Here is a 72,089-nt window from a genome sequence, read left to right on the forward strand (position 1 = left end):
TTACTAGAGGGTTATTTTTCTAAAACTGACACTAAAGTGTGCAAATTAACAAAATCTTTGTATGGGCTAAAACAAGCCCTGAGAATGCGAAATGAAAAATTAGTCGAGGTTCTACTAGAAATTGGTTTTGAACAAAGTAAATGGGATCATTCCTTGTTTGTTAGAACCTTAGGTAATGCTATTGTCATACTTGTAACATATGTTGATGACATTGTCATCATAGGTAGTAGTACAAAAGAAATTAATAATGTGAAAGAATTGTTGAAAACCAAGTTTCTTATTAAAGATCTTGGCATACTTAAATATTTTTTTAGGAATAGAAGTACTTTATTCTGATTTTGGAGTATGTTTGAATCAAAGAAAGTATTGTGTGGAGTTACTTGCCGAGTTTGGTTTAACATGTTGCAAACCTGTTAATACTCCTATTAAATAAAATCATATTGTGACTACTTTTTGTGTAAAGGATTGTTCTCCTTTGGAGAACATCTCCAAATATCAAAAATTGATTGGCAAACTTATTTACTTGTCACACACACGTCCAGATATTTCATATTCTGTTCAATTATTGAGTCAATATATGCATAGTCCAACAAGTTCACATTTAAGGTTTGTTATGAGACTTTTAAGGTATTTGAAAAATCACCTGGGCGGGGTGTGCTGATAAGAAAAGAAGTAATTTGGAGTTACAAGCCTTTGCTGACTCTAACTTTTAAATAGCAGAAGGTCTGTGACAGGATATTGCATATTACTGGGAAACTCTCTTGTTTCTTGGAAGAGTAAAAAGCAATTAACTGTTTCGAGGTCTTCGGCTGAAGCCGAGTATAGATCAATGTGTTCAGCAGCTGGTGAGATCGTTTGGTTGATAAACTTGTTAAAACAATTAAAAGTAAATGTGACTTTACCGGTTAAAATGTTTTGTGATAATTCTGCAGCTATATCTATTGCAGCTAATCCGGTCTTTCATGACCGAACTAAACATTTTGAAGTTGATTTGTTTTATTTGCGAGAAAGAATCTCGGCTGGTATCATTCAAGTGGTTAAAACAAAAACTGGAGACTAGCTGGCAGATGCGTTTACTAAAGGTTTATTCCCTGCTCAACATGATTATTTATGTGGAAAGTTGGACATGATTGACATGCTCGAGAAATGAATTGTGGGGGGGGGGGGGTGTCGAAAGGTAACATTAACTACAATTCATTCTCTTATTATTTGCTGTGCCAGTTTAATTTTCTAATGTGTTGTTTTTGTTTATTTTTCATGTTTAATAATAGGAGCTTTTTAGGCTATTTGGGCTTCTCCATTAAGATGATATGGGCTCGAGCAGTGGACTGTTGCTGGTTGATGAAGCCTGCCCAAATGTGACCCGTTAGTGAGTTTTATGTGAATATTATCAAGATCTTTTTGTTCCTTCAAAAATAAATACGCTTATTTTTTTCAATACTGGTTACTTTCTCTTTGAACCTGAAGATACAAATCAGGTATTCTTTGTATTTTCGAAGATTATCATTCAATAAAGTAGCTGGGGCTATTCTTGTAACAAACCAATACATTAATTACCATAAACATTTTCAATGGCATAAACAGATAATCGTAGAGTTACGCGACCCGAACTGACCTGCTAAAAGTTAGAACAACCGCTTACAATTAAAAACCGCTTACAATTAAAAAGGTTGATATAAGGTTATTTCTTGTTTGGCGGATGCCCTCCCATCATAAGCACTGTCACACCCTGACCATGATGGAAACGTTGGGGCGCAACCGATTGTTCATCGCACACGACACTATTAAGTGACAATATTTAATCAACTCATTTAAATTCAAAAAAACACAAAGAGTCACATAACTTGTTCATACAATAACCGAATTCAAATCACGGTAAATAATATGTTGTTCGTTTTGCTAATATCCTAATAGTCTCGATAATGTTTTATTTTCCTTCAAGTCCTCGAATCAACCTAAAGTCAAACCTGTAACATTGCATAAATAGATTTTGTCAACACAAAGGTTGGTGAGCAATTTCATAGTTTTTGAACAATAGATATATAATATGAAATTCCACAACTTGTATTCAAAACAATAAATAATAGCAACAATTTAGATAAATGAAATCGTTAATAAGAATACATTAACGACACCTTTCTATAAGGAGATGCCAAATATACTCAGATTTTGTATGAAATCGTTAATAAGAATACATTAACGACACCTTTCTATAAGGGGATGCCAGATATACTCGGATTTATGAATCAACCATCCAAAAGCGGTAAACACATTAGCACTTAAGCATATAAGCATATAATCACCAAATCGAACATTTATTTAAGTGAAGCATACAATAAAGTTTGTGGTTTAAGACTCAAGTATAAATCATTTGGATTTGAATAAGTTTGCAACGTCACCCCCAAAATATAAAAGAGTGAAAACGGGGGATGAAAGTACTCACATTAACAAGTAACTTGAAAGATAGTGTCGTGAATAATCGGAGAGATCGGTTTAACGAGCAAGACCTATATTAAACGGGTCTCGTGTTAGTAGGTAGTCTTGGAAGGGTTTAAAATAAAATACATGACAAATAAAGTTTAGGATTTAAAATGTAAATATTTGAGAAATTAAAGAAACGAGTTTTGTAAAATAAGTTTACTCGAAACCGGGTCTCGGTATTCTATTCATTAGTTTTTTTCTTTTTTTTACTCAACCTATGTTAAGTAATAATGTGGGTTAAAATGCGATATTGCAAAACCCTTGGATAAAAGAATACCAAAACGAGGTTTAAACGAGTGTTCGGGTTTGTCAGTTCGAGACTTGATAATTGACCAAGCTCACAGTTAACTTCCCAAAATAATAAATGTTATGAGATAACTCAATAAAATCAAAATAGACTTAACCAAGTACGTAGTTCTATTGTGAAGAACCTTAACGTTCGTTAAGCGAGTATACGACCTTATCGGTTCGAACTTGTTATAAGATCAAGTTGGTTACCGACATGCCAAGTATGTTTAGAAATTAACTAAAATTGATTTAAAATATAATCTTGAAGAAAAATATGAGTTTTGGTGGCTAAAAACACACTTGTGTGTCTTAAGCGAGTGAACTCGGTTTAGTTTGGTTTTTGGTTCGGTCCTTGACTCAGAATAAGACCGAGGATGGTTACCACATACCCAATTACCATGGAACTTGTAAAATAACTTATAAATAATAATACTCAAGTTTTACATTCAAAAAGTTAACAATAAAGCTTTTAAATAAAAGTTCGGTTTTTGGTTCGGTCCTTGACTCGGAATAAGACCGAGGATGGTTACCACATACCCAATTACCATGGAACTTGTAAAATAACTTATAAATAATAATACTCAAGTTTTACATTCAAAAAGTTAACAATAATGCTTTTAAACAAAAGTTCGGTTTTTGGTTCGGTTCTCAACTCGGGATGAAACCGAGGCTAGTCACCACATACCCAATACCATGGAACTAGACAAATATGAATAATAAACTAAAATATGTAGAAGTTAAGCAAGTATAACAAGTTATATGGTTAGATTTGTTAAATATATAAACAAGGACTACAAAGTCCTCCATGTAACCTTGCCTTATTAGCCCGACATTTCAACCGGCCGAGACCGGAGAAATGAAAGACCGAAGGTAAACAAGGAGTGTATATTATATATATGTTGTAACATCAAGCTTTAAGTATTGAGAAGTTAGTTAAAATGAAAGATTAGCTTATGAAGAGCAACCTTAGAATTCAAGAATTTGAGAGAGAAATGAAGAAATGAGCAAGCACAAATGAAGAAGATGGGTGTGTATATATAGGGTAAGTTGAATGGGTCTTTCATAAAGGGTGTTTCATGAAAATGGGTTGGTTATAGACCCAAGAAAGCACAAACTACAAATGGGTCCTTCAAGTCTCCATTTTGGTAGTTTTAGTTCCTAGAGTTCGTTTTGGGCGTTTTCGGGGAATTTTAAGAACCGAAAAAGGTATTTTTTTTATCCAACAACTATAAAACAAATATTTAACATACAATTCGTCATTTTGATAATATCGAAAGGTTCGGGATACAAAACGGGTCGGGTTTACATTAAGAATACAAGTATAAAATAACCCGAAATTGACAAATGTCACAAGCACCTTAAATATAATAACGAATTCAGATTTACAATATTTAATTTTCTTATTTAAATATATATCCCAATATAAATTATCGAAATAAATTTAACGGGTGGAATTGGTCTTGTATAAGGCCCAGAGGTATATGTAAGGGTTAACGAGTGGCATACCATTCCCTTCATGGATTAAGGGACGTTAAATGCAAGGAGAGTTAAAATGTTAACGAACTTTAAAATCGTCTACACACAAACAATAATTTAAGAATCAATCTACATTAAATAAAGAGAGGTAAAACGGTTAAACAATTTGCTTAGGTCATGGGGTATACATTCATGCCTCTTAACTCCATGTAGACGCCGCGTCACCCACTTCACCTATTTTTACCCCATCTCACCTAAAGAAATGGTTTCACCCCACTTAACACCTCCTCAATTTAATTTAAAGACAATTCTTAAATAATTATGTGTGAGTGTAGAGGATTTTAAAGCCCTTAACATTACATATCTTGCCTTTAACGACCCTTAACCCATGAAGGGTGTGGTTTCCCTCTCGTTAACATATGCCAAATCAGCTTTAACGCACTGGACGTGTAGGTCTCCTAATAACCGGATCTAAACATCGAACATATTTGCTCTTGATAAACGATCGAGAGGGCTAGACAGGTGCAGTGAAATCAAACGATCTAACAAAAAATATAAAGATAATATAAAGGATGATGAATGACTCCGTATTGGTTTAAAAGTGATGAAATATATTAAACGAACCGATGCCACCCAAAGCTAGCTTCCCTTGGGTGGTTGATTACACCTTTAAAAACACACACATAAAACTAACAAATGTTCCCTATTTATAGATAAAGATATTTCTTCAAGAAGCTTTCTCCTCGTTGAAGCTAAACGCATGCATCGAAACTCTCATTGTTGGGTCTATACTTGATGGTTTGCACTTAGTTAAGCTTGGTTTTGTGTTTTGTATGTAAACCGAGATCCTTATGGATCTCGGTGGGCATTGGGCTTTTGTTGGGCTAGTATGTTGGCTACCTTATATATAGATCTCTTTGTATAGGGTTTAGTGGTTCGTTCAATTGGTTTTTTTCTTTTTTTGGTCGTCTAGTATCATTGGTGTATTAGACGTGTATTGTAAGCATAGTGCTTAAGCACCCGACGTTAATAATAACGTGTGTTTTGAAGCAGTCCTTGTGTTCTGTGTCTTCTTGATATTTGTTCTTGAATCATCTTGTGTTGGATTTCCGCACCAACATCAAGATCAGTTGATATCATATTGAAAGATCCTCCATGGGACTTACACTCATCTCGGATCCGGATTGCTCGCCGACATTGACCAATTGGTTGACCGAAATATATTTAATAAGTTTCTCCACATTGGTATCGCAAGCCACAATTTTTGGCCTTACAATCACCCATTTGATTTATGATATCAATTGTTTAACCGTGTCACACATATTTATGAATCACCCCATAAAAACCGAAGCCTCTTTGTTTCAATTCACCCCCTCAATGTATGACCCACCTAATTTCATTCATAAAGGAGTTCTCGCTTCTTTATCCATCTCAAAACTTAAGCTATATAGGTTGAGATGAGCTCTAACATCCACATAAATTGATCTCGAATATCGGCTTCAACGATCGAATGACAAAACTTATTATTTCCTTTTCAAATCCAAATCCAATTTGTTAGAAGTTCACCACACGGATGCAACTTCCCAAACGTCCTGAAAAAAATATAAATAACACGCTTTGAACAATCGGCCAAAAAATGACAAAAACCCAATCAATTTTAACTTTCTTTAGTCTTTGTTTGGATCAGGCCCAAAATAAAGTTCCAGCAACCCAATTAGGAAAGTAACAAACTAGCATGTTTCTTGATCAGTTTGGGTAGCCCATACACACTAGGAAAGCGGGTCAATAATAGATGAAAAAAAAGGGTCCATTCGGAAGGAAATAGTCCAACAGGCAGCCCAACATATAGAAGTCCCATTATATGGGAACCCTATCTGCTAGCAGCACCAACTATCCCTGGTCACTGACGCTGCTACCGGTTGCCAGAAATATGTTCTGGTGGCTTCAAAGAGTTAACCGGACTGAGCAAGAAACAACATCAAAAGAACACGACGCCTAAAAGAAAACATCACCATCTTCCGGTGATAAAGTCGTAGTCGGAAATCTTCGTATGAAAAAACATATAGATCCAGCCTGTAACATTTGTTATTTTTCAAACCCGAAAACTGGACCAGTTTTAAATTTTTGATTTTCATGAACGATTATTTATTTATTTATTAGTATTATTATTATTATTATTGATTTTTATTTGTTAAGTTAATACCTCGATTTCAACACTATATTATTATTATTATTATTATTGAATCATAAATAATTAATTTCAAGTTACTAACATTATTTTCATATGTGCAAATACTTGAATATATGGTCATTTCATTGTTTACATGTGTAATCAATAATTTGACATGTTGAACCGGGTATGTATAGATTAATATTTTAACATGTAACATAAATAGTTATGGCATCTTAAATTAATTTTTATCCTAGGTATTTTACTTGGCATCTTTTATTAAAAGAAAAGAATCTTTCTAGCATATTCCAAACACAACTTTCTCTCCAAGACTTACCTACTTAATCCTCTTTTAATCACAACTATATATAATCCCTCGTTTTCATCTTTTTCCTTTGCTCGTTTATCTCTTCTTCTCTCCCTAAAGCGTTCCTCCAAGTAAGTTTATAATCTATGTTATTCATATTTTCTTTGCCCTTAATCATGTTTTATGTGTTTGTTCTTCATCAGTACCGGCCCAACAATGGAGGCAACCCAAGCACAAGCTTTGGGCCACCTGGTTTTTAAGGCCTCATATTTTTTTTAAAGTCATTTATATAAGTAAGATTTTATTTTAGTCTATGAAATAATAAGCATGTTTGACCCATGAAAGAATAAGCATGTTTGTAAGAAATTTTGTGTTCTTTTATTTTAGGACGTGTCTATTAAATTTAAAGAATAAGAACAAATTCAAATATTCAAATTATATTTCAAATATCTGAATTTACCCATCTACTATAAAGATAAAAGATTTATAGTCACATTTCTATTTTCTATTTTAGGATAATTAGGAGTTTGTTTTCACCTTTATTGTAAATGCTAATTTGTAGTTGTACCATACCGTAAATAGCCCTTAGCCTTTGTATTCTTTAATTATATATATAGTAAACATATCTTCATAAAATAATAAGTTTTATTTTCAAACCATTACACTAATTCTTTAAGTGACTACAAAGAAGGCTACACTTATAGATAGATATTGACGAATTGTATTTGGTATCAATTATAATCTGTTAGCGATTTTAAACGTTTAATAATCCAATTAAATTTTCATGTATAGCACACATGTATATAGGGGGGAAAATAGCATCCTTTTTGCAAGCTAGGGCAATAATGAAACTAACTAAAAAAGAGGCACCAATTTTTCGTTTCACTTTAGGCCTCAAAAAAGGTTGGGCCGGCACTGTTCTTCATTTCCTCTTATTTTTCTTTCTTTCTTTTTTACTAATGGTTTTAAAACCATCAAATAATCATGTATATGATCCCACCTAGTCAATACACCATGGTGTGTTTGGTGGAGGACAAAAAGAACATAAGGTTGCAAGATGATCTTTAATTGTCACACTTAACAAGTTCTTATGTTCCTGAAGTTTTTATTTTGTTTAGTTTATTTTGATTCAAGAACCATATGGATTTTGATGATACATGATCAAACATATTGTATTTATCATACCAAAAGTGGTTCATAATTTTCTTTATCAAAATCTTTTCAAAGCATCAAAAACGTTGCTGTTTACGATGTTCCGGATTTGATAACAGAATTATTCGACAAAGGTTGATCAATAAATTGGTCATAACAAACTAGAAAGATGCAAGGCCAAATCCTATAATTAAATTTATTGAGTTACAGTCTAATGACTGTTTATTTGTACTTTTATTATTTCGTATGGCTTCATAATCATTATTTTAAAATTAGTGAGCAGATTTGTACCCTCTGTGAAGATCGACTATTTTAGCTTATCTTGGGTTTGAATCTGGGCAAACTTTATGAAGAAAAGTTGTTCCTTACATATTAATTTAGTTGACTGGAGATTTTTATAATTTTTGAGAAATTATTAATATTTTTAAACATTTATGCAATTGGTGACAGAAATCTGTCCAAAACTGATTTCATTTTTCTTGTTTCTTTTTCAACTTCTACCTGTGTTATTTTAATACATAATGTTTCTTCAACCTTTATTTATCCAACACACTTTAAAGAAGCCTTACTTACTTGGATTTAGGTATTACCTGTTATGACTCACCCAAGCTTAATCAAAAACCCAATCTTTTCATTCACCAATCAAAGTGAGTAATCACACTCCCCCTTTCTATTTTACATTTTGGGTATTTTATGCGTACACAACTTTATTATTTATTTACTATACAAGTATACACTCAAACACAATTCCACTATTTGCATGATATTGCTCGATTAGTTGCTAAATATTATATGACTATGTGCTTACAGTTTTTATGGTTGGCTGGCATCTCATCCTCATCATCATCCTCATAATATGATCATACGCCGTCCGGGTAAACATGCTCGAATCTAGTGGTATGTTGAAAAGACGCTTTTATTTTATGTTTTGCTAGTTGATGCAATACACATTATTGTAAGAAATTTTCATTTTATCATTATACATATCTCAAAACTTGTGATTACTTGCTCAACATTATTGTTGACAAAATATATCTATTTTTACGCATATCGCATGTAGCTACATGGGATGATTGAAGATGCAAGACATTAGTTATACCTTAGGTTCAATAAAATAAAGAACAATTTATATGTATTAGTTAATGTAATAGTTTTGGGATAATTTTTGATTTGTGAAACTCTTGTGTACGACGATTGTAATAAGTAAATTAGATATTGACACTTTATATTTATTTGAGTATCTTTTAGCTATGATACAAATATTATCGCACCCCGTTATGTTCCGCCGTTAGGTTGGGGTGTGACATAGCCCGCCATACTTTCAGAGCCGTCAAATTCCTTCTCATTATTACCTACATCCACCCTTGGTCGGAAAATGGTCTTCCGACCGGCCACACTTCAAACGCCTTCACCGGACATAGAGCTCCCACCAGAAAACCGTTCACCATCAAACGCTGTCACCAACCACTATTACCCACCACCTGCTGCCACCGTGGTTCATAACCACTAGCAAACTGAAACCGTCACAACCACCGCCGTTGCATAGTGACAAACCTTTATCGTCGTCGTCATCTTCGTCACAAACCACCGGTTATCGCCACTTCCAGGCCATGGCATCAGCTTCTCTTCCTATTCGCTCTCACACCAATGCTACTGCCATGAGACAATCGTCATTCGAGCGAGGTCACCGGCCACTCTCCGCCACCTGAGCGAGATCACCGGCCACCCTCTGCCGCCTGAGCGAGGTCACCGGCCAACATTCTGCCGGAAAATCGTGTTCCGGCAACAACACACTTTCATCAAAAACCTATGAATACTTCATTAAAATCTTCAAACGAACCTTTAAACGGGGCTGAGAATCTAGATCTACACACAAGATGAACTCCGAGAACTAGAATTTTAAGCTTCAACAGATCTTCAAAAAATTGGCGTCTCAGTTCGGATAATCGCGGAACTAGAACCCGAATATCAAGAACAAAGTTGAATTAATTGATTCGACCCATTCTCTACCATTTGTAGGTCTCCTAATAGCCGGTCCTAAACATCGAACGAATTTGCTCTTGATAAATGATCGAGACGGGTGCGGTGAAATCAAACGATCTAACAAAAAATATAAAGATAATATAAAGGATGATGAGTGACTCCGTAATCGGTTTAATAGTGATGAAATATATTAAACGAACCGATGCCACCCAAAGTGAGCTCCCATTGGGTGGTTGATTACACATTTAAAAACACACATATAAAACTAACAAATGTTCTCTATTTATAGATGAAGATATTTCTTCAAGAAGCTTTCTCCCCGTTGAAGCTAAACGTGTGCATCGAAGCTCTCGTCTCGGATCCGGATTGCTCGCCTACATTGACCGATTGGTTGACCAAAATAAGTTTCGCCACATTGATATCGCAAGTCACAATTTTTGGCCTTACAGGACGTTAAGGATACCCCATGGTCTTAGGGTGAGGTAGAGTAAAATGGGGTAAAGTAGATGATGTGGTGCCTAAGTGGAGTTAAGGAGCAAGAATGTATACCCAATGGCCAAAGGGAACTTTTAACATCCACGTAGGTGCAATAATTATGGGAATGATTGGAGATATTACCGGGCGTGAAACTAGACTCGGAGAAAGATTCTTGGAAGTGGAAGCTCGGTAATAATGGTACCTTTAGTTATAAATCTTGCAGGTCGGCATTTCAAATTGATAGGGGACCGAGTCCGGTTTTACACTTGATTGGATTAAATGGGTGTCGTTAAAGGTAAGCCTTTTTGGATGGAAGGCATAAATGGGGAACGTAGCAACATTGAAGTGCTATGCAAATGTGGGGTCTAAACGAGATAAAGTGGTGCATGTTATGTGGTTCATTAGTTGGTGGAAAATATACTACTATCATGCTATGTGGCTTTGGTCATTTGGCAATTTGTGAGTACTTGGTGTGATTTACCACGGTCTATGCATTCGAGGTGAAGGACTTGTTAAAGATTTATCTCAATTTAAAGGAACTTGAAAGCAAACGAAGGCAGTTTAGTGATCATCCTCACGGCGTGATGGAGCTTATGGAAGACGAATGAGAGCATTTTCAACAATACTCAGGTGTCAATTAATAGAATTAAAGATGTAAAACAGCTCTCGTTTATATGGGTAAAGAATAGGGGGGAGAATAGTCGGCTTAGATTGGGAATAAAGCTTTGCATCATAGATCACCTTGTTTCGATTGTTCCAAATAAGTCACCAAACAGTGAAACCTCAATTAAATCCTTTTTCTTTATCACCCATCTAGAGAAATCCAACAATTCCATAATATTTTTTGGACCCAAAATAAACGGAAAATCCACCTCCAACCAATGACCAGTCAAATTCCAAATCGTTAAAGCAATACTACACTCACCAAAAGCTCCTCCACTTAATTCTTACAAATCGGACATAAAATAGACGGATTATCCAAAACTTTAGCAGAAAGGTTAAAATAGACGATCCAAAAGCACCCGCCAACTTAAAATATTAAACTTCTTGGGCATGAATTTATTCCACCTCGTAATGCGAATGGCACCCGGTAACTCTCACCGATCAAGAGACTTTCTAATATCTAATTTCTTAACCGAAATAAAATATCCAGCTCCAATTTCTTTAACCGAAAAAACTAAACACTGCTAGTCTAACCTAGAAAAAGAATACTCTTAAAAGTGTATCTGTATCTGATTCAATACAAATCACCACTTATACTGGTTGAAGTACCAACGCTAACCAACTAACTCCCTAATATAAGTCATCACATTGGCTTTATACACTAGTTACTCATCAGTCATCACTAGTCTTCAACATATGGGAAATAAGATCAGAAACTGCGAAAAAGAAAGAAGAAAGAAAATAAAGTCTTCAACATTTGGTCATTTCCATAGAAAACAAAGTACCAAAAGATGGTCTCAAAACTCCTAAAAATGTAAATGACAATATAAAAGGAACAAAACTCCTGTGGCTAATGCTTAGGAGACAAGATTGTCCTCAAGAGACAGGGAAGCAAGCTGAGCCGCAGGAGCTTGGTTCTGAACATTCCTCAAAACCTCCATAGCCTCAGAAACCTTCGCCTTCAAAGCTTCCGGTGATTCCAACAAATGCAACACCTCTGTCTGGTCCATCTCCAATAACATCCCTGTCACTTTAGCAGCATTCTCATGCTCCAACTCATCCACCAGTGGGTACAGATTCTCACCCAACATCTGTTCATTGTTACATATTTTTTTAAACCATAAGTATTAGAGCTAAACATTAATATTATTGTTAATAAACAAATAACAAAACACAACATACCATCCTCTGCTGCTCAGGAGAAGCATTAGCAAGGGCAGAAGTCAGAGCTGTGATCGGCATGGGCTGGTCTTGAGGTGACACGCCACCGATCTCATATGGGACGGGGACCACTGCCACATTTCCATCTGCGCGTCCAGGATAACGATACATACGCCCCCTTGGAAACATCTGTTCAAAAAAACAAACCATTTCGTTTTCATCCTAATCCGCGTCTCATCCAGATTTAGTCCCTAAACATACCTGCTGTTGCATCATTGGAAAAGGCTGCTGCTGCTGATTTTGCTGCACAGTACCACGCCTCCCACCAACGCGTTGACCCTGTTGGCCTTGTTGGGCGACCGGAAGAAAGAAGTTTGGCATACCTGGCCTCATTCCAGGGACCAGCTGTTGTTGGTAACCAAAACCACCCTATAAAAGATCAAGTCAAAAATGCAATATTTACCAAAGACGACAATTACAGGCATAACTGGAAAATGATACCGTTGTGCTAGCTTAAAGCAAGTATAACTCATCTCTTGCATTTACTAGCATAGATATCCTAGTCCAGAGCATATGGTAAAATGAACAAACAAACAAACGTACCCAGTGAAATCTCACTCATAGATATGCTGGTGGTTGGGTCTGAGGGAGATGAGGTCAAACCTTTTATCTACCCAGAGGATAGAGAGGCTGCTCCACCCCCCGGCTCCAAAAACCTTCTTTTACGTGTATAATATAGTATAGTATAGTAATCCAAATAACATAAAATGTAGCTTAAGGAATTAAAGCAACAACCATGCAAAAACTAGTAAGGCTAATAGTAACAGCAGATAGAAGAGCAAAAAGACAAGACAAGTAGAACTAAAATCTTCGCTAAGACAATGCTAGCTAAGGCAAACAAAAGTGTTAGCAAAGCTAAGGCCCCAAGACAGATCTAAGACATATCTAATACACTCCCCTAAAACTCCATAACCTTAAATCCGCCTCCAAGCACTACTATCCAGTTATCCCTGAGCATGCCCTCAAAGAGATGCAAGTCTGTTTATAGTAATCGAAAGAGTACCGTACCTGGGAAGGAAGCATAGCAGGAGGAGCCTGCCCATAGAACAATTGCTGCCCGATACCGGGCACACCAGGCGGATACATGTGCATACAAGGACCTAATGAAGTTGCCATAACGGGCCTCATTTGTGAAAACTGGGCCTGTGGAAAACAGTTACTAAAAACCGAAAAAATAAAATAAAATAAATGGACGACAAACGTCAAGACGTTACCTGCAGCTTTGCCCTTCTCTCTTCTTTACGTTGAGCGAGTGCAACATAAAGTGGTTTGTTAGCAATCATCTTCCCATTCATCTCAGCAAGCTATAAATCACCATAATCAAAGTAAATTAATTACCTCACTAGTTAATGAAACGAACATTGATTGAACTGTTCATGTTGATTATGTTCGTTTATTTAATAAATGAATGAACATGAACAAAACCTTTTGTTCATTTAGTTAAATGAACATGAATACATCTCTCAGATTAATACTCACATTTACATTTAATTGATGTTTGCTCAATTATGTTCGCTTACATTATTCATCTACATTCAGTTATGTTCGTACATTTAAGTTAGTGAACCATTCTATTAAAAAACTAGCATAAACGAACACGTACACGTTCATTTTCTTAATGAATGAACCAGAACAAGAAAATCCGGTTCTTTTAACTGTTCACTTTTGATCTTCGGCTAAAGTTGGACAAACAAACCATACAATGTACTGAATGTAGCACAAACATATTACTTACAGCTTGAGAAGCCTCTTCAGGAGTGGAAAACGCAACAAAACCAGAACCTCTGCTATTTCCATTAGGATCCAACATAACCTTATAAAACAGATAAGCATCTCAAGTTAGATATAAACTCTAAAACACATATCAAAACATTCTATCTTATTGGAAATTACTAATAACTAATAAGCAACAAACCTTGCATGAGGTAATTGTACCATACTCAGAAAACAGTTTCTTGAGCTTATCATCATCAATACCATCATCCAAATTCTTCACATACAAATTCACCCCTTGATACTTCTCAGCAGCTTCTTTTGCACTCTGCTCAAACCGACTCTTCAACTCAAGCTCTCGCTCTGACTTCTTCTGAGCTTTCCCAACATACCATTCCTTATCATCAATCTTCTTACCATTCAACGACTCAACCGCACTCGCAGCATCATCAGCATTTTCAAAATTAACAAACCCAAAACACTTGGATTTCCCATCTGCATCCCTCATAACAACCGCACTAGTAATCGTACCATACTCACCAAAAGTCTTTTTCAAATCTTCATCAGTAGTTGACTCGGGTAGGTTTTTGACATACACATTGTTGAACTTTGAAGTTGATGACGTGTCACATTCTTGCTTGCGAAGAAAGTGACCGACATAAACTTGTTTGTCATTCATCAACATACCGTTTAGTTTATCAATCGCATTCTGTGCAGATTCCTCAGTGTCAAATTGCACAAATCCATACCCTTTTGATTGACCACTTGAGTCGGTTGCTATCTTGCATGAAAGAATAGTACCAAAGCTCGAAAATGTGTCCTGCAACGCTTTGTTGTCGATCGTTTTGTCCAAATTCTGTATTTCAAACAAACAATTTGAATATTATAGTTAAAACAATAACAAATATACGTGTCACATTTTACCTTGATGAATATATTCGCAGTTCCACTTTTGCGAATACTCGGATCTCTGTGAGAATACATGATCCGAATCGACTTGCCATTGACGGGAGTAAAGTTCAGAACATTAATAGCCCTTGCAGCTGCAATCCAGATTAACATAAACAGTCAATTTCATTTCATCAACTATTTAAAATGAATGAATTTGCAACCAAAATAAAAAAAGACTATAATGCACTTAACTCATTCTCTTACAATTAATGCAAATTAATTTATTAAAAAAAATTCAGCCTTTAACATCTTCAATAAAAACATAAATGACAATTCCTCTGTTTTATTTGCTTTTGTTTTTTAAAAAAAAATATTGTAATCCACTTCATTCTCTTTCAATTAATGCAAATTAATTTATTAATAAAAGTTTTAGCCTTTTACATATTCAATTCAATAAAAATCATTAATAACAGTTCCTCTGTTTCATTTGCTTTGTTTTAAAAAAAATCCCTAACAATATTTTGCAATTCCAGATGATCAAAGCAACAGACAAAATCAATGTATTATTTAATATTATAATAAAGACGCTCCTATTAAATTAATCAACATCAAATATTCAAATTACAATAAACAATAAAAAATAATAATAATAATAATAATAATGAAGGTGAAATTTACCATCATTGGAATTGCTATAGTTAACGTAACCATAACCCAAGGATCGCCTGGTGCTGAGATCCCTACAAACCCTAACCGTAACTACCTGTCCAACCTGATTAAACAGATCATACAACTGTGAATCAGTAACATCATACTCCAGGTCCCCAACGTACAACGACGTCGTTCCAAACGTCTGATTCGCCGCCACGGCACCGGCAACCGCCGTCGCGTTGATCGTCGCCGTCGCCGGCAACGGAGGCTGCACGACCTGAATCTGCGCCATTAATTGATCCTCGTACAACTAAATTAACGTAACGTAATGAATTGTCTGAGATCCGATGATTGGGATCGGAGAATACGAGGATGAAGGAATATGATATAATAATTTGTTTTTTTTTTAATAATTGTTATTAATATTTTCCGGGAGGGCAGACGGAACTGCACTGCTCCGGCGAGAAGAAAGTGGAGGGGTATATATAGAGGACAGAAAACCCGTGAGTTTCAGATGGTGTGAGGGTGGATCTGGACCCTTGGATTGGAGTTTGTGGGCCACCTGGCAGTTACGGTTAGATGGCACAATGTAACGGTATGGATGACAAGACACGTGGTCAGAAATGACTTGTGTCATAAATGAATAAAACTTGTATTTTTAATGTTTGTTGAAAGTCAAGTGTGGGCCATTGGTCAACGGCTAGGTGAAATTGTTGTATGAAAGTATTATTAATATTGGATTTATATTTATTAAGTCCGAAATGAGGAGCATCATTCATATCTCTTAAATTTGTGTGAGAAGAGTTGGTAAATTATAGGTTGGGATTTTAAATGCTTGTGATTGTAAATTATACGGTGGAGAGAGAAAAGATGGTGAGTTTTTGTAAATTTGGGGAAAATGTAATGATTTTTTTGTAAATTATAGGATGAAGAGAAAAAACTGTAATGGTAAAAGTATTAAAAAAATATTATTTAATTAAATAGAAGAGAGAAATATAATGTTTTTAGTGTAATTATAGAGATGAGTATGAAGATAGATTGGGAATGCTCTCACATTAAACCATTTCACTTGCTTTTCAAATTGACGTTGAAGAAAAAAAAACCTCTTTTGGTGCTACAGTAGTAGCGAGCGTCGAGACTCATTGTGTGACGCCATAACCTTTCTTAACGAATCATACTTATTCACTTATATTTTATATAATAATTGTATTGCTGGTTAAACTATTATATATTTTTTGAAGAAAAATCTAGTGGGAGTCACTATGCATGACGTTATTGTATGTTTTTTTTCCACTTTTTAGTTAAATTTTTACGCATGGTTTTTGTTATAAGTTATAACTTTGAGAAAACATTTAAACGTTTTAAGAATTATTAATTTTATTCATATTGATAGTTTTATTATTTATTCTTTTTATTTCATCTGGATTTTGTCAATAATTAAAGTTTAGGGGTTCAATTAAATAATTAGAATTTGCAATGTATCATGTGATGAGCGTGTTTTAGTATTTTACGGCACGAATTTGAACTTTGTTCTTTGTTTCCTTTTTTATCATCATCATCAGGTTACGTTAAAGAATTTCCAAGCATAAAGTTTTCATGACTCACCTTCTTTAACGGTTAAATGGACATATATTGATTTTATTTTTGACGATTTCATGCACGCATTAACTCACCTGGTCATTTCTCAAATAAAGTTCTTTTAGGTAAAATTGTCTTTAAAGTATTTTATTCTTTGCATTCTGATTATATCTTAAGATTATATTCTAATACACCTCTATTCACACCAATAAATAGTTCAAACGGAAACCGTCGGTTTCAAGTTTAAAACTGTCGAACACATTAGTAAAATTAATTCAACGGCATATGAAACAAAGAAATTCACTTTATTTTTATTGGAATCATGCTATCATTCATTTCATCGCCAGCACCTCTTGCTAAGATTTAACCGGCCCTGTTTATAGTTTTAAGTTTTGCTTTTCTTTTTCATCAATCAATACATGTTATTTTGATTATTACTATTCATTTAACCTATAGCCCTGCTTGCGGTGCGCACATATGATGTATATATGTGTGAACCCTCGGGTGGGCAAAAGTGAAATTGCACTAATTTTGACGTTATTTTACTAATCTCGTGAAAATAACGTTAAAAGTGACGGACGGTTAATCAGGCATCATGTAGTGGCGTTGATAGCCGAAAGACAAGGGTACATGCACCGATCAGCCGGTGTCCCGATGATTGAGTGCTATGTGTCTTATGTCCAAGGCTTGATGCAAAACTACTATCGAGCCGGGGGTCTCACCGGAAGCAGCCTCTCTATCCTTATGAGGTAGAGGTAAAGCTGTCTACATCTTACCCTCCTCAGACCCTACTATAGCTTTGCTATTGGTGGGATATACTGAGTACGATGATGATGATGATGATGATGACTATTCATTTAACCGTCCGCTGTATATCTACCTGCTATGTTACGGTAGTGCAACAATGTGGATTTAGTTTGTATTGGCTATGTTCGTTAAAATACATACACGAAATTAAAAAACAAATTAATCTATTAACCTAAAAAACTGTATTGACGCTTTCCTAACTTATAATTGTAAGGCCAAAATTGTGACTTGTGATATCAATGTGACGAAAATTGTAATATATTCATGCTCAAACTAATAGTTAGAGTGGGCGTGAATTCTGGATCCAAAACGAGAGCTTCGGTGCACGCGTTTAGATTCAACGGGGAAAAGGCTTATAAAAGATTTGTGTTTTGCTATTATTATGGTGTAATCAACCACCCAAGATGAGTTCACCTTGGGTGGGATCGGTTCGCTCAATATTATCAATATTTTAAACCGATTACGGAGTCACTCATTATCCTTTATATTATCTTTATATTTTTGTTTGATCGTTTGATTTCACCGCACCCGTCTCGATTGTTTATCAAGAACGAAATCCGTTCGTTTGTCGGATCCGGCGATAAGGACCCTACAAATGGTATCAGAGCGGGTTTTAAATAACTGATTCAAATTCGTTCTTAATATTTGGGTTCTAATTCCGCAATTACACGAACCGAGACGCTAATTTCTTAAAGTTTGTGAAGGCCCATTGAAGTTTTAGAAATAAAGTATGAAGATCTTGGAAATAAAGTTGGAAATAATCGTGCTAGAAGTTCGTCTATGTAGATCTGGGAGTTTCACGACAAGTTTAAGAGGTGATACTGGTTTTCCGGTCGCGGGTGGCCGACCACCTTGCTCAGGCGGCGAAGGGTGGCCGGTGACCTTGCTCGAACGAAGGTGGTTGTGGCGGTTTTAGTTGGATGGTGAGTGTGAAGGTGGTAGGATGAAGAAGGCAGAGGTTATGGGGGTGTTCTGGCCAGAGATTGTCATCGGCTAAGAATAAGCTCCAGTGAACGGTTTTCCGGCGGAAAGATCCGGCTCATTTTACCGGCGAGGAGTGTCACACCCCGACCAATGAAGGCGGAAACGTCGAGGCGCGACATGATTGCTCGTTGCACAATGACACTATAAAGTTAGAATATATAAACAACTCATTTAAATCCATATCATCATAAATAACACAAAAATTGTTCATACAAAATGCCAAATAGATAGATAAACAAATAACTTGTTCTTTTATTTTCTAATATCCTAAAGCCAAGATAATAAGTTTCTTCAAGTAATCCAATAAAGCTAACATCAAACCTGTAACATTGCATAAAATAGAGTTTGTCAACACGAAGGTTGGTGAGCAATTTTCATAGTTTTGGACAATAAGTATATAGTATGAAATCCACAACTAGTATATGAAAACAATAAATAATAGCAACAATTTAGATAAATGAAACCGTCAATAAGAATACATTGACGACAATAATGAAATCGTCAATAAGAATACATTGACGACACCTTTCTATATGGGGATACCATATATACTCGGAATTAACGTATGATCATACTTTGATGAGGCTACCCGCCTTAGCATTCAAGAGGCTACCCGCCTTAGCATTCAAGAATTTACACATAATCATGTAAAGCATATAACACCAAATCGAGCATTTATTTAAGTAAACATATACAATACGTGTTGTGGTTTAAGACTCAAGTATAAATCATTTGAATTTGAATAAGTATGCAATGCCACCCCCAAAACGAAAGATGGAAAACGGGGGATGAATAAGTACTCACATTAACAAGTAACTTGAAAGATAGTGTCGTGAATAATCGGAGAGATCGGTTTAACGAGCAAGACCTATATTAAACGGGTCTTGTGTTAGTAGGTAGTCTTGGAAGGGTTTAAAATAAAATACATGACAAATAAAGTAAATAAATAAAATTTAGGATTTAAAATGTAAATATTTGAGAAATTAAAAAAAACGAGTTTTGTAAAATAAGTTTACTCGAAACCGGGTCTCGGTATTCTATTCATTAGTTTTTTTCTTTTTTTTACTCAACCTATGTTAAGTAATAATGTGGGTTAAAATGCGATACTGCAAAACCTTTGGTTATAAGAATACCAAAACGAGGTTTAAACGAGTGTTCGGGTTTGTCGGTTCGAGACTTGATAATTGACCAAGCTCACAGTTAACTTCCCAAAATAATAAATGTTATGAGATAACTCAATAAAATCAAAATAGACTTAACCAAGTATGTAGTTCTATTGTGAAGAACCTTAACGTTCGTTAAGCGAGTATACGACCTTATCGATTCGAACTTGTTATAAGATCAAGTTGGTTACCGACATGCCAATTATGTTTAGAAATTACTAAAATTGATTTAAAATATAATCTTGAAGAAAAATATGAGTTTTGGTGGCCAAAAACACACTTGTGTGTCTTAAGCGAGTGAACTCGGTTTAGTTTAGTTTTTGGTTCGGTCCTTGACTCGGAATAAGACCGAGGATGGTTACCACATACCCAATTACCATGGAACTTGTAAAATAACTTATAAATAATAATACTCAAGTTTTACATTCAAAAAGTTAACAATAAAGCTTTTAAACAAAAGTTTGGTTTTTGGTTCGGTCCTTGACTCGGAATAAGACCGAGGATGGTTACCACATACCCAATTACCATGGAACTTGTAAAATAACTTATAAATAATCATACTCAAGTTTTACATTCAAAAAGTTAACAATAATGCTTTTAAACAAAAGTTCAGTTTTTGGTTCGGTTCTCAACTCGGGATGAAACCGAGGCTAGTCACCACATACCCAATACCATGTAACTTGACAAATATGAAAAATAAACTAAAATATGTAGAATTTAAGCAAGTATAACAAGTTATATGGTTAGATTTGTTAAATATATAAACAAGGACTACAAAGTCCTCCATGTAACCTTGCCTTACTAGTCCGACATTTCAACCGGCCGAGACCGGAGAAATGAAAGACCGAAGGTAAACAAGGAGTGTATATTATATATATGTTGTAACATCAAGCTTTAAGTATTGAGAAGTTAGTTAAAATGAAAGATTAGCTTATGAAGAACAACCTTAAAATTCAAGAATTTGAGAGAGAAATGAAGAAATGAGCAAGCACAAATGAAGAAGATGGGTGTGTATATATAGGGTAAGTTGAATGGGTCTTTCATAAAGGGTGTTTCATGAAAATGGGTTGGTTATAGACCCAAGAAAGCACAAACTACAAATGGGTCCTTCAAGTCTCCATTTTGGTAGTTTTAGTCTCTGGAGTTCGTTTTAAGCGTTTTCGGGGAATTTAGTAACCGAAAAGGGTGTTTTTTTTTATCCAACAACTATAAAACAAATATTTAACATACAATTCATCATTTTGATAATATCGAAAGGTTCGGGATACAAAACGGGTCGGGTTTACATTAAGAATACAAGTATAAAATAACCCGAAATTGACAAATGTCACAAGGAGCCGGTCACCGGTGACCCGTGATGGTGGTTCATGCCGAGAGGATGATGATTGGATGTTATGTAATCGTATTTTTTTTCTCGATGAACGATTTTCAGGAATCGATGTGAAAGGTGGATTGAAGATGATGTTTGGAGGGTGCTGTGGGAGAACACATTTTTTTGGCAAAAGGTGGCCGGTCACCGGTGGTTCAAGGTGGGTGACGGCTGGATGTCACATGAAGGCCAGGTTTGATGATAGATGGATGTTCAAGATGGTCTGGTGACGTAGGCTGTCGTGGTCTACTAAAAAACAATTAATTAAGACTTAAATACCTATAAACTAGTACGGGTAAGTAAGGTCGTCTCCACAGGAACTCAAGGAAAGTGCTAATTTTAATATGACTAAATTAATTAATTAACTACGGCGGACAGACGATGTCAAGCGGTTTTTAGAAAAGCTTTAATTGAAACTTAATTATTACTTAAAAACTTTGCAAACAATATTAATGAAAACATTCATTCTAGGTTTGGTTAATGTGATATTCAACTTAATCCCAAATTCCCTTGATTACGCAGTAATTACTAAACCTAATAGTTTGATTGTGATGTCAAACGATACCCTAACCGAATTGATGACACAATTGAACTCGGTTTACCTAATTACCAACTTATATTTTTTAAAACCAATGAGGAAACAATATTTGATGATAACTAATCAATGCCACAAGAGCTCAAACCCTAAATGTTGATGAACATAACCAAACAAATAATGCATCAATTAATAATCCCAAACACAAGTTGTTTAAATAATCAATCAATAATTAAGCAAGACCAAAGCAATAACTCAATCAAGCTCATAAACCTTAAGTATTAGAATCTGGTCAGAAGTTAAAATACACAAAAACCTTACCTAGAATGAACAAAGAACTTAGCCAAGCATCGACATATCGATTATATCACTTATCTTAATGAACATGCAAACCCGAGATGAACCGGAAGCCTTGGAATGATGGAAGATCGTCCTAAGAAGCCTCTTTTGCCTCTGGAAGTCATATATAACCGAATGAGGAGGTTAAAGGGTTTATATAAGGCAAAACCTAAATTTTTGGCCGACTTAAGCATCTTCGCATATCGCGAAGATGTCCAGGCATGCTTCTTTGCTTATCGCGAAGGACAAAATAGTCGCGGCCGACATACTGCAACTTCGCGTATCACGAAGTTGCCCTTCTTTGCATCTTCGTGTATCGCGAAGATGTAAAACTTCATATTTTTCATTTTTCTTTTCTTGAATGCCTCGTGATGCATGCACGTCCAATCTCTCACTTCTCGATTTTCGTTCCAAGCCCGTAAATATCCTCGTTAAACTCCATAGCTTCCAATATCCTAAAACACGTAAACAATGCTTGAAGTACCAATGTTCATTCAATTATTTAACTAAATATAACTAATTAATATATAAAACTAGCTAACTTTTACCCAACCATCACCTGGGATGATGGAGTACAGCGGCGTCTGATGGCTAACCGGCCGGAGCACGATTTTTGGTAGGCTGGACAGTAGTTGGAGATGGCGGCTGACATAATGCTCCTAAGGTTTGTGTTTTGATCTCTCATGATATTCTATTTTTTGGTTATTACGTGTTAGGCGACAAGCTGGCTTTATGAGTTCTGTTTTGAGCTTAACAATGACCTGTATTTAATTTTGATTTGGGTTAATGGACCATGAGTTTTGGGCTGCTAACTTTGTTGGGCTCAGATAATGTTTTTTTTACTCCTGGTTAACTTTGAACAACATATATTCTAGAGTTGATATTTCTGCTAGTTATAAGGAATGCTACTTTTAGGCAGAAAATGATTTTTATTTGGCTTGGCAAAAGAAAGTCAAAATTGATCGGGTCTTCGTCATTGTTTGATCGGATGTTCAAAGCTTGTTATTAATATATTATTTTCAAGACGTTAGGGAAGTTGGATCCGTGAGGTGAACTTTGAACAAATTGGATTTGGATTTGAAGAGGAAATAATAAGTTTTGTCATTCGATCGTTGAAGCCGATAATTCGAGATCGATTTGTGGATGTTCAAGCTTATCTCAGCCTATATAGCTTAAAATACGAGAGAATGAATAAAGAAGCGAGAACTCCTACATGAATGAAATTAGATGGGTCATACCTTGAGGGAGTGAATTAAAACAAAGGGCTTCAGTTTTATCAGGTGATTTGTGAATGTGTCACATGGTTAAACAATTGATATCATAAGTCAAGGGGGTGATTGTAAGGCCAAAAATTATGAATTGCGATATCAATGTGGTGAAACTCGAAATATATTTATGTTCAAGCTAATAATTAAAGTGAGCGTAAATTCGGGATCCGAGACGAGAGTTTCGGTGCACGCGTTTAGCTTCAACGAGGAAAAGGCTTCTAGAAGATTTGTGTTTCGCTATTAATAGAACTTTATTTGTCATATGTATATGTGTGTTTCTATGGTGTAATCAACCACCCAACGGGAGCTAACCTTGGGTAGGTTCAGTTCGTTTAATACTATCAATCTTTTAAACCGATTACGGAGTCGTTCATTATCCTTTATATTATCTTTATATTTTTGTTCAATCGTTTGATTTCACCGCACCTGTCTCAATCATTTATTAAGAACAAAATTCGTTCATTTGTCGAATCCGACGTTAGGGGACCTAAAAAAAATTAAAAAATAACATACTAAAAAGTCCGTAACTGTAACGATGGATAATTCGTTTGGTAATACCAACGACGTAGCGACTATTCAACGCGAGTAAGGTCGGTATCGGCTACGTTCGTTACGGTACCAAAACTAAACCTAGAAAATAAATTTGTCAAATTAACATATTTAAAATAAAAAACCAAAAAAAAGTATAGGTTTATAACATATTGTAAAAAAAGAATTAACATATTTAAAACAATGTTTATTTGTAGGGTAAAACCGGGGTGCTCGTTAAACCCGAACGTTGTGACGACGATTCGATCACAGTCGCTTGGTATTGGTTAGGTTCATAATGGTACCAGAATTAAGAGCAAAAGATAAATTCATCAAATTAACATATAAAAAAAACAAAATATGTGAAATGAATTTAATTCGGTCAGTAAAACCCGAGTGTTGTAGGTCCCTAGCGTTGAGATGGTAGTCGACGCGAATTCGGTCGGTTTCGGTTACCTTCATTACGGTACTTGAATTAAAACAAAAAGGTTAGTAAAATACGGCCCTTGTTAAAAGATGAGTGTTGTCGGTCCCAGATATTGAGTTGTTGAGTGTATGCGAATTCTGCTGGTTTCCGTCATGCTCGTTCTGTACCGGAGCTAAAAAAATAATATAAAATTGAGGTTGACCAACGGCGTGGCATCTGCTGGTAAAAACTTGGGCGTTGAGGCGGTAAGTCTACAGGAATTTGGTCGGTTTCTGTTACGTTTGTTATGGTACTAGAATAACAAAAAAAATTGATGTTTAGGCGGTTTATGTTATATTCGTTACGCGATAGTTGAACTTAAAAAAACAAAATTTGTGGACCAATACGGTGCCACCAAGCTGTCGAATAAGACATTGACAACACCAAAGTTCGTATTTATTATATAGTACGATATAATAATAGCTACGTTAGATCTCGTGTTACACACGGACGGAAAATATATAAAACTTCATATATATGTGTGTGCATGCGCACACGCATATGTGTGTTATATACATTTTAGTGAATTATAAACGCCACATAATCTATTATTATCAATGTTGTAAAACTCCCGAGTAGGCGACTGAGTACTCCCCGATTACTCCCCACCTAGATCGAGTACTCCCAACCTCGGTCGAGTACTCCTTAGGTATTTTCCGAGTAATCCCCAACTACTCCCGAGTACTCGCAACTCCCCAGTCGACCGCCTAGGACCGCCTAACGACTTTTACAACATTGATTATTATTATTATTATTATTATTATTATTATTATTATTATTATTATCATCACATTTTGTTTTAATTAAAAGAATCCAACATATAAAGACAAATAGAGAAAAATAACAATTTGAAAAACATAATTATAAGTTATCTCACATATTTCTAACTTATACCAAGAAACAAAAAGAACATCTTAATCTTAATATTATATTAAAGCAAAACACTATGGACACATGATATCTTTCTAAATTGTCCACATAGGATGACACATAAGCTATTTCCAAATTAAACCCTATTTAAATCTATTAAATTAATTTGCTACATTTATTATTACTTTTAAAATTCATAAATTAAATTTTCATTAATTCTCATTTAGTGTGATTTCCAGAAATAAAAAAAAACGTTTAAGTTTGTTTATTTATTACGCCTTTTAAACTAATTTTTAAATATTTTATTTCAAAATATTGTTATTATATAGATCTTTTTGATTTGTGCAAATCAACTAATATATGCATAAACTATTAAAGGTTTCTTTTCGAGCGTGTGTATATCTAAATACTCAGAATTTGCCTTAAGTGAAAATTTATTTAAATTTGGCTTAACTCTTGATTTGGTTTACCATTTTAAAACCTTAAAGTTATCCTTTAATATCATTCAATTAATATGGGAAAACCACATATGTTGTGTACAATGAGATATTTGAAGGTTTATGAACAATTTTTGTATTTAATCTTTATTCAAATTTATAGAGAACGTAATATTTAATTTCATATATAAGAAAATGTTGTACAATCCTAAATTATACCACGTATATAAACATATTTTCTGTTGATATTATATTCTTTATCCAGCTCATGTATTACACGGGTTACTAACCTGGTATTAATTAAAACTTCATCATCTACTAAATTCATATATTGTAAACTATAAAGCGTAAACATATAGATATTGTAACATAAGATGTTTGCTATAAAAACTATTTTTATGGAAATTATAAAACATTTATGTACACAACATAAAAAATATTAAAAATATGAATATAACAATGACATATAATTATGATTTTTATTAAACCACACGTTTAATAAAGCAACAATATAATCCAAACTCGTGATTTAAACTACCATTTCAATCCAAGCATCCATACATCCAGTCCAAACATTTATAAATAATTTCTCAAAATAAAAAAAAATAAAATAACAAAGTCTCAAAATTTTAAAAAATAACAATGAAAACAATTGTCTTTGTTACTCAATAAATGATGATTATAACTATTTATTTTGAAACATTTTTCAACTTAGGAGTTAATGCTTAAAATTAATGTTCAAATTAACACGTAGAAATTATATAATTAAGAAATTGATAAGTTAGAAGCCTACGATGACATGCTAGTTAAATACCATATAAAAACTTTGCATTGGCTTAATAGTGTAGTAAGATATTACCTACTTAGAGACGAAAAGCCCGTCACAAATGAGCCCTCACCACCAAATAAACAAAAAGTCTACACAAGAATCTGTAAAAAATGATAATTAAAGAAGAGTTGGAACAAGATATGAAATCGACAATACCAATTGAAGAGCACAATACTTCGTCTTTGACACACAAATCATCAATATGATGATCTGAATACAAAATACAGAAGATCCAACGAGCCACGATACACGAACAAGATGAACGCTACCAAACCCTAGATCAATCTAACAACAGTAACAACTTTTGAGAGAGAGAGCGGGTCCAGTATATCTATTATCTGCCTATACCTCTATTATATAAAACCTGGAGAAACAGTTTTACATAGCAGGCCTTGTCTTTGACACTTAAGCCCACTTCAGCCCATGAACACTTCAGCCCACATCAGCCCATTAATCTTCTAGTATCCAAGTCGATTCCTTTTTTTTTAACACACACCTCAAAAATAACATTGAATAGAAGTTAGAAAGTAACATATTAATATTGAATTGAAGTTTAGAAAGTTAACATATTAATTTTATACTTTCAACACCCCCTCACAATTCAATGACTAAATACATCAAACAAACACAACTTATTACAAAGTTCCATATGTTGTTTAATTAGCAAACCCTTAGTAAACATATCTGCAATTTGTTTTTCAGATTTAATTGCAATAGTTTTAATTGTACCTCTTGAAATTCTCTCTCTTAAGAAAAATAAATCTAATTCAAAATGTTTTGTTCTCTCATGAAAAACAGGGTTGGCTGCAATGGAAATTGCAGCCGTATTATCACAAAACAAATTAATAGGAATACTAACCTTGATTTGAAGTTCAGACTACAAATTGATTAACCACATTACCTCAGATGTTGCAGCACACATTGCACGGTGTTCTGATTCTGCAGAAGACCTTGAAATAGTTGGCTGCTTTTTGCTTTTCCATATAACTAAATAATTTCCAAAAAATACACAATATCCCGTACCGGATTTCCTTGTCTCCAAACATTTAGCCCAATCAGAATCTGAATAGGCTCTTAAATCAAGAGACTCACTTTTAGTAAACAAAACTCCTTTTCCAGGAGCACCTTTCAAATACCTCAAAACTCTTAAAAGCAATTTGTAAATGTGAATTAGTTGGCTTATGCATATATTGACTTAGATAATGTACAGAGTATGCAATATCAGGTCTGGTATGAGACAAATAAATCAGTTTTCCCACAAGCTTTTGATAACCAGTTATATTAGACAAAACAATATTATTCTTTTCACATATATGAGTTATCACAAAGTGTTGTTCTAGAGGACTACTAACCGGTTTGCATCCAGTCATGCCATACTCAGCAAGTAGATCTAGACAATACTTTCTTTGTGACAAGCAAACCCCTTATCAGTTTTAATAACTTCTATTCCAAGAAAATACTTAAGATCACCAAGATCTTTTATCAAAAACTTGGTTTTGAAAAATTCTTTTACTTTAATTATTTCTTTATTACAACTACCAGTTATCACAATATCATCTACATAAACAAGTAAAACAATAAACAAAGAATCACTTGTTTTTAGAAACATGGAATGATCACATTGACTTTGTACAAATCCTAATTCAAATAATACATTTACCAATTTTTCATTCCACATCCTAGGGGCTTGTTTTAAGCCGTATAATGACTTCTTTAATTTACACACTTTAGTTTTCCCTTTAGAGAAATACCCTTCAGGTAATGACATGTAAACATCCTCATATAAATCACCATACAAGAAAGCATTGTTAATGTCAAGTTGAAAAATTGACCAATCATTTTTAATAGCAATAGATAACACACATCTAACTGTTATCATCTAAACAACATGTGAAAAAGTTTCAAAAAAATCAACCCCTTCTTTTTGATTAAACCCTTTAGCTACAAGTCTAGCCTTAAACCTTTCTACTTCTCCATTTGACTTATATTTAATTTTAAAAATCCATTTACGTCCAATAGTTTTCCTATTAGGTGGTAATTCAACCAACTCCCATGTATTATTTCTATTCAAAGCCTCAATTTCATTATTCATAGCTGCAACCCAATTAGGATCAGTTACAGCTTCTGAATATGTTTTTGGATCACAACTTTTATCTAAAACAGAAGTCAAACACATATTTGAAAATGATAAATTTGAATAATTAACAACCTTTTCAAGACCATACTTGACCTTACCTTCTACAACAAAATCTTTTAAAGTTTTAGGAAAACTAACATTCCTAGTAGATCTCCTTAATATAGTTGGTGTATTATGTTCTATTTCGACTTCTATTCCCTCAGAAGCATGATCATTATTATTATTGTCATTAGACACAACACTACCTCTGTCTACATCCCCAACCCCCCTGGAACCTGATTCTGAACTACCAGGCTGCTGATCAATATCTGCCCTGCCCTTAGTAGTACTAGAACCATTTCTAGACTGCTGAGACCGATGGGTAGAAGTTTCACATCTATTATGACCAGCAATTATCTCATCATTGGGAATGGTTTGGTTATTAGAATGTTTAGTTTCAGATTGATCATACAGATAAAAAAAATTTAAGTTGTTAACTTCAGAATTAATAGTGTCAACATCCTTCAAAATATGATTATCAACAAATGGAAAAATAGATTCATAAAATTTCACATCTCTAGAAAAAATTATTTGTTTTTTTATCTAAACTCCATAATTTGTATCCCTTTTTTTCATTAGAATATCCAATAAAAACACACTTTTCAGCATGACTTGAAAACTTGTTAGAGTTATTTAAAATAGTACTGAAACAAAGACAACCAAACATTCTTAGATGACTCAAGACGGGTTTAAAACCATACACCAACTCATATGGAGACCTACCATTTAATATCGAGGATGGAGTCCTGTTAATCAAGTAAGCAGCAGTTAGCACACAATCAGACCAGAACTTAAGAGGAATCCCTCCTTGAAAAAGTAGAGATCTAGCTACATTTAATAAGTGCCTATGCTTCCTTTCAACAATCCCATTTTGTTGAGGAGTATAGACACAAGTTGTTTGATGAACAATCCCTTTTTCAAGGCAATATAAGTTCATTTGGTTATTTATAAACTGATACCCATTATCACTTCTTAGGATCTTTACAACTTTATTAAACTGGGTTTTAATCATTATTACAAGGTTTTTAATGTTATCAAAAACTTCATTTTTATGTCTCATAAGATAAACCCAAACAGCCCTAGTATAATCATCTACAACTTTGAGAAAGTATCTATACCCCTCTCTGCTTGGAACCCTATACGGGCCCCATACATCAAGATGTAGTAATTCTCATAGTTCCTTTGATTGATGATCACTTAAGGGAAAAGGTTCCCTATATTGTTTTGCCTTATAAAAAACTTCACAAGGAACATGTGAGTTAATATTTTTAAGATTTAAATGATCTTTTAACACATCTAAAACAACATTTGATGGGTGGCCCAATCTTGCATGCCACAAATTAACTGCCCTATAACTAGTATAACACACCTTATTAGTTACCGTAGACCCACCACAAATGTACAAACCATCTACTTGACTACTAGTCACCAGGACGCTCTTTGTTAAGGAGTCCTGTATGTAACATTTAAGTTCATCAAAGGAAACAGTTAACTTGCTATCTTTAGCAAGCTTATGAACAGACATAAGATTCACATTGTAATCAGGAACAACAAAGACACCACATAACGTAACTGTATCACTTAGTTTAATATATCCAATTTTAGTTACCAACGCACTAGTGCCATTAGGATGGTTAACTCTTATATTCAGATCAGAAACATCTATTTGATTTATTAACTCGTTATCAGACATAACCATATGCTGATTTGCTCCCGAGTCAACCACCCACCCTGTCATGTTATTACTAGAACTAGCAAAGCAAAACTGAGGTTTACAAAAACTCATAAAGGAAAACCAAGGACTCATATTACCTGACACGTTACAGCTTTGATGATTGTCCCCGACTTTCTCATCTAACAGGCTTAACAACCTAAAAATTTGCTCAGAAGAAAGACCACTAACAGAGGGATTACTATTAATACCATTAACAATAGTAGTAGTAGTAGTAGTAGTAGTAGTAGTAGTAGTAGTAGTAGTAGTAGTAGTAGTAGTAGTAGTAGTAGTAGTAGTGGTGGTGGTGGTGGTGGTGGTGGTGGTGGTGGTGGTGGTGGTGGTGGTGGTGGTGGTAGTGGTAGTGGTAGTGGTAGTAGTAGTGGTAGTATCAGACACGGAATTATTACTATTACCACTTATCTTTTTTCCTTGTCCATTCCTAGGCTTCATCCAACTAGGATAACCAATTATCTCAAAGCATTTATCAACAGTGTGTCGCATTTTATTACAATGGGAACACTTAACACTTTGATTTTGAAATCTAGTGGTATTCTTTTTATTATCAAACATCTGATTAGATTTAGAAACAAATCCCATATTTTGAGATTGTCCTTTTTGACCACTAACAGAGGGATTACTATTAATACCATTAACAATAGTAGTAGTAGTAGTAGTAGTAGTAGTGGTAGTAGTGGTGGTGGTGGTGGTGGTGGTGGTGGTGGTGGTGGTGGTGGTGGTGGTGGTGGTGGTGGTAGTGGTAGTGGTAGTGGTAGTGGTAGTAGTAGTGGTAGTATCAGACACGGAATTATTACTATTACCACTTATCTTTTTTCCTTGTCCATTCCTAGGCTTCATCCAACTAGGATAACCAATTATCTCAAAGCATTTATCAACAGTGTGTCGCATTTTATTACAATGGGAACACTTAACACTTTGATTTTGAAATCTAGTGGTATTCTTTTTATTATCAAACATCTGATTAGATTTAGAAACAAATCCCATATTTTGAGATTGTCCTTTTTGATTACTACTACTAGTCTGTCTATGTGATTCTTCCCTAGAAATTATAGAAAAAGCCTCCTTAACAGTAGGAAGTTCATCTCTAGTTAGCAAGTTTGCCCTAACCGACTGATAACTACTATCAAGCCCCATTAAGAATTGCATCAGTTTGATCATAAGATTGAACTCATTGAATTTCTTTGAAGCATTACATGTACAGGTAGGTAACTGAAGAATTTGATCAAGTTGTTTCCACATAATATTCAACTTATGATAATATTCAGACACAGGCATATTATTTTGTGAGAACATATTAATTTTTTGATACATATTAAACACAATTGACCCATCAACTTCATCATATGTCTCTTTTAGTTCATTCCAAACTTCATAAGCAAATTTAGAATAAACTTGACCTACATACAACTCTTCAGAAACAGAATTTAAAATCCAAGTAAGCACAACAGAATTACACCGATCCCACTGTTTTGCAAGTATCTCATCATCTGTGGATCTAATGCAAGAGCCATCAATAAAACCAATTTTATTTTTTACTTGAAGTGCAAGACTCATTGCATTTGACCACACAGTATAATTTTCAGATCCAGTTAATTTGATACTTACAACAGTGAGGCTACTAGAATCACTAGCATGCAAATATAAAGGATCACTAGCCTCAAGTTTGCTAATCAAAGTACTAGAACTAGAAGCATCACCCATACTTACAACTTACAAACAAGATTAAAACACAGAGATCTACTGATATGCAACACGTAAAGACTTCAACACAACGAACAGGAAAGTCACCTCCTGTTATTCACTTGCTAGAACACCTAACTGACCAAATATGCCTACGCAAATAAATCGTGTAATAGAAAGTAACAAGAAAATGGAAAGAACTGACCGAGGGGCGCCCAAGTTAGGGTGTTCCTTCCAAGAGTCAAGATCTACAACCTTCACTTAGGGTTATAAATCTTGACAGATTAATTACCGTCAATGTCCAGATACACACGAAATCACCGAAGACAGTAAATGCCCCAAAAATTAGGGTTCCAAATTGAAAACCCTAAATCCTTGCAATTAGTATTGATAGACAGCGGAATCCCAAGAATCAAAGCTCTTTACGCTCTGATACCATGTAAAAAATGATAATCAAAGAAGAGTTGGAACAAGATATGAAATCGACAATACCAATTGAAGAACACAATACTTCGTCTTTAACACACAAATCATCAATATGATGATCTGAATACAAAATACTGAAGATCTAACGAGCCACGATACACAAACAAGATGAACGCTACCAAACCCTAGATCAATCTAACAACCGTAACAACTTTTGAGAGAGAGAGCGAGTCCAGTATATATATTATCTGCCTATACCTCTATTATATAAAACCTGGAGAAACAGTTTTACATAGCAGGCCTTGTCTTTGACACTTAAGCCCACTTCAGCCCATGAACACTTCAGCCCACCTCAGCCCATTAATCTTCCAGTATCCAAGTCGATCCCTTTTTTTCTTTTTAACACACACCTCAAAAATAACATTGAATAGAAGTTAGAAAGTAACATATTAATATTGAATTGAAGTTTAAAAAGTTAACATATTAATTTTATACTTTCAACAGAATCTAACTCACAAACCGTATCCAGGTCACCACCGCGTCTTCCATCAGCAAAGAGTTTCCACAAAGACGACCGGATCCGGAATTACCCTAGTTGTGTGTACTGCGTCCAACAAAAATCCATGAAAGATAGTCATTTTTTCACTAGACTTCGTTGGTGGTCCACCTATTTGTGTAGTACGTAGTACTAGTGTTTTGATGCATTTGTGTATGAATAATGTTATGGACTTATGGTTTGATCTTGTTTCTGCTAGGACGTTTGAAACTTGCTGTTCAAAAAAAAAGGACGTTTGAAACTTTATTGAAAGAAAGATGAAAACTGGAAACTAAATAAAGAGAAGCACCGATCGCTAGCTAGCAACATTTTCCAAGATAAAGCATGTTTCGGTTTCCAAAGTCAAAACAAATAAGATAAAGATCTTAAGAGGGTACAGGGATACATTGTCTTTATTCTTTCCCAAAACAAAGAAACAAGAAAAGAGCCAAAGAAAGTGAAAGTTTAACCATGGATAAACCCTTTTCATGTGGATCTTGATCTTCCTTCAGGATGTAATGGAAACAGCTCTAGGGTCTTACTTTTATTATCTTCCTCATCTTTTTCCAAGCATTCAAATGACCAGCTTCTGTACCTTTTGTATGGACTCTCCACTACTTCTCCCTTCAAGAATTAAAAAAAAAAAAAAAGATATGTTTATTTCATGCAAAACCTCAACTTTTACGATGCCCACATGAGAAAGAACATTGTGTATAACAGAGTTTAAAAATTAAGATGAATGCCATACTCTAGAGTTTATGATGGTGGATAATGTGGTTGATCTTGGTGAACGAGTGAGACCGAGATTGTTGCGCTTCTGCCTCTGTCTTTCACGTGCTTTTTGATTTTGAAACCAATAGAACACATTCTTGCCTTCTATCTTGCCATACTTACTAAGTTGTGACGTGATTTGTTCGATTTGTTGAGCGTTCGGAGTTCGCATTCCTTCTCGATAGAACATCTCCAAGATACCAATTTGCTCTTGCGTTAGATTCCATCTTGTCCCTCCTGGATGTGTCTCATCCTACACAAAGTTCACCAATTTTATCAAATTATATTTATTTATGTTCGTTTTTTTTCACATGTCATGTAGCGTGCTAAACACTTGTTAAAATAAACTTCTTAAAGACACTTGTCCATCACAAGCTGCGATTTAGCCGAACTCGTTGGTTAATAGAGTTTTATGTCATTACAATTTATCATCAACTAAAATGTTGAGTATATAACTATATATAGTCAGTATTACACATAGCTAGCTTTTTTGTTATTGTGTCATAATATGCATGGAATATGATATAAACACAATTAAAGATTAATGATCACCTGAGGAGAATCTTTCTTTTGGTTGGGTGAAACAAGTTGATCAGTAGGGCAACTGTCGGGTTTAATGAAGCTCCTGAGATCAAAAGTGGTGGTGAATTTGCTACTGCTACTGCTACTGCTAACACTAATATCATTCATAGTGAAACAAGATTGGGTACTAGCACTACGGTTTAACTTAGGGGTGAGGGGACACACTCGCTTGCAGACACCAAGGGTGAGGCCACACGATGAGGAATCATCGTCACCCCAGAACCCACCACCACGTGCGAACTGATGCACCTTCATGCTACTGAGTCCCATGGATGGTTAAAAATATTGTTGATTGAGAGTATCAATTATATAGACAAATTAAGAAAGAAAGAAAGAAAGAAAGAAAGAAAGAAAGAAAGAAAGAAAGAAAAGGGATGTCATCATTGCATGGAGAATTATGCAAATGAAGGGGTAAAAGAAGGGAAAGAAAAGCAAGGAAAAGAAAGTGGTAGCCCCATGAAGAACCAAGACCAAATGATGGGGTGAGGTTGACTTGAGCAATGATTTCTTTTATTAAAGGAGTTGAAAGTTGAAACAACTCTCAATCTATAGAGGGAGAGCAATAATGCATGGGCGTGTGGTTTAGATAGGATGAAATACTGAAAGGGAACTATGACCCTTTCCTTTTACCAAATCAAGATTATTATAAAGATTTGACAAATTAATCAAATTCACGACATTTAGCCTAGGTTGAAGGTTCGAGTTTAACAAAGCTAAACAAAAATGCAGTGGAATACAGTTTTACCATATAAAGAATAGCAAAACGGCCTCACTAAAATTACCATCACGACCACTTGAATTCCTATAAGAACAATCACACGATTCTACTGTATAGCTAAGAGAATGTAATTTAACTATGATGATGCTAAAGGTACGTACTATTAACATGCTTAAATAAAAGAGATTTTGCAAAACCTAGTTAATTACAGTTAACAAAAGTTTTATTTATTGAGTTTGTGGTTTATTAGGTGAGAGTTTCGCAACGAACCAAATCGTGTTCAAAACGAAGCTAAGATGTATGTGATATAGATGACCGGAGTTGTATGCTTGAAATTGAGATAGCTAGAAGAATATAAAAGGAAAAGGAAACAAAGATGTAAGAACTTTTCTCACATAGGAATTAAATGTTGTTTACACAAAGGAATCTTGTAATTTACTATGTTTCTTTGTTTCTTGTATTACTTTTGAAGTATTTTATTTTTAAATTATTTTTACCAATGGTTCTTCTAAAAGTACTAATGCTGCAAATTTGAATAGAATGTAAATGCCAAATGTTGGGTAGCTAGTCTAATCAAGGGGTTGGGCTTCACTTTTCTTGCTTTCATGATAAGGTGTGTATGCTTTTCGGTGCTCTTTGGGTGTGTTTGTGACTTTATTTGCTATAAAGTGAGTTGAGAGGGAATGAGAAAAGATTCCTACCATCCCAAAACATGAAAATGGGAACCTTTTCTTTTTCTTTTTCATTTTCATTTTCATTTTCATTTTCAAGAAATATATGGACATGGGTATGGTCTATGTCTATGTTCCCCCTCTCAATCTGTGTTATTTTGGATGGGAAGTGAATGCAGCCTTTTAAGGGGTAGAGAATGTTGAAAAGGAAAGCAAAGAGAGCCACAAATTCTCTCTTAATATACATCAAATTCCCTGTTTTTGTCTTTGGGAATCATATATCCATAAAAAGCTAGCAAATAAAATATAAATAATAAAGATGAAAATGAATCAAACCTAGAATTTGTTTATAAAATTTGAAGATTTTTGAAATTAAATTGTTGATGTTGATTTTAAATAAATAAGATCATAGCTACGAAAATAAAAATTAAATATAATTGTAAAAATTAATAATAATATAAATAAAATTTAACACAACGTATAATATGAATATTATAAAACATACAAAACAAGGCTTTTAACCTAAGCATTGGTGCGTACGGATTATTTAAAGTAGCTTTTTGACCGGTTACAATTTTTTAATGTTCAAAAATACCCCAATACAAAATATCAAATCACCCATAACAATTTTGTCTCCTTACAATTAATTTTGCAGCAATTTATAACTTGCAGGTAAGAGACTACCATTCACCTGTTATGAAAAAGATTGTTAGAAATAAAAGTGTTCATGAAAACACATTAAACAAAAGCTGATTTTAGTTTAATATGCAAAACCATCACGAATAGAACTTTTAGCACCAACTTCATTGAGTCCACTAAATGGATTGTATAGCTTAAAGGTGTTATGATAATTTGGGATAAAATTATGCTTACAAAATTGCACTTAAGAATAAAACAATAGCAATTAAACAACACCAATTACATTTACAAATAGCAGCTGAAAAATCATTTGAATTCATAGAGAATAGCAATTCAAATATTAAAGATTGTGACTTCAAGTAATTTCTTATATATTATCTATCAAAATTGCTCTTACTTACAAAGTTACCACTCCTTTATTTTCATGTCTTATTGTGTACCATTTGCTGTTTGGTTAGTATCGTATCTCTCGCTATTTCACTTTTCTTTGTTCACACTTTACTAAGTTTTAACTTTCTTCTCTTAGAGTATTACTGAGTTTACATTATATCCCTTATGGTTTTGTTTGAATTACATACTATTCTTTATACTTTTATTTTTAATAAACCTATACTTTATAAATTTATTATTATTATTATAATTATTATTATGATGTCGTTATTGTCGTCGTTGTTGTTTATATACTATATTAACTCTAACATGCTTAAATAATGTTATTTCTAGTTTTGACTTATTTATTCTTTTCAACGTTTTATGTTCTATACCGTTTAACTTATTTATTGTTTTCTATGCATGTTTTATGTTCTATACCGTTTCAACTATGTTAACATGCGTGCATGGTTCAACGTTTTTACATCTATTTTCAATGTTTTTACGTCTATTTTTTGTTTGGTTTAATTGTCCCGCCTCAATGTACAGGTCTTAATACTAGTTAAAATTCAAATATGAAAACTCAAGGTATTATACAGTTCAAGCAAACTGATAACACTCAGTTTGATTTCAAGACTCAAGCAATATGTTTGAATTATCAATTGTTTATCGAACAAAAACTATCAATGAAGGTATAAAAAATCAAAACTATCAATTAATATGTTAAAAAACACAATCAATTTAAAATAGTAAATGTAATAGTGCAGCATCCTGCTTTTGATTTATCAGTTGATCCAGGCAATCAATTGGCATGCAACCCAAAGCAATTAAACAGTCAATATTTAATAGAGAAGTTTGGTCTATATATATAAATAATAAGCAAACTTTTTCTAAATTAGGCTCATACCAATTTTATTACATAGCAAGAGCTGCAAGACATGTTGCAAGTGGAGAACTGAAGATACATACCGCACTTGTCGTCCTCCAATATTGCCACACCAAGCTACGGAGAATCACAGATCTTGGCTCAATTCGCATTCAGTCATCATAGCCTTACTGTATACACTTATAAACTCAAAAGGAAAACAAATTCTCCCTTTGTGTACTATTGACGAAGCAACATACACAGGAGACAACATAAGGTGCCTAGCACGCTTGCTCTCACGGACACATATCATCCCGTGTCCACTTCAGTTTATCAAAAAAGCACATTTGCGATCTCAATGAAACTAGAAAAATGTTATAAAAAGGATGAGCAATTAAATTGGCTTGTTCTTGTATGTACAACAGAAATCACACATAAAAAAATATAATAAGTGTAATTGATTAAGAGTACAATCGTGAATACCTTGGTATCAGTTAATGTGCCAATTAAGAGTGTGTATATATATATCCTAATCGACGGTTAACTAGTAGTTAATCTTGGCGCCAAAATAACCGTTTAAACGGCGAGGATGACTAAGTTGGTTAACACCGTTAATCCGTCAATAATATTATATACTGAGATTTTAATTATACACATAATATAAATAATAAAAGAATTAAGTTTATAATTAACATACTTCCCTAAACTTAATTGGGTTTAGGAAGAGTCTTGAGCAGAGATCCAATAATTTCCTCCAAGGCTTGAGCGGCTCTTCCAAATGAAGTCAAACCTTTTTCTTATCATTAGTCGTTTATCCGCATTCCTTCACTTCCAATAAAAGGGCATAGTCGCATCATTTAATTGGGGATGCCTCTTGAGATCACTTGTACCATACGTTAGCAAGCCCAGCTTAGATGAGGAGGCAGGAAGGTCGACCGACATTGGCCCAATCGTCCTGTAAGCCAAAAAAATTTTAAAAAAATAATATACCTATATATATTTTTTAAAATGACTGTATTTAAACTTTAATACCATTAGACCATTCTTAAAATCAAACTCATAACCAAATTATCAACTTTATATAGCCTAAATCATTAACAAAAGCCAATGCCCATTTAAAAGTTTTGTAAACAGATAAGACTGACTAAGAAGATTGAAGACGTAGAGCTCAACCATAAATGTTCAAAAGTTTTACTTAAGGCCCGAATTTATGCTCGTCTTTGGCTTAAAATTTTTAGCGATTCTCAGAGATGGCCCTGCTAGTTAGCATATATCATCATCTTCTTTTGGTTCCATTAATTCATCGAGTTTTGTAACCTACTTCTAAACTATTTGTACCTTGTTGTGTATTCTAAGTTCTAGCATATTCAGGTATTGTGTATATGTTACCCTCATCAAATAACCATCGTTCCAATCAAAACCAAGATCTTTGGCTACCACTACCCGGATATTGTTCTCAGTGTTGTCCTCAATATATGGTAGGATAGGGCCATTTGAGAGGGCTATGAAATAGTCATAAAAATATCAATGGGTTGAGGTCTTGGATTTAAGTCTCCCACATGACAGAAATTTGACGCTAAAAAGGAAAAGAGAAAGTCATAAAGAAACTAGGAAATCGTGATGTCAAACTTTCCTTTAAATAGGGTTCGGGATTTATGCACAAAATTCAGTTCATCCAACAAATTTACCAAGGCTATGCAGTAATTGTGAATTATCAGTATTCTATACCCCTTGATAATGGCTTCATTCCAATCAACTCTTTATGTTCTAGCTAGTGATAATGCATGAAGTACTGATCTAAGTATCTTAATTCCTTTTTGTGGTTCTTGTTCTAATGATTCAATTCTTCTAACTTCATAATCATTTGTACCACACGCATCCGTGTTCGTAGACAAGATTTTGTTTATTGTTAACCATATTTATGAGTTTATCGAGGAACATGGGAGATATATAACATTCAGTTCCTTCTCACTTGACCTTACATCATATTATGTGAGGCTAGATCAACCGTTCCAATCTCTCTTACAAACATAATATTATTCTCGTCAGTTCTTGTTTCGATACCAAACGAGTTTTTAAATTCCTGAAAAGGATCGATTGCTTGCATAATGATGTTTAAAATAATTATTAGCATACCAAATTCTGTTCCATAAACTGTGTTCGGTTCCATCAATGATATATTGTTCTTTTGTGTAATTGAATATCACACGTTGATCTTGGTTGCTGGCATATGTCGCTTGTCGAATCGTGTTGTCCGCTCGTTTGTTGCTTTAAGTTCGCCTGGGTCAATTTTGCATCATCTTGTTCTTTCTTGTTGTCCAATTTCATTTCTCCATTTCACAGTGAAAACAAGGGATCATAAAATGCTATGTTTAAAGTTTCGCGTAGTTTCGACGAATTGGATCGCCTACTTATGCTCTGATACCGGATTGTTGGTTATCAAGAGTATCCCACTCTCTTTTCTCTCTTATGTAACGATGAACAATCAAATTGGTATGTTCTTGTATGTGCAGATGAAATCACACACAATAACATAATAAGTCTAATCAATTAGGAGTACAATCGTTAATATCTTGGTATCGGATTAATGTGCCAATGAATACATATATACATATCCTAACCGATGGTTGGCTGGTAGTTAATCTTGGCGCCAAAAATTATCGTTCAAACGATGTTGGTTAACACCGTTAAGACGTCAATAACATTATCCACCACCACCACCACTAATAAGGGATTGCCAGTACTGATAATAGAGTTAATTTACAATTAACTGTTTGATTGAATGATTAACTTATAGTGTCAAGTAGTGTTAGACCAAGTGTTGTGGTTGTATAGGGGGCGTCAAAGGAGGAAACCAGAACACTTGGTCTTTTAAGAAGAAGGTGTTCTCATGCTTTGGTTGAATTAGGTGGGGTTCAATTCAGATAGCTGTGACCTGGCAGCTCTCTTGTAATGCCAAATTTGGCCACTTCCTTTTATAACTGTGATTTTGGACACATTTGTTTTAAGACCCAGATTCATAAATATATATTCAATGCATGAAAAATATACATAATTGCTAAAACTCCCCTTCATGGCAAAGGCGTTGAGGCCTAGACCTTGATGAAACACTTTCAAATTAATAGAGTTGAATTGAAGGACGGGAATGTATGTGTTGTTTTGGTGTACTTAAAACACTAAAACCTGAACAAGGGATATATTGCAAAGATTATTGTCGGTCAAATGAAAAAGACGTCGACAGGGAGCCACACAGTGGATGAAACGGTGGGATTCCATCACCATTATTCTAATGCTGCCAGTTATCAGTTCCACGAGTGAATGACCCACCATGCACCCACCCACACCACCATTTACCAACCTCTTTACAATCTCCAATGGAATGGAGGTTGTGACTTGTGAGCTTATGTAATCAACAAAGAACGATGACACAGAACGAAAAGAAATAAAAAAACAAAAAAGAAATTTTATTTTAATAAGAATGAAATATTACAAAAAAGAAAATTGCAAACTATATACATAAACATCTACGGCATATATGTCGTATATGTTCACAGCTCTAGAGAGAAGGAGCCTAGGATCTTCCAGTCCGTGGTCACGCACGTTTAAGAAAGCCCTCAAGATGCTTTTGAAAGAGCAAAAGGAGAGTGAACGGGATGGTTCGTAAGAACAACGTTAACATGGAGGAGAGAGAGGCGTTTGTTGGACTCCCATCTATGAATCACTTAGATATTTAGATTATACGCAATGTATGTTCCTAAAACATCTACAACCACATCTGATAACCTTTCCAGTTTCCATAAACTTTTAGCAAACATTCAAACAAATATTTATATATTTTATTACTAGCTATCGTCGTTTTGTATAATTGCTTTCTTATTATTAAACTTAACTACTTTAATAAACCATCTAATTTTTTAAGGGTTGGACTTAAATAAGAAGTTTCATTTTTCTAGTAAGGCTAGGAAGAAAATTATTTTGATCCGCTATTTTAATCTCAAAAACCTATTTAATTTAATCACAAAAGCCTACTTACATCTTCACTCATCTCCTATAGCCACCACCACTCTACCGCTCACCAGCACCACAACCGTCACCCATCGCCACCGCCTTGCCGGAAAATATCACCGGAAAGTCGTCAGGAATTTTCACCGAAAAATTCGTCAGAATATTTTGGCCGGAAAAGTCACGGGAATTTTTTCCTAAAAATATTCGTAGAAAAAATCGCCAGAAAATGCATCAAGAAAAACATTATGAAAAAACACAATGTAAAAAAAACAACGAAAAAACACAATGAAAAACACAATTGTATAAGACAATTTAATAAAACACAATTTTGTGAAACACAATTTGAAAAAACTCACTAATGTTTTGTGTGATTTTATTTTTTTAAATAATATCGTATAAAAAAGTTATGGACGTTTTAAAATGATGAAGGAATTGACATGTGTCTTGCATGTGGAGAGAGAAAGTCAATCAATGTGTTATCCCTATTATGTCATTCCCTTAGCTAACACTTGATTTCACTCATAAACTAATCCTAACCATCCATATCCATAATCAATGAACTAGATTACTTCTTATCATTCCTAAAAAGTCATACTTTCTATTATAACCTAAGCCTATTCATCGGAAAGGATGACCGGTGATGGTGGTTGATGGAGAGTGGATGAGGTTAAAGATGAAGTTAGTGGTAGGTGGGTCTCGCTTTTTTATTTTTAATATTTCATTAAATATAATTATTTTAATAAAAACAATATCTATTCTAATGCTACATCACTAAAAAAAGCGATTGCCATGTAATCGCCACGTAATACACCAAATCAACAAAACTTAACGAGGCTAACTATATGTTAAACTGGAATTGTTGTGGGTAACAAAACTAAAAATTGGAATTGCCAACGGTTAGATTGTTAATGAGATTCTTATTGACCCAGTGATTAATAGTTTGGATTATTAGAATCTAATTTTCCAATAATAAACTATACGGTTTTCACTTGTTTAAGTAAATGAGTAAAAATAATCAAATATATACCTCCTACGTGAGCATTAATTCATTTGTCCTATGTGGAGCCAAGGAGATGGACCTAAAACCATATTCCACTGTTGTCTGCGGATGTGTGGTTCGCTTCTGCGGAAGAGTATGTGGCCCACTCTCTCACGTACATATATATTTATATACTTTATTCTGTAAATACATTTAAGGTTGGCCATTTTAAGACGTTTAAATTTCAACAAATCATAGTCTTTAATCAGTGGCGGATCCAGGATTTTTTTCCAGGTGGTGCACTACTTTTAGACGTTTCTATTTCATGGAGTCGGGTATAAAAAAATCCGGGTCGGGTTAAGGTTCGGGTCGGTTCGATGGTTCGAGAAAGTTCATTACATAATAAAAATACGATAAAATAATAAAAGAGACACCGTCATTAGAAATTAAAAACTAACAAATTAAAACCAACAATCTAACAAACTAAAACTAAATTTAACAAATAACTTAACAATCAAGAGCAATTAACATTTTACAAGAAGTCAAGAACAATTAACATTTAATAATGGATTGTGAATGTAAACTTACCTTCAAAGTGGGAGGATTAGAGGATTCGAGTAAGAGTAGGCAGTGGCAAGAGGACGGGGACGGCTGAGTGGCTGACAGAGTGAGGTTGTCGACTTTCCACGATGGTCGGAGTGACGAGGACAAGTGGCTGACGGAGTGAGGCTGCCGGCAGTCAGGGGCTGAAGAGGGTCAAGGGCTGGGGACAAATAAACAACTTAAAGATAACCTTCTGCAGCTTATCTTTCTAACAACCTAACAAATTGAAACCAACAATAACAGTTAAGAACAATTAACATTGAAGAAGAAGAAAAAGAACAATTAACATCTAACAATGAATGTAACTTTTCCTTCAAAGTGGGAGGATTCGAACAATCGAGCTTCGAGGAAGAGTGGAAGGTTATGCAGCGGCGGGAGGAGTGTAGAAGGACGGCCGGAAAAGCGGCAGCGGTAACGCGGTGGTCGGAGAACGGACGGGGACGGCTGGTAGTCTTGAAGAGGGATCAGGGGAGAGACGCTGCAGTGTGTTTTGTGGTGTTTGTGTATTATTATTATAAAACCCTAATTGGTATAAGAGTGAGTTAAAAAAATAAGTGTAAAAAAACGGAATCGAACATGTGACCTCTAGGTTGCAAAATCAACAACTTACCAGCTGTACAAGCGCGTCAAATAAGAATGTGGTGGTTCCTTTCCAATTTATAATGTGGCTCCTTTAATATTTTTATACATAAATACACTATTATTTCAAAACTCGGGTGGTTCCTCGGAACCACCCATTTGTACCATAGATCCGCCCCTGCCTTTAATGCTTTTAGTATAATCCTTAAGCAATTAATAGCTTATGCGCCATCCGTATGACTTTTAGTTAGTTAAAGAATACTCGTCACATTATACGAGCCATATGAGAAGACAAAAAATGGTCCTATCACACGGGTTTGCAGGCGGTCACATCATATCGTTTTTTTCTCAAACCATCATAAGGGTGGCCAGCATACGACTTATATAGCCGTTTCTTGTCATTTCATCTGGTCATTATGGTCATTTTTTTCCTCTCATATGTTCATTTTAACCGTATGACTCTTATGACACATCATTGGTGTTTGATTAATATGTAAATGCTGTTTACAATAGAAACTCTATAAAATAATACACTTAGGACCACCAAAATTTATTAATTAAAAGAGTTATTAATTAATCGATAAATTAATAATTATTAATTTATATATTAATTAATATTTTATTGATTTTTAGTAGAATACTTAGTTTATAAACACCTTTCAAGCTTTCACTTAATTATTGTATACAATGCATGTATATCAAATGAACGGCCCAGTTTGAAAGAAATCTTCAATCTCCCACCTTAATATGCTTTTTGTGTTCAATGTATCACTTTATGGACATTAAAAATATTTTCTATATAAATACCAGATCAAAATAGATTAACACAAACAAATCATACACACAACACGGCTTCCCATCTTAAAGGTGTGAAAAAAAAACAATGATAGACGAGATTCGAAGAGCATTATGCAAGCACAACAAGGATAATCCAAGTCTCACTCAAAAGCAATTGCAAGAATTTCTTGTTGAGCTATGAGAAAACAACACCAGAAGTTCTTACCATGCTAAGGAAAAATAGAGACGAGATTCAAGGAGAAATTGATTTCAACAAAAAACAAAAGACAATTGAGTCATTTTTCAAGAAACCTTCATAAATCATTCATGTAATTTGCTATATATAAGGAATTATTAATTTATATTTTATATGGGGTCTAAAGAAATTATCAAAAATATATTATCTTATAATTTTAGCTAACTATTAATTTAGCATCCTATCCCCGAGTCGGGACCGGCAAAAAATATTATCTTAGAGAGTTTATTAAATAATCGAGTATTAATTTATCAAGTTTCTACTGTATTTAACTATGTCCATTCGAGTTATTTAATTAGCCCTCACGAGTCATGACAGCAGTTTTAAAATTTAATATTGTAGTTTTTAAGAAAGTTTGTGTTTCTTTTTAAAGTATACTCAATTTAATAATAGTTTCGTTAAGAAGTTGGAATGGAATTTGCTTACTCAGCCTACAAACTACACAGTTTTGTGTGTTAATTAGTGGGGTTTTTTAATAAACAACCATAAACACGTAACTAACAGCGAATAATTATATATCTAGTATAATTTAGAAGTTTGGTGCCACAAAAGTTTTTTTAGAATATTTTATTAGTTGTGTTTTGTTTTTATGTAAATTATTTGGATGATTAACACTACTAGAAAATTCATTGACTTCCTACATCATTTTTCGATGGAAATGCGTAGGTAATCATTGTTTCCAACACATTTCCAACAAAAACGGGTGTGTGGTAAAAAGGCCCGTAAGAAATATTTTTCTACACATTTCAACACATTTTCCAACAGATTACCTACAAAAATATGTCGTTGGAAATTTCCAATGCATTTTTGTCCCAAACAATTAGAACTTTTGTTAACATTTTCTTACGGATTTCCTACACATGTTAATATACTTTCTTAGACATTTCTTACGAGCATTTCCTACACATGTTAATATACTTTCTTACGCATTTCTTACGAGAGAAAATATTGTTTTCTATTTTTAATGTTTTTATTTTCTTACGAATTTCTAACGCAATATAATTACTTTCCTTTTTTATTCTCTTAAACTTTTCAACGCATTTCCTACACATCTAAACAAATTTTGTTTTTTTATATTTCTACGCATTTTCAACACATCTAATTTATTTTTTGTTTTTTTTATTTCCTATTCATTTTCAGTATATGCATCCAATATTAGTTTTAATTTTAATATTTCTTTTTTTTGCACATTCCAAAAATTAAATTCTAAAAAATGAAACAACAAAATCTAGATCTTTTCTGCTAAAGATGCAAAAAGAAAGATGTTAAATATAATTCAAAACATGTTTTACAAATCTACTAGAAATACAATAAGCTTAAAATAAAATGTTCATAATATAGTACTAGTCTTAAGAAGGTTTGATTGCAAAATCACCATTACTAATTTGCAGAAGAGTGAAAATTTCTAACAAACTCTTCAAATTTTTGCATCCTTTCTTCATTTTTTATACGCTCATTTTCCATTTCCCTCACTCGTTGTTCCAAGTCTTCTCTTGCCTTTCGGTTATTTTCCAATTTATTTTCCATTTGTGCTCGAACTTCTTGTATATAAAAAGTTGTTAACACATAATAGTTAGTAAAAAATAATTTAAAATGCACATACCACATGATAAATAGCAAATGTTTAAAGTTTAACAAATAATGTGCCTAACAATCATGTGTGCCTTCATCTGAAGAGGGGTCAGAACAAACCATTTGATCATCATCATCATCATCATCATCATCAGATGTATGCTCATCATCTTTAAATTCTTCCTCTTCAAATAGTTCTTCTTCAAAAACTTCAGCCTCCTCATCATGTAATTGGGTAAAGAGGATCACTACTATTTACTTCATTCGGTAACTCAAACCGTTCATTAATCTGAAGGAACTCATGCGCTTCTGTGTTTCCATCGTTTGCAACTTCATATATGTGTTGAGCTTTTGTCTTGACAACTGCCCATAAACCTTTTGTATCACGTGTCACAGCTGGGTATGATGTGTAAAATACCTGTTTCGCTTGTGATGCCAAGACAAACGGGTCGTTACTTCGAAGTTGGTACTTGGGATTCACATCAACCAACTTATTTTTGTTAACTATTACACCGCGATTGTTATCAAACCATGTACAATTAAACAAGACAACTGTGTGAGGCCCATTGCCATAATACTGAAGCTCTATTACCTCATCCAATAAGCCATAGTAATCGGACTCCTCAGCAATATGTGCCTCCCCTCTCACGAATACGCCATAGTTATTGGTTACAAGTCCCTTACCATACATCTGTGTGTGGAACTTATAACCATTTACAAAGTACCCGTTGTGAGACTGAACATACTTCGAAGGTTTATTTGCTAAAATTTCCAAATAACGAGTGCTTCCATCAGATAAGCCCATCCTTACCTACATTAAAGAACACATGTGCATCGGGTTGGTTAATAATACCCTAATTACAATCTTAATGATTTAATTAGCTTTACATACGCGGGTTTTAAACCAATCAGCAAAGTGGTCATCTTTAAGAAACAAAGTCGGCTCGTCCGGATACAGCTGTGGCGCTACCTTATCGAACTCGATGACATAAGGGGGAACTTCTTCACAATTTAGAATAACATAGGTGTGAGCCTTTTTATGTTCTTCAGCATCCATGTGTCTTCTCTTGCCACCTTTTTCATATAATCTTCGTGATGGAACAACAAACATGCTTAGTTGAGAGTCTCCACCCGAAGAGCTGGGATGTTGTGGTGCGAAATTCTGTGTGGCGTGTCTCAATTTCTAGGTCAAAGTATAGAGAACAGTAGGTGTCAAGTTCATTCACTAGGTGTTCCCTAGCGATTGAACCCTCAACCCTTGATTTGTGTCTAATTCTTCTTTTTATCAAACCAAGCTTCCTGCATTTAGTAGTTATCAACAATGTGTTACAAATGTTAAACATAATTTTGAAAAATATTTAATATACAAGATTCCAAACAATGTATGATTACCTCTCATATTGATACATCCATCTGTATTGCACCGGACCACCAAGAGAGCTTCATCAGCTAGATGTATGACAAGATGTTCCATGGAATCAAAAAAACCGGGAGGAAATATCTTCTCCAACTTGCACACCGTTTGAACAATAGTGCGCTTCATATTAACCAAGTCATATATATGCAACGTTTTCGAGCATAAGACCTGAAAGAACATGCATAACTCTGTTACGGCCTCATATGTCTCTTTTGAAACAGAACCTCTAATAGCAAGTGGAAGCAACCGTTGCATAAACACATGACAATCATCGCTTTTGAAACTATAAAAACTATATTTTTCGATGTTTACACAACTCCCTATGTTGGATGCATATCCGTCTGGAAATTTAAGCTTTTTCAACCACACACATACATTTTTAGCGTCATCTTTTTGCAGAGTGTAATCTCCCCTAACTTTGGTCATCTTTCCATTGCTATCACAGATGGGGTTCAAAAGAGGCCGGTCACAAAGACTCTCTATGTCTTGTCTTGCCTTCATATTGTCTTTGGAGTTGTCGGTGCCCATAATTGTGTAAAACAGATTCTCAAAAACATTCTTCTCGATATGCATCACGTCAAGGTTGTGTCGGATCAACAATTTATGCCAGTACGGAAGTTCCCAAAAGATGCTTCTCTTTACCCAATTATGTGTCACCCCAAAACCTGGTGGTTTTTTATATCCTTTACCATATGGTTTACCTTGATAAACGGTGGGGAAATGCTGGATAGTCTGCCATATTTCCTCTCCAGACGGCTCCGGAAGATGTATTTCATGCTTAACCGCTATGTTTTTTCGGAAGTTAATCTTATCTTTCCGAAAGCAGTGTCTCGTGGGAAGATGCTGCTTATGACAGTCAAACCAACACGCTTTCCCTCCAAATTGAAGCTGGAATGATCCCGAATAATTCGAGCAATATGGACAAGCTAACCTATCATGCGTGCTCCAACCCGACAACATTGCATAAGTAGGGAAGTCACTAACTATCCATAATAGTACGGCCCTCATTTGGAAATTGTTCAGTCGAGAAGCATCATAAGTTTCAATGCCATGAGTGTACAACAGTTTCAACTTGTCTACTAAAGGTTGTAGAAAAACGTCTAGATTCTGTTTGGGATTCTTCGGACCTGGAATAATCAAAGGAATTTGTAGGTATTGCTCTTTTAAGGCCAACCAAGGAGGTGGGTTGTAAACCGTAATAAAAACCGGCCAACATGAATATGAGCTTCCGCCTGTATTATTTGGACTGAACCCATCGGTACATAACCCGAGATGAAAATTGCGTGTATCTTGTGCAATCGGGAAAGACCGAGTCAAAATGGTCCCAGGCCCGACCTTCACTAGGATGACTCATCTTTTCCGGGTTCCTATGATGATCTGCATGCCATGTCAAATGTTGGGCCGTCTTTTTTGAATAGAACAATCTTTGAAGTCGTGGTCCAAACAGGCAAGTAGTTCATCACCAACTTAGGTACCTTTTTCCCTCTTTCCTTGTATCTATCTTTATTACATACTTTACAATGATCCAAATTAGAATATTCTTTATTGAATAGCATGCAATGGTTTTCGCACACATGAATACGCTGTGATGGCAATTCTAGTGGCTTCATCTTCTTGGTCTCATAAAAGTTTCTAGGTAGCTTATCACCATCAGGTAGAATGTCTTTTATAATCAGAAGCATTTTATCAAATGTTGAGTCCAAAATATTACAATCTGATTTCAAGTTCAATAATTTGGTGGCGGTAGCGAATATGCTAGCCTTTTTAGAACCACCCCATAAAGGCTCATTAGCTTGCTCTAACATGGTATAGAATGTCTCTACTGTTTTATTTGGATCTTGTGGGCTTTGCTGATAATAAGGATGATTATTTTGATGCATGCTTTCGATAACCATTTGATCATATCCGGTATATTCACGTAGATCGTCATCAGGGTCTTGACACACACGTAGACATGGTATGGGGTTTGAACATTGGCCCACATCTTCTGTAGGAAATGATTCACCATGCGAATACCAATTCTGATAATTCTTCATGAATCCTTTGGCAATTAGATAACACTTAACCTCCTCTCTTGTCTTGAAATGACGATTTTCACACTTACAACACGGGCATCTAATTAATTTAACCTCAACCCCTTCTACAATTTCTGTTTGAGTGTTTGTTGCGTTTGTGTATGCAAAATCCAAGAAACAATTTACTATTTGAAGAAATACCGGATTGAGAAGACCGTTAGTGGTTCTCATCGTGTACATCAATTTTCTATTAAACGACATTTGGATTTGGACAACCAGAAAGCTCCTCTAACCTGAAGTCAGCATATAATCAAATTAAGAACCCCAACTAAAAGAAGAATTTGCACTATATGGGTATTTGCGGTCCGGTTTTGACGGTTTTTAGGTCAAACTGAGCCAAACCGTTAGTAACGGTTTTTTATATTGAAAACCAAAATCAAACCGTTAATTTTAAAAACCGAACCAAACCAAATCGTTGGTTCATGTTTGGCTTCACGGTTTGAAATTTGTTGGACCATTTTCTAAATTCTATAAAACAATAAGACTGTTTATATATATATATATATATATATATATATATATATATATATATAAACCATGCCAAAAGTAAATAAAACAACATGGATACCAATACCAGTATAGAACTGATACGTTCGGTACGGTATCATCCCTCAATTTCATTTGTTTTCATATATATGATATATAACTATACAACCAGTTCTAATTCAATTTCAATTTTGACAAAGTTCTAGTCTCCGTAACAAATCAATTATCACACGTTGTATTCGAACAATTATGCATATGCAGAACAAAGGAAGAAGATCAAAATTGTTACCCGAATCCAGTCGCAACCGAAATAGCTGATGAGTTAGGAAGCCTCGCCGTCAATTGGTGGCGGCTAGTATTATAGTAAGATGATTTAGTGGTGGTGCAATGGTGTGGTTCGATTTCAATTTCAATCACCAACAAATGCAAAGAATTCATCGATGGTTAAAAAATAGTTGATGGACCTTCCTATTCTTACGCCGCTAAGTTTGAGTAATTAGTTGGGAGGTAATTAAGAAAAGTCAACAATATATTTATAAAACAAAAAGCTTTTTGGATAAATGAATCTATATGCATTCAAAACCAAAGTCAACAAACCATTATTAAAAAAAACGTTTTTGGATAAAATAAACAAATGCATTCAAAGACCAGTAGCTTAGTTCCTCAATTTTGGGGTGTAAACGAGTCGAACCTGACCTTGATTTGTTTAATTTACACGGAGCTCAGGCTCAGCTAGTTTTGAGCTCTATTTTCAAAGCTCAAACTTGGCTCGTGAGGAGATTTTTAAGCTCGAGCTCGGCTCGTGAGTAGATTTTTATACTCGAGCTCGGCTTGGGCTCGGCTCGTTTATTATTATTAATTATATTTTATATATTTATAATTATTTTATATAATTTTTTCAATTGTAATTTTATTTATAAAATAATATATATTATTTAGTTATTTTTATTTATTTTTTCATAACATTATATATTAATTAATACAAAATCATAAATGACAAACTCATTAGGCTTGCGAGCATTTACTTTCGGCGGTACTAGGGTGATGATGAGAGACTATGCGAGTAGATGACATTCATTAGTTGAAATCCTTGAATTAAATAGGTTTTATCTCACCGCACTATTGTGTCTTCGGGCGAATGTTCACGTACATTTGCATTAGGTGAGGGTTTTCTCTGGATCGAAAGACGAGTGTATCCCGATGTGGTAAGTTTAGCCAGTAACTCATTCAGAATATTCTTCGGTTGTTGGCTTGCGAGCCGGCTTGAGCTCGATAAGTGAAGATCGGGCTCGTTTATTAAACGAGCTTACTTTTCGGGCTCAATTAAGCTCGACTCGATCAAGCTTTTTAACAAGCCGATCTCGAGTAGCTCGCGAGCAGCTCAGCTCATTTGCACCCGTAGTTCCTCTTGCTGAAGGAGACGTATGGTTCAGATGTTCGATCCCGCACCTTGACTTCTTTTCTTTTATCTGTTTGTACTTTGTTGGAATTCAATTGCAATGTCCAAATAGTATATATGTATATTATGTGTATATTAATATTAATAAATTTATAATATTATATCAACAACTTTCTTAGAAAAAAACAGAAAATTAACACTATTAAAAATGGGTTTATTGGATTTTAATAATCCCTATTTAATGGTATTGGACGATAATAATCCCAATTCATTTTATCGTCACCAGTGGTCCTAAATTTAAAAAAGTTGGCCCCCAATGGTCCCTTGTTAAAAAGGACTTAACGTCGTTATACTTTTTTCTGAATTTCAAGCTAATGTTTTAGGGCTTTTGATCGGAACGAAAATACGAGTCGACTAATGTAAAACTTTGTTTGAAACGACGCTCTAAAATGATGAAACAATGCTTCGATTTGGATCTTTGAACTTACAATTAACAAAAATCAAGTCGTTTGGATCAACGTTTCAAGCTAAGTTTTAAACCAATTGACTCGTATCCTTCTTCCGATCAAAGACCCTAAAACATTAGTTTGAAATTCGAATAAAAGTATAACGCCGTTAAGTCCTTTTTAACGGGGGACCATTGGAGGCCAACTTTTTTAAATTTGACCGCCAATGGCTATAAAATGAATATGAATTATTATCAGCAAATACCATTAAATAGAGATTATTAAAATCCAATAAACCTTAAAAATTAATACTATTAGAAAATAAGAGTCGTAATAATATAGTAATATTAATACTACTAATAATAATAATTTATAAATTTAACAAAAGTTTGTAATTAAATGTTCCTTAAAATGCGTTGGAATATTTCCTACGCAATTCCAACGAAATTTATTACTTATGTTTATTTTTTTTTCTTTGTTACGCTCAACTAATTTTTTTGTTGGAAATGTGTTGGAATATTTTCTACGCATTTCCAACACAATAGTCACAATTCTGATGCAAAATTTAGGGTTTTCCTTTTGCGTAGGAATTTCGTTAGAAACGTGTTGGAAATGGCGTTTGTAAGAAATGCGTTGGAAATTTTTGTAGAAAACATTACCATTTTCTAGTAGTGTAATCAATTGTAACATCTTGACGTGTTGGTTGATGTTAGGTGTATCAGTGATTGACAATGATTAACTACTCAAGTTCAAGACTCATATGGAGCAACTTTTAACATTTTATTTTTGTTAAGTGGATGGAGACTTCTTCTTTCAAATAGATTTTTTTTTAGTTTCTTCTTTTTACTTTTTTTTAAAATATTTTATTTGTGTTTTTTATTTAAATATGTTAATATAAATTAGAGTTTTGGTGTCATAGTACCTTATTGAGCCACTTGGCCGAAGACATTTTTTTTTTGTTATGATTTTGTTCAGGTACCATAACGAATGTGACGGAAACCGGTCAAATTCGCGTAGAGTCGCCGCGTTTTATTTTAGCTCAAGTGCTGTAACGATCGTAACCAAAGCCGACCGAATGCCGATTTTTTTGTTCTAGTACCGTAACGAACCTGACGGAAACTGATCGAATTTGAGTACCTCAACGCTCGAGTTTTACCAACTGACTCCACCTCATTGGTCCACCTAAAATTTTAGAATTTTTTTGTTTTATATTTGGTTTTAGTTCTAGTATAATAACGTACGCAATCAAAATCGACCGAATTTGCGTCAACTTATCGCCTTAACGCTTAGGACCAACGACGCTTGGGTTTACCATTGTCCGGTTTTACCAACCTGTCCCGGCTCAATGCGCCGGACCAAACACTAGTTAATAGTAAAACAAAAAATAAGCTTTAAAATTGATCAAAGGCAACGAGAAAACACAAAAAATAAGCTGAAAAATGTAATCTAAATTGATATTTCATATAAACACGAAAAAAAGTCAAATAATAAAGACTGTGAAATAATTCATAGTAAAACCAAAAAATAAGCTTTAAAATTGATCAAAGGCAACGGGAAAACACAAAAAATAATCTTAAAAATGCAATCGAAATAGATATTTCATATAAACACGAAAAAAATCAAAATAATAAAGATTGTGACGTTAATAAAACTGTAATGAATAGGATTTAAATGTAGTTGCAAGACGAAGACCAGAGAAAGGATAAAATATGGTTAAGCTTGACTTTTAATTTAACATAAGTTTCATCAACTATTTTTTATGTCTAATATCTCTAATATACTTTTATTTGTTTTTTTAAGATATATAACATATATACAAGCAGGTTGTCATCACTTTTGCTTCATCATCCGGTGTCCTAGATATATTTGTTTCCTTCACAATTGTTAAACCACCCGTAGTGGTAACTAAGTACAACCAGACGTTTTCTGACATGTGATATTCCAGTCAGTAATATATAGTTTTGTAAAAAGTAGTTTGGTGATAAAATGCCCCTTTCAATCATTACACAATTGTTATTATTTTTATTTTTTATTATAAAAAAACATAAATTAAAAGACAAAAAAATGAGATTGGCCCAACACACCCCCACCACCGTTGTTATACAACTAAGCAACTCAAAACTAACCTCACAGCTAAGTGGTGTAGTGGCGTTTCCCTCGTTTTGAGCTAATTTTCCCCTTCACAACATGGCTAGTTTTCTCCTCCACAACATGACCACTACGCATGAGCAGATTGTTTTAATCATGTTCTTAAATAAAACCTACATCTCACGGATCGTTTTTAAAACAAAAACCATGTTGCTAATCCATGCGCTTCTCAGTGCTCACCGTTGTGTTTGTGTAACTTTAGAAACTACACATATAACTTGTGTTAAAAAGGTGGAGCAATCAAGAATCTTATGTACCCGTATATGGGGTTTGGATCAAATACGAATTAAATTAACATGCTAACTGTAACAATCAAGCAGTGTAATTATATATGCGTATGGTGTAATTACGATGTAATACAATTATAACATTGTATAATTACATTACTTTAATATATATATATATATATATATATATATATAAATTTTAATTCGTATGTTTAGCACAACTTTTTAGTTGGTATGCTAACTTTCCTCTACGAGTATGTATGTATATTTATATATTAACTTTGGTGCTTTTAATGTTAATTAAATATATATGGGATTCCGTGAATACTAAGAATTTGTCGAGGGACAAATTTTATAGAGGAGACAAAAGAAAACCACATGTTCAAAAGCAAATTAGAAAAATATAAAAAGAAAAACAAGAAGTTTAAAGAAAACAAATGTTTCTAAGACGACAAGATGCAAAAATTGCTTGAAACTTTGGATGCAGAACAAATTGCAAACGATATGTATTTTGTGGCTCAACACTTTGTGAGTCGTAATAAACACCATAATTGTCGTTTAATTTCCTTATGTGTTTGTTGGTTACTTTTGACTACAGAAACACACATCGGGTCATAACAAGTTAATTTGGGCCAACTAATCATTAATTTGTGTTTAGATACTACACACAACTGAGATTTGATGGCCATTGACATGTATGTGTAGGTTACTTTTGGATTTATAAACCCACATCGGATCATAACAAGTCAATTTTTGACTACAGAAACACACATCGGGTCATAACAAATTAATTTGGGCCAAGTAATCATTAATTTGCGTTTGGATACTACACACTACTGGGATTTGATGGCCATTGACATGTATGTGTAGGTTACTTTTGGATTTATAAACCCACATCGGATCATAACAAGTCAATTTGGCCCAACGATTCTTTGTTTATATATATTATACATTGTTAGGTCTTGATGGCCATTGACATGTGTTTGTGAGTTACTTTTGGCTACATACCTTCGCATCAAGTAGTAACAAGTAATTTGAGCCACCTTATCCTTGTTAATGAACCCTTGTAGGCCAATTTGGCTTTACAAACTCACATCGACTGATAGATAATAAGTCAATTTAGGTCTATTAATGGTCCATGTGTATAAGTACTACACACTCTTTGACCTTGTTAGGCCATGGCATGTGCTTGTGGCTTACTTTTGGCTATGTATACCCACACGATGTCATAAAAAGTAATCAGTGCTTAGTGTTCCTTACGTGGGAGTTATACGATGTTGGGATTTTATGGGCCTTTGATATGTGTTTGTTGGTTACTATTGCACACACAAGACCGCGGTCATAAGTAGTCAATTTAGCTTACGAATCCTTACGTATGAAAACTATACACCCTTGGTTACGAATTGGCCTTAGCATATGCTACTAGATTAATTTTGGTTACACAAACTCATACCAAGTCATAACAAGATAATATGGAACTGATCCTATATTATTGTTATATTGTTGCTGTTTCTGTTGTTGCTTCCATATCTTATGAACAAGCTCTTTTATTCGTATATTTAGATCTTACAAACAAACTATATTATACTTCCATATATTACACATTCCCTGACTCTGTATGCGCGTCCAAGTGTGTGTCTATGGCTAGGCGTGAACTACAAAACACATTCGCTTATCTTTATACATGTGCCCATGGAACCGATGAACAGAAAGGGCAACACAGAAGATATTAATTATACATTTGTATGCGAGCCCACAATCCCAATGACACAGTATGAGCAACACATACAAACAAAATATCTTTGCATGCGTGCACTACTTCTGAATTAGACTTTCAAACCTAGATCGCACCAATGATAAAGGGTTTAAATTTCGAGACCACCATTTCAAACAATGCACTAACAATGCATGTCATGTAAACTCTTCTCACAAACCATACACACACAATGAACTACCATATCTGAATATTGGGAGGTTTCCCATGTTAGGTTTGAAATCAAATACTCAACGTTTATAAGCAAGGTCTAAATAACTATTGATAGAAAGTTATTGTTGATGGACTGTCCATCGATTACGGGTCACACAAAAATAAACGACTGAAAAATCTAAGCAAGAATCAAATGTAAAATCATATCCTCAAACCTAGTCATAGATTAACGACAAATTATCTCTCGTTTACATGCCCTATATTAATAAACCGCTCAAAAGTCTATGTAGGAAATCAATCCAAAATGTTATCCATGAACATTAACAAATCAACGATAAATAGTTATCCCTAATCTACGTTTTAAACATGAGGTAATATTTTGTGGCACCCCACATTTTCAGAATAAGCGTTAACACATACTACGTTATTTTAAACATTCATGCATAACATTTACACGAGTCGGTAATCAGTCACACACACGAGTCCGTTTGCACGCGTTGGTGATTAATGTCGAACCAGCCATGTTAAATAATTCGGATATAGTTGCTACGTGCTATATAATTATGTGTTTCATATTCGATCTAGGAGGCTTAAATGTTTGAGGGTTGCTCGAAACTTGCTCAAAATTGGCTTGTGAACGAATAGAGTTCGAGCCAAGGTAAACGAGTTTCTATTATATTTAACTATTGCATTTGTTTATTATAATATTAGCTAAAATACCATACGGGTATATATATATATATATATATATATATATAGCTACCTGATACGTGACGATTGCCAGTAGCAAGATTTTTTTGTTTAAAACGATTTTGCAAACCCTAAACACCCTAAAATGTCTTTAGCCGTTTTTGGATGAATTCTCTGAGCTCCTGGGTGATTTTGGAGTCTTGGAGATTAGTAGGAGAGATCATGTTAATCATGACTCAATCGTTCTTGTAAGTAATTGTTGTTTAATCTTCGTTTCTAGATTGTTTCGCGAGTTCTTGATGGAAAAGCTATACATGACATGAAGATTCTCTGTAATGTGAGTATTGTATGATGATTATGATGTTATGTATTCGTTGATTCATGGATTAGAACATTAGGGTTGTAGTAAACATGAATTGTGCATGAGTTTTGTATAGAACAGAATTGCAACAAATTCATACTCGTTTATTGATTGGAATGTAACTCGATGATAAATGATTTTTTTTAATCGATTCTTGATTCTAAGTTATAGTGATTCGATCCTAGATTTCATAAAACCAGGTTTACAATTTTTGGACAAGTTCTTGATGGTTTTTCTTATTTTACAAGATTGCATGTCAAAACTGATTCAGGAAGTGGTTTTCAGGTCTAGACCCCCCGACAACATAACTTGTTAATGACAAGACCAAAATGGTTGGTTCCACTTCTGTAATTTTATGTTATGAGTTAGGAAGATACCCAATTGGTTTGCTTGATTTGGATAAGTATTGTGAATAAACCAAGTCAAAACTTTATGTTGCATATTGTGATTAGCTGCGTGTACCTTTATGTAACTATTGAATTTTTGTAAATTTTTTTGTGCACGAGAAAAATGTAACAAAAAATGTTTGAGTAACCTAACACATGTATGCTACTATAGTAAAATCTATATAATTTAATTTCATGGTATGCTAAGTTAATAAAATTCACTTGTACGTGCTAAAATCTGCCTATGAATGCTTAATCTGAACTTGAGTTTTGAGTTATTTGATGAAATACTTGATTGTTTGATCATTACGTAATGTAAGATACATGTTAGGACATCTTATCACTACTGACATTAATGTTATCACCAACGAGTCGTCGAGTCAAACTTGTGTATATCTGTGAATCTTTACGTGGGTTTTAGGATCGTGTGTAATGATTAGATGGGCATACTCTTTCTTGTTAAGCTTTTCGTGGAAACCCGTGCATACATCTTAAGGTGAGTTCATAATTTTCATTACTGTTTTCGAGGAGAAACACAAACGATTTTCCGATACTTGTTTTCGGGAAGAAAACACCAACGATCTTTATATACTTGCTTTCAGGAAAAAAACACAACTCTTTTTATATGCTTGGTTTCGGGAAAAAAAAAGCAAGTAATATTGAGTAGTACTATTGGGTTTGGCAAACCCCACCCGACCGGGCTAGTCACACTAGCACGACTGGAGGTCGTAAAATAGGTGTACTAATGACCTAACATTCTTTCCAGTGTTTTGTGATAGACCGGCACAAAGACAACAACATATATAACATTCAGCTTCGGTTCAATCGTCTATTAACATGTAATATGCTAGCTACCTAGATATATTAGAAATGCACTAGAAACTAAAACTACAGTTTTTCAATTTTTATTCATAACATTTGAACTCAACAATCTCGTGTTGACACTTGAGTAATTATACTTGCCAGATCGCTAGGTATTTTATTGGATTCATGTCGCATTCACTTGCTTTAGAGTTGCACATTTTATTTTATACAATTGCTTTTACATATGTCTTGGTTTGAGATGGGTTGTGCGTGTTTGAGCACTTGGTTAATTGTTTTTGAATTTTTACTTAATGCTTTCGCTAAACTTTTTAGCCGTTTGGTTTAAATTATTTTCTCATGTTTAAATGAGACTTAAATGATGATTAATTACTTTGTATGAATGCTCGGTATAACGAATAAGCTAGATCTTGGCATGTCATACGGCTCACGGTAAAACCTCGATAGGTGAAATTTGAGAGTGTGACATATTTCGTTGGTAAGCCGTTAGTAAATACCGACTATTCAATTTAGTCTTTAATTTATTTTCCTACCTAACGTCAGAGTTTCTTTGGTAATTAACGTTGGTTCTTGTCCATCAATTATGCTCCTCTTTTAAGAGCGAACGGGGCGCTTTGGATTATAGAAAATTGTACGACAACAATGGCATCTCCAACTCGATATAACGATCTGTCTTAACATTAGATTTTGATAAATGGTCAATTTTGATCAGTTGTGTTTTGGGTTGACCCGTTTATGTTCATTCATGAATATGAGAGTATAAAGATTCAAACGGGAAATTCATTTCTTTCTAAAAGTTATATAGCTATGCAGCTGATATCGCCGATATATCACTGATATTGTGATATATCGGTTACTGGTCCCTTGGTAGAATATCGGTTAAAACATCAGTCAGAATATCGGTACTGATATATCATCGACATTCCTGATATCAATGTTTAAGTCTTAATTATCAATTTTTAGTGTTCTATGTTAGTGTTTTAAGTCTTAATCATTTCCTACTTACTACGATTGTTGGTGTTTGCAAGTTGCAAAAGGTTAATTTGTTAATGGGAGGAGAATATATTGAATTGTTAGTATTAAATTGCTATATATATGAATTTTACATGATATTAAAATTACCAATATCTCACCGCGACAACTGATATCTCAGTTGTCGGTCCTTGGAACGATATCTGATATTTTTCCACATTAACTGCTTAGTTATATTATGAAAAATTAAAAATCAAAATATTTAACCTTTAAACTTAAGTTTTAACAATTTTCATGTCTGAAATCAAAATATCAACTTAGAAACTCTTAAACGGGTTAGCAGGTCAACCCACATTTTAACGGGCTGTGTTCGGGTTGACCCATATTTTAATATGGGTGCGTTAACTGACCCAAAACTTGTGTTATTTCAGAATGGTGAAAATATGGCTTCAAATTATGATTTCAGAAAGTGTATTGGATTGAAAGTAAAACCACAGAAGGGTGACGGGCTTTTGTTTTATTCGTTGTTCCCGAATGGTACTATTGACCCGGTAAGTTCATTTCTCGTTATTAGGAGTTCTAATTGTTTTCTTTTTACGGGCTTAATAATTAAGTGCGGTTTGATAAAGTTTAATGGCTCTTGATTGCAGACATCTCTTCATGGGAGCTGCCCTGTAATCAAAGGCCAGAAATGGGTGGCGACAAAATGGATTCGGAATGAGGAAGATTTTGATTAATATTTTCTCCTTTCCGTTCGTTGGATGTGTCACCATATTGTAGTATCTGGAATCGCGTATAGTTGTTAAAGTTTATATATTTTTAGTTTTAACTGGTTAAGCTTAATTTGTTAAGGAACTATGGTAAATCTCAATACAAATTAATCAAAGAAGAAAAAAAGTTAAAACTTTACCCCCTTGATTAGCCACTTTGACCACTCTTCAAAATCATTTATTATTCTCTTAAACAAGCAAAATCGAACTAATCTCAGCTTGAATTTTATCCGAATAAATCAAATTAAAGAAGTTTTTGGTGGTTGTCTAAATAGACACTTGTTCAAACTCTTTTTAAGTTTTTGGGTTTGTAAGCAACCATATGCATGCCTTTTCAAGCAATCACAATAATCTCACGTCAACTGCCACACCAAATTTTTACCCATCCTTCAAACATATCCATTTTTTTCCTCTCCAATGCTACGTTCGCTTTCAAACATCCTTTTTTAAATTCAGTTGGAATTATTTTGGTTTGTTAAAGTGCGGGACATGACTACATTGACATGTCCAGTTTCCATTCTAGAATTACTTGTATAATAAATAACGTTGTTATGTCTCCCGGAACTTGAACACGAAAAGCTTTCAAGATTTAGTAAAAGAAAATTAGAGGTGCAAACTTGTGCATATGGTCATCATTTATATTTTGAAAGCTTTTCGTGTTCAAGCGTGAATTCAAGTGAAGTTTGAGTAAACAACGCTACCAACAACGAGTTAGAAGCGACCAGTGTTTTAAAAACCGGTACGTACCGGGCGGTTAAACCGGATTTTCGTAAGGTCACCGGTATTTAGAGTCCGGTATTTTTGGATAGTTTGCTAGAACATCGTACCGCCGTTTTTTTTTTTTCAAAAAAACCGGTTTTAAATCCAAAATATTTTTGATATATTTTGCGGCCCATATTTTTAAAAATGACTTTTAACATAGCGAATAAAGTTGAAACGAGTAAACACGATAACGACGATTAGTTAATCAACCAATTTTTGTATCATGCAAATCCATGTTGGTTTATTTACATCTTTTGTAATCCACTAATTTCGTATACAAAGTATATAAACTTTATATCTGACTTGACTATTGTTCATGTGTGATATTTAGTTCAAGTGTGATGTTTATTAATGCACTTTTGGGTTACTTTTTGAGTTGAAAGTGTATTTATATGAAATTACAAGGTAAATTATTTAACCCGGTTGAACCTCCCGATAAATTTAGGTTCAACCGGTTGTACCATTTTTAAACCAAATCCGGTACGAGTAAAATACCGGTTTTTAAAACATTGGAAGCGACTACTACATTACACAGGGGAAAATTCCGAAAATAGGTATTTATGAAAAGAAAATTCTAGATTTAGGTATGATTTTTAAACAATTCCCAAAATAGGTATTATAAACTAGTCGTGACGAGTAGATTGTTTTAGTACACGAGTAGTTTCTGAATCCAATCAAAACATGACGCGTGGCAATAAACTAACCATGACGAGTAACTTCCCTAACCATCTACTCGTCACGACTAAAGTAGTTGCATGCATCGTAAACAACAACCACGAGTACTGCATACATGTTTAAGTCGTGACGAGTAGATTAAAACTTTTCGAGACACGAGTAGTTTACTAAACTAACCACAACGAGTTGTTTTGTTACCAAATTCATCGAACCGGTTAGTTTACAAAAAACTAACTGGACCGATTACTTTGAAATCTCAAATACCATGTACGAGTAGTTCTTCCATAAACATATACGATACGAGTATTTTGTTAACAATTAACCCGTCGCGACTAGTTTGACCTTATAATTTACTCATGACTACTATTTTAGCGTTAATACTATTTAATTAGAAAATATTCTAAAAAATTACTCGCCATTATACAATTAATTAAATCCTACTCGTCGCGGTGCGTTTATTTGGATACTACTCTGCCCGAGTTGTTTGCAGAAACCTTTCAAATTCTTCTTTATTTTTTTGCATAAACCTTTCAAATTCTTTCTTCTTTATTTTTTTGCATAAACCTTTCAAATTCTTTTTTTAGTAACTATATAATTTGAAAGGTTTCTGCAAACAACTCGGGCAGAGTAGTATCCAAATAAACGCACCGCGACGAGTAGGATTTAATTAATTGTATCGTGGCGAGTAATTTTTTAGAATATTTTCTAATTAAATAGTATTAACGCTAAAATAGTAGTCACGAGTAAATTATAAGGTCAAACTAGTCGCGGCGGGTTAATTGGTAACAAAATACTCGTATCGTATATGTTTACAGAAGAACTACTCGTATTGGGAATGTTTAAGGAAGAACTACTCATACATAGTATTTGAGATTTCAAAGTAACCGGTCCAGTTAGTTTTTTGTAAAACTAACCGGTTCGATGAATTTGGTAACAAAACAACTCATTGTGGTTAGTTTAGTAAACTACTCGTGTCTCGAAAAGTTTTAATCTACTCGTCACAACTTAAACATGTATGCAGTACTCGTGGTGTTGCTACGATGCATGCAACTACTTTAGTCGTGACGAGTAGATGGTTAGCGAAGTTACTCGTCGCGGTTAGTTTATTGCCACGTGTCATGTTTTGATTGGATCCTGAAACTACTCGTGTACTAAAACAATCTACTCATCACGACTAGTTTATAATATCTATTTTGGAAATTGTTTGAAAATCATACCAGACATAAATACCTATTTTAAGAATTTTCCCCGTTACACAGTCATTGGAAACTTAGAGAAAGTGAAATCTGAATAATGATGCTAGTGTATGACATGATTGAAAGCTTTTTACATAAAGGGAAGATAATTCAATTGCAATATCAAAAAGTCATGGGAAAAGGCAATAACAAAAAGGCTAAAACATGAGCAAGAAATAGGGGTGCTCAATATTCAAATCAGACTCGAAGAACTCGAAATTTGAGCTCGATTCGGTTTGAATTTGATTTGTGTAATCGAGTTCCGAATCGAATACGAATTTATGATTTTAAATTCAATTCAATTCGAAATTCAAATTCAAATTATACATTATACACACACACACTTATATATGAAAAGATAAACTACATAAATCTTTTGAGTGATAGAGATTAAAAATTATAAGTTCATCACTTTGTCTAATAATTAATGTAATTGGACATTACCAATTTGAATATTTAGGATGTTAGAACTTCAAAGTTCAAATGATATATTTATTTTATGGACTCGTATTTTTTTTTTGTTAAAAAGCTCAACGTTGTAGTGGTTTTGAAATTGAAATAGATTTTTTTAACTGAATTAGAACCGATTCGATTCTAATTCGAACTTAATTCCCGAATTGGCTATTATGAATTCGAATCGATTCGAATTCGAATCCAGCGTCAAAATTTCAAAATTCGAATAAATTCAAATATTCAAAATTCGATTTGTTGAACACTCCTTATAAAATATTCGAAATGGCGCATGCCTATCCTAATTGTTGTTAAAAAAATAATAATAAAGAATTGAACAACCTAATCATCATTTCCTTATAGGTATTCTAGATCCACTTAACCCGCATACTCAGATACTATTGAATTTTTATACACCTTCTAATTTTAATAATAAACTTTAAAATGTGTTAATAAAAGATGCATTTCAAAGAACCGATTAGATTAAGTGTTTTTTTTATAAGAACCACAAACTCGCTCACTCATTAATTCTATTTCTAAATCTACATAATTGTTTATTGCAAGACTTGAAAGCGACTCAACTGCATAGAGAGGAACATCACTATTTATTCATTAATACTCCTATGCTAAAAGGCCTTTTGATAATTAGATTAAGCCATTAAGGATTAACTACAAAATAACCATATTATATTTCAAATTCTTCCACAATATATTCTTTGTTTTATGTGATAGTATCCACTTTTACTATATTAAGTAAGCTCTCAGTTAATTTAGTTGTATTATTTATACCAAATTCAAACTGGAAACAAAATAAATAGAACAGAGAAATAAATTTAAACAGCGGTTAAATAAAAAAAACCCAAAAAGAAATAACCAAGCCTCCGCTCCTTAGCCCAGTCCGATCCTAGCCTTTTTAATTAGTCACATAAGCCCACTCGAACCATCTTTATATAAGTATATAACGTTGGTCTAATGTTCTTTCATGAGCCCAATCCATCAACAGTCACGGGGCCAATACACTAGACCATTGATCTCCTGCATCCGCTTTTCTAATTACCTTGGTATAAACTAGTGTTTTCTTTTCGGTAATATCTTGTAGTATGATTCTATGCATTGTTCTGCTGTAGAGGGAACGAGGATCTTGTCAAAGAAAATGTCACCGGTCCTAGGTCTAGGTAACATGCGATGTTTAAACCCAAATTAATCAGCTTTTAAAAGAAAAGAAAAGTAACATATATACACATATTCATACGAGTTACTGTTAGGCTATGCATTGTGGGCTAATTCGCAACATGTGCTTAGTTAGAGCATCATGCCAGTGCCATTTAGCTTGTGATGTTTTAATTAACACACCAATCAATTTGAACGTTGTGAATTAACTAGCCTTAACTTGCATTATCTTTAAATTAAATATATACTCTTTTAATGTAGACTATAACTTTAATTGAACAATGTAAAGTAAAAACAAAACACAACAACGGGGTTTTTAGTAACATAACAAAATTAAATGAACTACTAAAAAATACAATTATTTAAGTCATTTGGCATCGTTTCCGAGAATCAATCATAGATGTTCTATCAAATCCAAGAGAAGATTTAAATGCGTGTCCATATTTCGTGTTTTCAATAAAATAGCTAGTTTCCCATCGCTGTTTAGTAGTATGGTCAGGGATTAGACAATATCGTAATGGTATCTACAAGTGGATTTGCCCGAGTCCTTCAATATCATAATATGTAAGATATTCTAAGTATATATAATGTTTCTTAATATTTTCTTGTGTTGTATACGTGTCGGTTAGGTAATGATACTCCACTGTTTCTTGAATACCACGAATGCACATTTGATAATCCTTTATGCCAACTCATGTTTTTTCTTGAAAAATTTACGCTTATCATCGTCTAGGCATGAAAACTACTCACCAACGTGACCACTTCGGATAAATACATTCGACTAGAAAATATCCGTAATTTTAATCTACATCATTTGCATAAAATAATGACCTGGGTGCAACTCCGTATATGATGTCGTTGAAAACAGGATATAACTGTACAACAACGATATCATTGTTTTCGTCCGACAAATCAAAATATTAATGCGAAAACCAATTATCATTTGCGATGCGATTGCTTCAAGTATGATTGATGGATCATCGTGATCACCAACTCGTGGGACAAGCGGCCCACTCCCAATGTGTGCCACAAGGCTACCAAACAACCTAGAAAAACATGTAGTTGTTGATAGACATCGTATATTTTTTGTATTTCACCAAGTGTTAGATTCCTCAAGTATCTCTTTTCGTAATGATCAATGACACCTGATAATAACAATAACAATAATGAAAATAAAAACAAAAATAATAGTAACAATAATAAAAATAAGGCGATTTGGAAAAAAATAATCCCAACTTTTGTGTATTGGCCGATTATAATCCCAACTTTAAAAATTACTACCAGCGATCCCAACTTTCAACTATTTGTGTTTCAATGGACCTCTGTAAAAAAAATACTTAACGCCGTCATGTTTTTTCCTGAGTTTCAAACCGATGTTTTAGGGCTTTTGATCGAAAGAACGATACGAGTCGACCGATGTAAAACTTATCTCCGCGACCACCACTCCCCTCTCCTCCGAGTCATCGGCATCGTACCCGCAGGCTCCGACGACCTCTGGCCCAACCACGACTTCTACGTTTCTCTCTCCGACTCCGTTAACTCGACCTACGTCTCTCTCTCCGAAAAAGACACGGATCTTATTCTCACTATTCGTTTACAATTGGGGCAGTTTGTGTATGTGGATAAGTTTGAGTTTGATTCTCCGGTCCTGTGTGTGACTGGTGTGCGTCCCATTGCTGGACGCCATCCGTTTGTTGGAACTCCTCAACAGCTTATTACGAGGGGTTCTAGTATTAAAAGGGAGTTTGTTATTCATACGGCTTCAGATTCGAATGCTTCTGCTGCGTGGCGATGATGGGTTGGTGGTGGTGCGTGACGGCATAAAAGCGGAAGAAGGTGGTGGTGGTTGCAGGTTAGTGACGGTGGTGGGAAGTGGATGGTGGGGGGTAAGGGGAAGCAGAAGGAAGATGGAGCTCGAGGAAGGGTGAGGATTGGGGCCCACTTCTATGCCACATAAGGTTTTTTTGTTTTACAGCATGGCATGCCACCTCAGCATCATACTAGCGGAGTTAAGGCTTCGTTAGTCGCGAATCGTTAAAAACAAATACATCTTTAGTGGGGGCTGTCACCAGTCAAGTGTTAAGTTGGGACTGTTATTTGCCAATAGGCCATAGTTGAGATTATTTAAAACCAATTTTACTAATAATAATACATTCGCACAAACATTGAAGACTCCGTCGAGCCACTTTTTTCAACATCTTTAAATAATTGTCTATTATGTCGCTCGAAGTTCTGTGTGCCAATTGACGAATAACGACCGTAGCATTTTTTTAAGCTAAAAATCCTAGTTTACGTCTCACATCCTCTGGTTGGAAGTATTTGAATTTGCTTTCTAAATCACTGACAATCGTAAGAATAATTGGCAACTCATCTGAAAACGGCGTTGAAAATGTCGACTATCATATAATGGGTCTTAAGAAAAATAATCTTTCATCAAAATGCTATGAGCACCCCCGTGATCCTGTTGAAGCGAATGTCGTCTTATTTATCATGGTTGTGAGCTTTCACATTTTTCGACTAAAAAGTGGGTCGAAGCTCAAACAACAACAAATATCACGCCATTTTCAAATTCTGATCATGAGAATAGTTGGACTGCGAAGAGTCGAAGTACATGCCCATATTTTGTAAAAAGGTATATTGGTTTTTAATGGTCCAAACTATTGTCTTTTAGTCACTACTGATCCCAACTAATGAATTGGCTACTAATGGTCCTAACTTTTAAAGTATTTGTTCCTAATGGTCCGCAACTAACAGAATCCTAACGCCGTTAGTTTCAGGTCGTCGGGAAAACATTTTTGGCCTGAAAATTCAAATTTGTTGCCGAAATATACCACATGAACACTGCAACCACCACCAATTGACTCACCGCCAACCAATTACCACCACTTGAACACCATCAACCAATTCTGATGATGGTTCTAAGGTTTCCGGCGACCTCAATAATTAGGGGTTTTACTAGAAAAAGGTTCCTAAAGGTTCGATACGAAGTTACCAAGATGTTTGGGACGAAAATGTTGAGTTTTCGGGGAAAAAAATTGAGTTTTCTGGCCAAAACCGTTTCTCCGGCGACCTGAAACTAACGACGTTAGGATTCTGTTAGTCGCGGACCGTTAGAAACAAATACTTTAAAAGTTGGGACCATTAGTAGCCAATTTTATTAGTTGGGACCAGCAGTGACCAAAAGGTAATAATTGGAATCATTAAAACCAATATATCTTAGTAAAAATGTAGGGAAGAGAAGTGGTAGAAATATGGTGAGTGATGTGTGGTATAGTTTATAAAATGTGGTATATAATAAAAGTTTAAAAAGTTTTAAGTTATGTTTTTTATCGGTCGTTGGAGATGGCCCACCACTCACAAAAATGGAGATGCGTATGGTGTTAATGGACCAACCCCCCCCCCCCCCCTCTTAAAACTTATGGCCTGGTGTTTGACCGTTAAGAGGTCAATGTTGCACGGGATTGGCGCCCCTTACTAGTTTTAAGTATAAGTTATATAAATGTTTATCTGGTTACAATTTTTGGACTTAATAAAAATCATTTTAAAAATTATTATCCCACTAAATACCAAATTTTCAAATATAGTATCAATGTGTGTTTCCACAATCGTTTATTTGTCGATTATTGCACAAAGATGTGTACACCTTATAATTAATGAATATTCTCAATTAAAATTTGGTTGCATACATAAAATATAGAGATTAACAGGGTGTGTCACTGATCATTACATGTAACTATGTAAGGGAATCTAGTGGCGATATAGTGGCAGACAAAATATGAGGGCAACTCTCCGTAATGTTGGAGAAGCAATAAATAATAAATAAGAAATATAAAGTAATAAACAATTAATACATATAATAAATAATCACCAACATGGTTGGTGATATTTCAAGAATATTAGGTATTAGCTGGGTATGCTTATCCATAAAACTTATATTAATAGATTGTATATAAAACATGCTAAATATTTCGTATTTAACAAAACAATGAACATTGTTTTTTTTTTCCTTTTACTTGTATTTTCCGACGTAAAAATGACTTTTGTTTTGTTAAAAGGCTAAAGATATTAATTTGTATCAATAATATATATAGAGTTAGTAATTAATTAGTTTGATAACAAATGTTAAAAGCATTACAATTAATAAACTATAGATACATATACTTTTTAAATATTATTAATTATGTAAGATATTCTAAATAATATAAACCAATGAATATGTACCTGAAGAAACACTAATTGACCCCGGGCATATTACGGATAATTTGGGGGTTAAATAGATGTTTCCCACGAGGGTTAGTTCCGGCAAGATGGTTGTTCTTCAGATGACCTGCAAAACAGACACCGTGAGCTCGTCACTGAGAAGGGGAGGTACCTCCTTGTGACCACCCTCCGGCGTGAGAATCAGACTAGATTGCTCTTGAATATAAGTGTATATTAAGAGAATTAGCTAGAGAGAAGATGATCATACCGTTCCAAGGTGTTGGAGTATTTATAGCCAAAGGTAGGTTTCCAAGCAGGTACAGCCGGCTGAATAGTATTCCTGTTCTACCAACTGTGGGCTACGCACGTGCCATGCTGGTGGTTGGTGGGTAGGCAGCGGCTGATAGTGACAAGGCCGGCCGTGTAATATTCCTTTTCCACCAACTGCAGGCTATGGACGTGCCCCGACAGGGGTTGGTGAGTAGGCAGCGGCTGATAGTGACATTAAGTACTAGAGCGTGCTGCTCGTCGTACTGTTTGTCAGTGAGCTGTCGCAGCTTTGGTCAGATCTTTTGTCCATACCTCGTCAGGTACAGTACAAAAGATCCTCCAGTATCGTACGGACTGGCTCATTTGGGCGGGAGTTTTCCCGGCTTTGGGCGGGAGTATTCCCGGCTTGCTCACTCCTTCTTCAGGTGACATTACTGAATTATTTAAGAGTTAGTGCCTTGTGCGTGTAGCCTTGCTGCGCGGGTAGCCTTCCCTGATGGCTAGTATCCGCTACTGCGGGAACAGGAGGAGTACGTCGACCATTGGGAGGCGTTTCCTGCGGGAACAGCTTGCGTACTGCGGGTAAGGACGTCACGTCTCTGAGCATGGTGGGTCCTGCGGATCCAGTTGGTCTTTGCGCAGACGTCCCTTTAAGTTAAGTCTTGCGGGTCCAACCGCGCAGACGTCCGTTAAAGAGTCTTGCGGGTCCAACTGCGCAGACGTCCCTTTTCAATGTGAGTCTAGCGGGTCCAACTGGGCTCTGCTGAGACCTACCTCTTCAAGTCCCCCCAGTCCAATGTTCTCATGAATTGTTAATAAGTGAGGTGAACTTTTGGACTTAAGCAAGGGATTTTGAAAAGGGTTTAGTTTTAAGGTTTTCCATGGGGATTCTTCCCGCGGAAGTCCTAATGTCACTTGCAGAATTTCCCACTGTTCTGCTTGATCTTTGGGTATGATGCGGGTAGGTCTATAACCTCCTCGCAAGTCAGGAGCGTTGAATTCCGCTTGTGTAGATTCTCCATGAGGTTTTGGTAGTTTTAAACATAGTGATCAATTATGTTAAACAACCAATTCCATCTTGGAGCTTCAAACAATCTAGTTCTCAACGTTCCCGCTATGCGGGGATGTTATTTCCGTTTCCGCAAGCATGGCCCAGAAGATCCTTGGTTTCAATTCCCTGCGGAGTGCTAAGTATGTGAAGGGTTTTGCCTTGACACTGTACCCGCACTCGTCTTATAGTTACTTTACTTCCAAGGTATTCCTGGTCTCAATTCCCTGCGGGTGCTAAGTATGTGAAGGGTTTTGCCTTGACACTGTACCCGCACCCGTCTTATAGTTACTTGGTTGCCGAGGTATTCTTGGCTTCAATTCCCTGCAGGTGCTAAGTATGTGAAGGGTTTTGCCTTGACACTGTACTCGCACCTGTCTTATAGTTACTTGGTTGCCAAGGTAAGGGGTAAAGTCCCGCTTACTTTTGAATCTTTTTGAATCTTTTTTGAAATTCGAAGAGTTGGTGAAAGGATAAGAACAGTCTAACCTGTTGAAGGGACGTCAGCGTGGTGTGACGGTTTCTTCTGACAGTTTCAGGACGTGAATGAAGTTATGGCGACGTGACAGTATATGGTCATTCCAGACGCTTTTTCAGGCGCGTGTGCGCGAGTTTTCGGGTGCGTGGGCGCGAAGTTTACGACGTGCGTCCTGTCGACAGCTGTTGTCAGCTTGCTTTTTCCACGTGTCATAGTTTCATTGCACCTGCGTTTTCCTCTCTCTTCCGCATTAAATTCATCGCATTCATTGCGATGAGTATATAAAGGGGGGAGAGGTTGCATCTCAATTCACAGTTTCACTTCTTCTTCTAAGCGTTGTCGCAGGTATGCGCAGCTTCATAGTTTCTTTATGCTTTCCCTTGCTCTTAGAGTTTTTGATATATTTTCTTGTTGTAGGTTGTGAATTGGATCTTCACGAACACATCATATGACGATGCCATGAGCGCAGCCCTCAACGCTTCTCATAAGGATGGGGAAAAGGCTTGGTTTCTTGCTTGGTCTGGGGTTTGTTGAGAAGGGCATCCCGCCTTCCAACTTCCCTCTTTATGACGTGGACACTGAAGTTGCCTATGACCAAGCAGTGAACCAGTATGCTGCCTTCCCGCATCCGGTGGTGGAGAAGGTGAACGAAATTGCTGCTGCTGATGATGGGCTACCCATTCTCAAGACTTTCCTTGAACCGCCACAGCCAACTGATGGTGCGGGTACAAGTGGGTTTGGAGGGAGTGATCCTGAAGTTTGAACCTTAAGATCCCTTCTCACCGTTAGGATAGATTTAGATTTATATTTTTGTAGGCGGGTAGATACCCGGCCATTCTTGTAATTGAATTTTTTTTATGAAATATAAATGTTTGTGCGGGTAGGACCGCCATTTTCACTGGATGACTTGCTTTATAAACGTTATATGACTTGCTCATGCATATTATAGCTTAATTTGGCACTTGTCTTGCCGCATAAACAATATATGATTCGCTCGTGCATACTTTAGTTTAACTTTGCAATTTTCCAAGTGTTTTGAATAAGTTAACCGTTCGACGCGCGGTTGTCAATAGGTTAGTGTTCAGTTTCCTCTA

The 72,089-nt window shown here is 34.7% G+C and overlaps 3 protein-coding genes and 1 long non-coding RNA gene across 4 annotated transcripts; 1 reads left to right on the top strand and 3 right to left on the bottom strand.

The window, feature by feature from the left end:
- Nucleotides 1-11,731: 11,731 nt before the first annotated feature.
- LOC143608975 (polyadenylate-binding protein 2-like) lies at nt 11,732-15,765 on the bottom strand. The gene is made up of 9 exons (XM_077083860.1): nt 15,501-15,765; nt 14,856-14,974; nt 14,134-14,787; nt 13,954-14,031; nt 13,433-13,522; nt 13,227-13,361; nt 12,420-12,587; nt 12,180-12,347; nt 11,732-12,088 (listed from the first exon to the last, which is right to left on the bottom strand). Exons 1-9 carry the CDS (start codon nt 15,763-15,765, stop codon nt 11,855-11,857), a joined length of 1,911 nt encoding a protein of 636 aa, XP_076939975.1. The 3' UTR covers nt 11,732-11,854.
- Nucleotides 15,766-33,460: 17,695 nt separating this feature from the next.
- On the bottom strand, nt 33,461-35,237 carry LOC143608983 (WUSCHEL-related homeobox 4-like). Its single transcript, XM_077083870.1, has 3 exons — nt 34,519-35,237; nt 33,944-34,219; nt 33,461-33,819 (listed from the first exon to the last, which is right to left on the bottom strand). The coding sequence occupies exons 1-3, from the start codon at nt 34,816-34,818 to the stop codon at nt 33,682-33,684; spliced, it is 714 nt and encodes a 237-aa protein (XP_076939985.1). The 5' UTR covers nt 34,819-35,237; the 3' UTR covers nt 33,461-33,681.
- Nucleotides 35,238-46,656: 11,419 nt separating this feature from the next.
- On the bottom strand, nt 46,657-49,006 carry LOC143609445 (uncharacterized). The gene is made up of 5 exons (XM_077084202.1): nt 47,974-49,006; nt 47,873-47,880; nt 47,474-47,764; nt 46,841-47,392; nt 46,657-46,797 (listed from the first exon to the last, which is right to left on the bottom strand). The coding sequence occupies exons 1-5, from the start codon at nt 49,004-49,006 to the stop codon at nt 46,657-46,659; spliced, it is 2,025 nt and encodes a 674-aa protein (XP_076940317.1).
- An 11,287-nt stretch (nt 49,007-60,293) lies between these two features.
- On the top strand, nt 60,294-60,738 carry LOC143608994 (uncharacterized). Its single transcript, XR_013149361.1, has 2 exons — nt 60,294-60,488; nt 60,588-60,738. It is a non-coding gene; the product is annotated as an uncharacterized LOC143608994 (long non-coding RNA).
- The last annotated feature ends 11,351 nt before the right edge of the window (nt 60,739-72,089 follow it).

This window comes from Bidens hawaiensis, unplaced genomic scaffold, assembly GCF_021521415.1.
Source record: "Bidens hawaiensis isolate Kalapana, Puna unplaced genomic scaffold, B.hawaiensis_p1.1 tig00002181_1, whole genome shotgun sequence".
NCBI lineage: Eukaryota > Viridiplantae > Streptophyta > Magnoliopsida > Asterales > Asteraceae > Bidens > Bidens hawaiensis.

Excerpts from the sequence above, each read along its gene's own strand:
- LOC143609445 (XM_077084202.1), bottom strand. The coding sequence starts at position 49,006 with ATGAGGGCCGTACTATTATGGATAGTTAGTGACTTCCCTACTTATGCA. Across the intron at positions 47,393-47,473 it reads CTGATTGGTTTAAAACCCGC|GTAAGGATGGGCTTATCTGA; the intron begins GTATGTAAAGCT and ends TCTTTAATGTAG. Across the intron at positions 46,798-46,840 it reads GGTTTGAGTTACCGAATGAA|GCTGAAGTTTTTGAAGAAGA; the intron begins GTAAATAGTAGT and ends CATGATGAGGAG.
- LOC143608975 (XM_077083860.1), bottom strand. The coding sequence starts at position 15,765 with ATGGCGCAGATTCAGGTCGTGCAGCCTCCGTTGCCGGCGACGGCGACG. Across the intron at positions 14,788-14,855 it reads CTGCGAATATATTCATCAAG|AATTTGGACAAAACGATCGA; the intron begins GTAAAATGTGAC and ends TTTGAAATACAG. Across the intron at positions 14,032-14,133 it reads GTACAATTACCTCATGCAAG|GTTATGTTGGATCCTAATGG; the intron begins GTTTGTTGCTTA and ends CTGTTTTATAAG.
- LOC143608983 (XM_077083870.1), bottom strand. The coding sequence starts at position 34,818 with ATGGGACTCAGTAGCATGAAGGTGCATCAGTTCGCACGTGGTGGTGGG. Across the intron at positions 34,220-34,518 it reads AAAAGAAAGATTCTCCTCAG|GATGAGACACATCCAGGAGG; the intron begins GTGATCATTAAT and ends AACTTTGTGTAG. Across the intron at positions 33,820-33,943 it reads CCACCATCATAAACTCTAGA|GGAGAAGTAGTGGAGAGTCC; the intron begins GTATGGCATTCA and ends TAATTCTTGAAG.